This window comes from Tyto alba, unplaced genomic scaffold, assembly GCF_018691265.1.
Source record: "Tyto alba isolate M040663 unplaced genomic scaffold, T.alba_DEE_v4.0 Super-Scaffold_47, whole genome shotgun sequence".
Lineage (NCBI taxonomy): Eukaryota > Metazoa > Chordata > Aves > Strigiformes > Tytonidae > Tyto > Tyto alba.
In genome coordinates, this window is record NW_024881323.1 from 1 (window position 1) to 66,501 (window position 66,501).

At 46.8% G+C, this 66,501-nt stretch overlaps 3 protein-coding genes and 1 long non-coding RNA gene across 17 annotated transcripts; 3 read left to right on the plus strand and 1 right to left on the minus strand.

Moving 5' to 3' along the window:
- The first annotated feature begins 1,719 nt into the window (after positions 1-1,719).
- On the plus strand, positions 1,720-4,008 carry SHLD1 (shieldin complex subunit 1). Its single transcript, XM_042806582.1, is given in 3 exon segments — positions 1,720-1,918; positions 1,920-1,954; positions 2,816-4,008. Coding segments are annotated over 3 exon segments (651 nt in total). The 5' UTR covers positions 1,720-1,823; the 3' UTR covers positions 3,337-4,008.
- Positions 4,009-15,319: 11,311 nt separating this feature from the next.
- LOC104356720 (secretogranin-1) lies at positions 15,320-35,011 on the plus strand. Of its 11 annotated transcripts, none has more exons than XM_033002923.2 (7): positions 15,320-15,372; positions 22,523-22,650; positions 28,595-28,638; positions 29,747-29,824; positions 29,938-30,031; positions 31,720-33,458; positions 34,594-35,011. In XM_033002923.2, exons 1-7 carry the CDS (start codon positions 15,335-15,337, stop codon positions 34,675-34,677), a joined length of 2,205 nt encoding a protein of 734 aa, XP_032858814.2. In that variant the 5' UTR covers positions 15,320-15,334; the 3' UTR covers positions 34,678-35,011. The 11 variants fall into 11 exon arrangements, with proteins under 11 accessions (XP_032858814.2, XP_032858819.2, XP_032858827.2 ...); XM_033002936.2 differs by lacking the exon at positions 15,320-15,372 and adding an exon at positions 21,747-21,784; XM_033002928.2 differs by lacking the exon at positions 29,747-29,824.
- A 13,732-nt stretch (positions 35,012-48,743) lies between these two features.
- On the plus strand, positions 48,744-59,849 carry LOC122152419 (secretogranin-1-like). Of its 4 annotated transcripts, XM_042806580.1 has the most exons (6): positions 49,140-49,158; positions 53,433-53,476; positions 54,585-54,662; positions 54,776-54,869; positions 56,558-58,296; positions 59,432-59,849. In XM_042806580.1, the coding sequence occupies exons 2-6, from the start codon at positions 53,474-53,476 to the stop codon at positions 59,513-59,515; spliced, it is 1,998 nt and encodes a 665-aa protein (XP_042662514.1). In that variant the 5' UTR covers positions 49,140-49,158; positions 53,433-53,473; the 3' UTR covers positions 59,516-59,849. The 4 variants fall into 4 exon arrangements, with proteins under 4 accessions (XP_042662513.1, XP_042662515.1, XP_042662514.1 ...); XM_042806579.1 differs by lacking the exons at positions 49,140-49,158; positions 54,585-54,662 and adding an exon at positions 48,744-48,867; XM_042806581.1 differs by lacking the exon at positions 54,585-54,662 and having other exon boundaries at positions 49,135-49,158.
- A 3,990-nt stretch (positions 59,850-63,839) lies between these two features.
- On the minus strand, positions 63,840-66,478 carry LOC122154777. The gene is made up of 3 exons (XR_006166865.1): positions 66,190-66,478; positions 66,019-66,105; positions 63,840-64,597 (listed from the first exon to the last, which is right to left on the minus strand). It is a non-coding gene; the product is annotated as an uncharacterized LOC122154777 (long non-coding RNA).
- Between the last annotated feature and the right edge of the window lie 23 nt (positions 66,479-66,501).

The following is a 66,501-nucleotide window of genomic DNA, read 5'->3' on the forward strand; positions in this document are numbered from 1 at the left end:
GAGTGGAGGCTCAAATGAAATAATATACATTCTTACTGATGATTATCCATCATGTGAGAATGAAATCAAGACATGGGTAATGACCTGGTTTAGTTTTTGGGGGCTTTTTTGTTGTTTGTTTTTTTTTTTTTTCCCCTTTAACACACACTTGGTAGTATAAATGAGTGAAAATAGCTAAAAATAATTTGAGCCAGATTCTGTGGTGATGAAACTCCACTGCAGGTGAATGGAGAGGGAAAGGGATTGGTTAGTTTAATGCCGCCTTTGCCTTTAGCAGCATGTTTGTGCTTGTGTGCTGTATGTCTGCCCCAGCCGAGAAGCTCTTTCTAGACTCTGCAGGCATCCAGCTACTGGGCTTGTGCCCTGTGGTTTATAAATCATTCAGGAAATTTGTGCATTACAACAGCAGTATCAGTTCTTTAGAGAGTGTCGAGGAAGGACCTCTACCTCAGCTGCTATTTTGTAGGGAGGAAGGGGGTTGAGTGTATTTTCAAAGATCAGTCTTCACACATAGTTGGAGAAGGTATTGAGAAATTGCCAGGAAAGCTGAGGAAAGGTGCAACTTCACAAGATACAGCTTGGTTCTGGGTGTTCTGGGACTAACTTTTAATGTCTTGCCTTAAGAAGGCTCTGCTGGAAAAGTAATCCACTAAGAGGATGGGGCCTACTGTTAAAAAAGAGAGATGCATAAATTTGAATCAGTAACTGGAAGAAAGCTGTTCTCCCAATAATATATTTGAGTACTTACTGACTAATCAAACCCCAAGATACACCCAGTCAGTTCGTAAGTGGACTGTGCTTCATGAGAGGCTGGCTGATTTATAGGTTATACTGGCTTATAATAGAACAGGACAGAATAGAGTAGAATGATTTAAGTTGGAAAAGGCCTGTAAGATCATCAAGTCTAACCGTAAACCCAACACTGCCAAGTCCACCACTAAACCATGTCCGTATGTGCCACATCTACAGGTCTTTTAGATACCTCCAGGGATGGTGACTCAAGCACTTCGCTGGGCAGCCAGTTCTAATACTTGATAATCATTTCAGGGAATAAATTTTTCCTAATATCTAATCTGAGATTGCCAGAGCAGGGGAGAACAGCATTGCAAAGGTCTCCCTTGACACCATGAAACCAACAGGATTTTGCTCTTCCCGGATGATACAGAGTTGACATTTGTAGCTGGAGGCAGCTGCTACTCTTTTACAAAATACGGCGGTGGGCGGCGGGTAAGAAATAGCAAGAAGAGAGCAGGGCACAGGGGTTTGCAACTGCTACAGGAGTCTGAGCGTAAGTGCCACTTGATTGAATTGCCAGAGATGCATGAGACTTCAGTTCTAACTTAACATAGGCACCAAGGCTGAGAGATTATTGAGGCAAAATGGACCTGTTCTCTTTGATTAGCTCTGATTTGCTACTCTGATGGCATATATCGATGTTCAAAGAAGGCCACAGCTTTTCTTTATACTGCAGTGGAAATGACACATTGCAAAAGGAGGAAAAGTTCTGTTTAAAATTGCAGAATTGGAGATGAAGTGAAATTGAAAAGAAAGATCAAAGATAGCAAGTAGGGGGAGGAAGAAAGAGGCATTGTACAGTATGGATGCACAGACATCCTCATTTCATTTTAATGAATCTCTGACCACTCAGGAAGGGGCGGGTAGCTCTTTGTGTACTGGGAGGGAAAGAACAGCCTTCTGCCACTGCGCCGAGATTTCCTTTGAACATGGTCTCGTATCGAAGTGAAGGACTGCTCTCTGCTTCCATATTTCACAGAATTAGAAAAGACCAAGCTATTTTCTGTGTCCTGCTTATGTAACTGCAGATGACGGCTGTGCAACCTCTGGCTGAGCCCAGGAAAATCTTCTTGTCGGTGACTCAGGTGCTTGGCAAATAGGCTGGCATGGCGGGCTCAGAGATGAGAGGCGCTCCCTGGGTACCAGAGCCTGATTCAAGGTCCCTTTATGGAGGCTTTTCCTACTAGAAGCTGTGCGTGGCTTGCTGATTGTCCTGGTCACATCATCGCCAAGTGTCTCTGTGCTGATGCCTTATTATGTGCAAGTCCCAAGCATGCCCCTTGATTGCATTGGAACAGAAGGGGACCACAGCCCTGACTGTTGTCCAGAGATGTGGGTCAGCAAGGAAGAAGGAGAAGAGCTAAGCAAGAATGAGTCCTCAGCCTTTACATAAATTTATCTATAAAAATCCCTGCAGAATGTGGGGAGAGCGTTTAGTACAGCTGAGCTGCAAAAATGGGACTTCCTGGGGAAGCACAAGGTCTCCTTTTGCAGGCCCCATTTCCAAACTGTGCCGTCACCCTAACAGTGTTGGTTTGGAGGCTCTAGATACAGCTGAAAGCTGGAGGACAGGACTGCACACTGTAGGAGTAAAACTGTGAACTATGAAAAGGGAAGGATTAGACCTGAGGATGAAGGGAGAAAACCGAAAACAGAGGGAGAACTGCTTCAGCTGCAAACTAGACTTCCCTGTGGGGCAGCTGTTATCTCCAGCAGCAGCAGATCCCTGTTTCCAGGTCTTTGGAAGTATGACTGAGAGGAGCCAGGAGGTCCATACCACCAAGTAGGTTCAGTCACTGCAGAGGGTCAAGGCAGGAACAACTGTGAGATCCCCACATACAGCCCATCTTATATGAATCTATGCAGCAAGCCCCTCTGGCAGTCCAGCCAAGTTTAAAGCAGTACTTAGCTCACTCCTGCACAGGGCCTGTTTGCCAGACTGCAGTGAGGGGTACAGAGAAGGATTTTGCCACAGGGATGACCCGGTGACTAATGAGTTTCATTAATCTTATGCTTGCAGGAGAGAGCAATCTACCCTCTGCAGTTCCTACGAGCTTTTCTGCTGGAGGCCCTGAGAAAGCACACATGAGGTGTTATCCAAAAGCAAGGCTGTGTGAGCCCACTGAACCTAATGATGCTGAACTTTCATGGATGTATGAACATGATGGGGAAGAAGATGCCGGCATCAGGAAGTCTCTTGATGGCTTCTACAGAATGTATTGCAAAAAACGGCCAGACAAAACAGACCCCACCTATGAGGCTGCATCACTATCTCTGTCACAGAAGATTTCCGAGCTGGCAAACCGGGGTGGAACAAAATATGCGTCGCGTTGCCTGCAAATGGCCCAGGTGGTCTTGAACAGAGATGGGTGTAAGATCTTTCCAAACTACCCCACTACTGCTTGTTTTTCAAAGCCAGCTGAAGGAGGAGTCCTGTTGGAAGACAGAAGGAGAACACCTGGACTCTCAGATGACGTCCTGCGATTCCTCTTGAAACAAACACAGACAGAGCGTAGCCCTGACGTATCACATGAGAAGTGAGCAAGACACTGGTTTGTTTCTGTCATTGGAGCTTTGCTTTTACTCCAAAAAGAGGTGACTTTCTTGGAAAGACACTGTTCCTCTTAGCACCACCTTCAACACCACATATTTCATGGAGAGGTCCATTTCAGGAAAGCCTTGCCACCTTGGCCTCTGCAGGGCAGCACCGCATAAGGAGCATCTACGGTCGCTGTCTAAATGTTTCGGATGTGGTGACTAATTGGGATGGGTGGTGGGTGATACGTTGTCCGTTGCTGGGACATCAAATGTGATGATTTATACCCACCAGGCTTTTAAATTGACCTACATCCTTACCCCAGCTGAACAGTGGCCCAGCCCAAATTCAACCCGGGTGTAGACATGGATGTCCCAGTGCTGTGACTGTAACAGACTGATTGAACGAGCTTGGCAGGGTATGACCCGCATCCAGGGAGGAAATTTAACATTTTGTTTTGTACCTGACTGCTACTGCAATGCCTGTGCCTCCACAGGGGTGCCTGATAGCTCTGTGGGTGTTTACCAACAGACATGTGATCCCACAGAACATAATTGCAATGCTGGTGACCTTTTTTGACACAAAAAGTGTGTGTGTGTATGAGAGAGACAGAAATACGGCTTCTGAGCAAGTTATTTTTTTTAACAGGAGGGATTAAAAAAGAGAGAAAAAAAAGACTTTATTGCCTTAGTGATGTTTCTGACACTTCAAACGCACCAGCTGAGCAGACTGGGGATTTTTTCCTATCTATATGAGGTGGTTTAAGAGCAACCTGAAATAGATTCATGAGTTGAGGGCTCTGCAGAGGTGTCCATAGGGAAGCTGCAGGGTTGGAGCCAGCTGCCCTGATGGCTGCCTGCTGTAACATGCAGAGTGCCTAGGAAAAGCCAAGCTCACATATCAGCATGCCCAAGACTGTGGGTCACTTGGTTGATTCTGTAGTGGCAATGCTGCTTTCTCCAGCTCTCTCCCTACCTATTAACCCCTGCCGATTTCTGCTACCACAGCAGCTGAGCCCAGAGTTTTCACAGAGAGGAAGCCAATGCTAGTTGCTTGAGTACACTCTGTTATCTTTGTTGGCACTGCACAAGACCTTGTGGTTACTTTCCTGGTGTGGTGATGGATGAGGGAAAACGTTCTGTGAGGTGTTTGAACCATGGAGGTGGTTGCTTTCCAGTAGAGATCATCTGGTGTTGGTTGGTCACAGGAAAGGTTTGCTACTTCTGAAAAGCTCAGCTGCTGTTTATACCCAGAACTTTCTTTCTCTGGTTTTAGTTGGCAAGATCACCGCTGGCAAGATCACACTGCCCGAGGCACTGGTTGCCCAGCTTGGGTTTTGGTGACTGTTGCTTGCCCTATGACATTAAGAGGTGACCTGAAGGACTAATTCCCAGCAGTTGTGTTTGGTCACTGCCCCCTGGAGAATTTAAAGTGCTCGGGGTCCGATACATCATTATGAATTTGACAGGCCTCATTCTCCTTTGCTCTGTGCTTATGGAAACCAGGAGTGAATCCCAAGGAATGGGAGGCAGGACTGTGCTCCCACTCTCCAAGCCTTGGTGGGAAGGGTGCTGCTATCAGGCAGGGCTGCAGTTCAGGCCCCTCTGGTCAGCATGTGGGAGCTCTTTGAAGTGGTCAACCAGGAGCAAGCAGGGCTTCTGATCCCTCTCTGGACAGGTTGTCAGTCATTAAAGCTATGCTTTACTGTCTGTAGTGATAAATGTGCTGTTCTTGAATGATGTATCGGGCTCTAAAAGAGACACTTTGGTTGGAGAAGATAGTTACATGGTAGTTCGTACCAGGGTTGCCAGGCCAACTGCTTTGAGGTAGCTTTCGCTTTTTTTTGCAGCTTGCTTGGGGGGCTTGCAAGTCAAAGCAACCTTCTGGGAAAATTCAAAGTTTTGTCTTCTCCAAACTTTTAGTGTTAGATTTTCATTAAAATTTAGAATAAACTGAATAGTTTTATGGCATATTTTCGTATTTTAGGTGCTTACAGAAGCAGAGAAGAGCTCAGCTGGATAAATTAGAATCCAAAGTCCCATTGATTTTTAATGATAACAAAACAAGCCAAATGTTTTAGGAGAGTCTGTCAGTCTTGTCAGCTATCTGGTGTTAAGAGCTGAAACGTGATAGAGTTTAGAATACCTGATCATTCCTACAGCTCCATTTCTGGAGAAACACTTAATTTTAGGAGGCGTTTCACTGGGATCTTATAGTTCAATCATTTTTATTAAGTTAAACAAGACTGGAGCACAGAGAATAACACTCATAACTCCTTTTCCCACTCACTGCTAATTAATTTTTTAGAAACCTGTGCTGGAACCTGCTGTATGTATATCCAAGTGTGCTGAAAGCCAAACCATTTGTATTAGTCATTTCCTTGATAAACATCTCTCCTAGATTTCTTCAAGACATGGGGAGATGAATACATCTCTCCTTTGCCAGGTGTTCCAAGCAAGACTCACTGATTGCTTTGAACAGGCTGTACTTGAAAGAAGCACAGTCCTATTTGTCATTTTATGATGCTACATGGAAGAAATTGTAATAACGAATATTACCTCTGGTGAGGAGTAGCACAGGGGGCCTAACTTAGTCTCTCTGAATTTCTAAAGCTGATTTGCATTTATAACTAAGATGTTCGCTTTGAATTAACTAAGATGGATTTTTTTTCCTCCTATTTTTGTGGGTTCTTTGCTTTTTTTGGGTGTTCTTTTTGTGACTTTTCTCAGCCTAATAGAGGGGAATCTACCCGTGTTCTGGAGCCACTAAACTGCTCTTTCACAGACTGCTTCCCCCCCTTCTTGCAATGTTGTCAGTGAAGACTTCAGAAAGGTGGAAGCAGCTTTCAGGGACCAACCAGCTTAAGATGTGTAGGGCTGCCAGGATCCTGTGTCAAACTGATCCTCAGCATTGCAGAGCCAATGCGCCTCCCGCCGCTGCAAACACAGCCACGGGTCCCTTGTCTTCTGCTGCCGGTTGTAGAAGCAAGAACTTGGCCCGAGCTTCCCTCCCCTACAAGCAACAGTGTCCAGCCAGTGATGGGAGGGAGGAGGAGGACAGACCCCAAGAAGAGTGAGAGCACAAGGAGGAGGAGGGATTTGGCAGGGGGGAAACTGCCCCAGGAGCACAGGTGGGTGAGTAGGTGCCTCAGGTTGAGCTTCTGGGCCGCATGCTCTCCTGGACATTGTCCCCCAGACCCAGCCGCTCACCCTGCAGATGGGAAGGAGGCAGACCTCCCCTGGGCCATCGAGGCTGTCCCAAGAGGGCAGAATGCTCCCAGGCTCCTTCCCCTGCCAATTTAAATGCAGCTTGACGGTGCTTCTGTCTTGTTTCCCTCCCCACCATCACTCCTCCACCAACCTCCAGTTCCTTTCTGTCTTTTCATGATGGTGCTAATGAGATGCCTGGAGGAGTTTTCCCTTTAAAATGAAACATCTCTCTGAGCCCAAAGAGCCTGATGTCAGTCAGCAGCAGAGCAATGAACCCACACACAACCACTTCAGGTCTCTCTCTTGGAGGCCTCCTATCTCCTGACTCAGTGGCTTCTTTGCTGCTTTACTCCGTCTGCCAGGAAGACGTGTGGCTTTGGTCATGTTTTCCACCCATTTGTTTGTCCACTGAAGGGGTGGTTTGCTGTGGTGATGTTGCTTACTGACCAGGGAGGCCATGTGTTCTCCAGTGTGGAGATGTTCATGGAAATACCGAGAGGAAGAGGAAGGGATGTGCTTAAGGTGAGAGCATATGGGCAAAGAAGAAAGGACTGTTGGGATCTCAAAGATCAACGTTGAGGTTCCCAGCTAAGGTGGTTACTCCAGTACAGCCACACCTCCTTCACCAGTTTTAGCATTTGATCTTCAGCATTTCAGTTTGGAGATTGCTCTTACCCTGCCAGCCCAGCTGCTGAGACCTCTCATCTGTTGCCTTTCTGCGCTGGCCAGATCCCAGCATTGGTGTTTGTGTTTCATGCACATCAGATTCCCTGCTGCAGTTCCGCACAGGGCTGCTATTCCTGCCTCACTGCCCCTGGCAGATTGGCACAGCTGCTGTGCTCTGCAGGTGTTTCCAGCAAAGGCAATGGAAACTTGGCTGCTGACTTTAACCAGAGCAGGAAGAGGCCCTGCTGGCCCAGCTGGCTGCAAATTATGGCCGAGGGCTTTGGACTTGGTGCAATCTCTCTTTGCATATAGATTTATACTGGAACTGTCTGGGTCTAGGTTGCCGTCCTTGAGTCATCGTGAAACTGATCCATCTGGCTTCTTGGTGGTTCTGCTTGATGTGTTGCTTGCTTGCTTTTGTGGCAGGGGTGTTGTACATGTGCTGGAGGGCACACAAAATATTGGAGCGGACCCTCAGCTGCTCCCCCAGCTACTCAGGTTAATGGTACTAGAGGAAAAAAAGGAGCTCAGTTGAGGGTCCAGTATCATTTCTGTAGTAGTAAATATATCTGCAAGTGCTGGTCTGTCAGAATCCAGAGAAAAGCATCCTGCAGGCAAAAAATATGCAGAAAGGTGATACCAACTGCTTCAGCAATGGGTGCAGCTGGAAAAAACAAACGTGCTCTTGAGTGTGGTATCAATAATTACAGTGACAGTCCTTGCTTCTATCTGCCAGCTTGCATTGCTTAACCACCACAGATCTGTCAGGGCTACAAGGGCATGAATACTGACGGATGTAGCGAGCTATTGCTAAGAACGTGCAGGGAAGAAGGAAGGTCTTCAGTGGGAGTCAGATGTTGTTGCTTATAATTTTTCGCCAGCATTTATGCTGTTCCACACAGTTAAATATGAGAGTTGCTGTGGAAAACCTTTTAACTGCCGTTTTTAAGGGAAATAACCTGCCAGAAAGAACTGGAGAAGTCGGAGGACTGCATGTGAATCCCTTCAATTGCTGTATTGGGTTCAGTGATCAGTTGGTCTGTGCTTTTGGTTAGCTCTAAAACCACTCGGTCTCCTATTCAGATTTTTTTGAAGAAGGAAAAAAAAAAGCCAAACCCATACAATTTCCACAAAGAAAGCTCGGAGCAAAATATGAGGTTCCTGGTTTTTGGGAGAGTCCTGCTGCTACTGATGTTTGCGAGATACCTGCTGGGTTTTGATGGAAGAGCAAGGAAGTCCTAATGGACTCTAGTCCGTCCCTAGATCAGCCCCACAGTCAGACGTGGCCTTCACCACTCGTAACAGTTGTGAGGTATCTGCCTGGAGCCCATCGTTGGGGCTGTGAGGAGAAAAGGGTGCCTGCAGGGTGCTCTTCCTGGAAAAAACTGAGCTGCCGTCTTTTTATCCACTTTTTGGATGAGATTTAGAAAACATTCAAGAGGATAGCTGTTCATTTGTTGTTAAGGGTTTTAAATTATGGCAAAATGAGGCAATCTTAGTTTGGAAGGTGCGTGTCCGTGCAGGTAGCTATTTTGGGGTCCCTCTGTGGGAGGATCGTGCTCCTTCCCTACACATTGTGGGCCAGAAAGGAGGTGAGGTGCCTCTGGAGAGGTCATGCTTCTGCTTCAATTCCTCCAGGCTCTGGGGGCTGCACAGCCACTGCCTTTAACATCCCAGTTTTCTTATTAGAAATTCCTAATGCAGCAAGAAAAGGGATAAGAGGACACATTACTCTTTAGGAAATGAGATGCAAGCAGTGACGAAACAAAGAATAGGTGGCTGCTGAAAGAGCATGAAGATAGATTCTGGCAGAGGCGAGCATGAAACTGTTCAATTTTAAAGAGCAACGTAGGCAGAACAGACTGGATGCAGATGAAAAATTTGGATTATGACTCACATCTACAAATCTTGGCTGGCATCTCACAGAGGACGTGGTAAGCTCTGTGCTACTGAAACATGCAGTCTTTTGGAAAGTTTGCACCCCTCACGGTCAGGAGCGCCTGTAGTTCTTCTGTGCACTGCTCACTTCCAGGTACTACAATATTCAGCTCATGCCAATAAGCCTGCCAAAAGTAGATGTGTGTCTCACACTGAGACAGAAGTAAGGGCAAAGACAGAGCCCCGTGGAATAAACAGCTCTGGAGCAGGTGATAAATTTGATGCAGGTCTTGTCTAGAGGAGCGGGGTTTTTTTCTTAACTCTGTTTGGTTTCTTTGGAGTATGAGTCTGACTCCTGTGTCCATGCTGATTTGCACAGTAGGTGATAGAGAGGCGAAGTTCTGAAGAAGAGTAAATTACCTATAAGGAAAATGGATAGGAGAGAACTCTCAGTTCAGCACTTGTTTAGTTGGGTGATAAATCTGGCATCCTGGGATGTGGTTTGGGAATAGTTGCCCAAAGTGATTCTCTTTGCCTGGTTGGAAATGCTACTGCAAAGCATTTCCAGGTTCACTGCCTTCACAGATAGAGCCCACACACTTGTTAAAAAATGAAGGAAACTTGTGGACTTTGCGAGTAAACCCAGAAATTACGTACTTGGGGCGCCTTCCTAGAAAACAAATGAAAGTTCATGAAGCTTGAAATTCTCTCCTGGGGTGGGAGGGAATCTGTATCTAATATATCTAAGTTCAGATAGTTGTAGCAGTTACATACAGAAAGGCCTTGCTTGCACTGCAGTTATTTTTCACCTCTTCTGAAGTCAAAGACATGAATCAACCCATGCTGTTATTCCAAAGGCCCAAGGCTTTTGAAGTGACCTAACTCTCACTCTGCCCTATCCCTACATGTAGCAAAGGGTGAACATTCCCATGCAAACGTTCCTGCCCTTAGACATATCTGGTCCCAGTGTTCATGTCCCAGCTTTGCTGCTGCCATGACCCCAGTTACGCTGCTGAGTTTACACTATCTGGGCATCTGTTACTATGCACAATATCTGCCTTCTCCTGTCATGTTGCTATTCCCTGAATTTCAAGTATTTCAATAATTTTCAGCACTGTTGGCTTTTGGGTGTTTTGTTGGGTTTTTTTGCCTTCTGTGACTGGAAGAAGCCACAGAAGCACAGTCAGAAACTCATTAGTTTTGATCTAACTGTGCTCAGCTGCCCTTGGAGGGACTGAAATTGTGGCTTGGAAGTATGGCCATCCGTGGGTGGATAGATGATGGCTCCTTCCAGGTAAAGAACGTTTTTTTTCTGGATGTTTAAATACCAAGAGTGGTACGAGGCCCTCATGGAAACGTTCCCACATTCTGTACATTTCTCCCCAGCCTCTGCAATAACCCTCTGAGAAACTGCATTTCCTTTTGAGGGGGTGAAGTGCTTTCCTTTCTGCCTGGCTCGCACTTGACTTAGCTTTGACACTTCCACAGTTTCAGCACTCGGCAAAGTGCAAATCATCTTCTTAGAGGCCCTTTGCTGTTGGTTCCTCTCTGTTTGCTTTATTTGCTTCTGTGACCCACCCCATCGGTTTGTGGTTTGTTTTTTTTTTTCCTCAACTGCATTATTTAAGGCAGGAAATAACCTGTTTCTCTGGAGGCAAGGAGCCAGGCGATGCTGGACCACTTTGTACCCAAACATGCTCCACCACCATGAGCTCAGTAGACAGCTGGGCTGCTTTGGTTCAGCTTTCAAAAGCAGACTTAGCTGTAACCACTGAACATTTAGCCACTGGGCAAAAAAAAAAATGCACCTGAAGTTATGGTCTCCTTGAAACTCTCCTGCCTGTTTTTGCCCATGCTGTGTGCATGCTCTGGGCAGGGTGGTTTGCAAGGGCCACCTTTACACAGTAGGAAACATCCCACGGAGTTGTTGTTTTCCCCTTGCTCTAGCCCAAGCATGACTGGCTGCTCAGCGGAGCTGGCTGTGCGATCCCAGGGCAGAGCTGCTAGGTAGGGTCATGCCAGGGGCTCTCAGCACCCTCCTGCCCACCACTTACTGCCCACTTCAGGAGCTGTAGGACGGAATTTTCTCAGCTTGCCCTAAATCACGCTGCTGTGGCTCTGGCAATTTGCACAGAAGGGAGAACAGGGACTCCTGATTCCTGTTGCGAAGGTTGCACATGTGCAAGTCCCATTTGTTTCCTGCCTTGTAGCAGTGACCCTGCCCTCCTCAGCCCGTGTTCCCTCCACCCAACTCCCCTCCACCTCTCGGCGTGAGCCGCTGCAGCTGCATGACCTGCACCATCACAGGGCTATTCCCAGGACACCCTGAGCTTCGGGCTTCCCAAGAGCCCACTGTCACTTCTGTTTGTCTTTCTGTGTGCTCTGGTAGTATGTGGAGGCTGCTTTTGCAAAGGCATTTGGTGCCTTCCACTGCAGAACAAATCCAAGGTTTTTTTTTTTTTTCCCTTCTGCTTGTTCAAGAAAGCTTCCTGGCTCACAGCAGAGGAGCAGTGCTCTGAGCCTGGGATAGGACAACACCTAAAACCCACACCACCATTCAGGTCTGTGGGTATACAAGACCTTCAAGTGAAATGTGTAAGTGAAGCAAAAGATGGGGAATAACATCAGCCCCATAGGGTCTGACAAGCAAGACTAGAATTGATCCATCATTGCCAAGTAGGAGGAACACGGGACACGGTGAGGACTGGACAGCCAGTCCCCAAGGGGATTCCCTGCTGTGCAGCCCAGATCCAAAGCCCACCTGAGGTCTGTTAGGCATACGTGCACTTTGGCTCCCGTATTTTCCAGCCCCTCAGTGTCCCAGAGGGGTGACTCACACTGCTGCAGGCACAAGCCCCCTGCCCATGCGCACCAGCCACCAGTGTCGCCTTGGGGCTCATCTTCAGACTCCGCCTGGCAGGCAGCGAGTGCTGCTCCTCTGTTCCCAGAATGAACCTTATGCAAATGCCTGATCCAAACTATTTTGTCATCCTTGACAAATCTTCCTGCTGTTAAGTCATTCCGCACTTTCCTTGGCTCGGAGCTCCTCCAGGATGTTTGGTATCGATGGCCTCGCTGATGCCTAGTCCGACAGAATTTTTATTTTCCCTCCCACGCAGCTGCTAGTGGGAGGCACTGATTCATGCCAACAACCTGCCCGATCCTGGAGCAGAAAGGCAGCCAGGGAGAGAGCTGAGCTACTGCAACAGGCAGGTGCTGGAGCAGATCCTCATCAGGCATCAGTGAAGTAGCTCCCAGTCTGTGAATGGAGCTGGGGCCATTTACACCGGTGGAGGATCCTTCCCCAGGAGTTTGAGGTGTTTTGGCATGCGTGGGTACATCAGGACATATGGTTGCTAAAATCAGTGTACAACAGGGAGTATACATCCTATATAAATGTGTCTATTTCACTATTGAGCGTAAGTGATTTTGTGTGGGGCATATGTTTTCCCACAACACAAAAGTTCATTTTAAAAATACCGTGTTCTGTAGGCTTTCCCTAATGACTCTTTTTCCCCACACATCTATTAACCGACAACATATGCCAGTATTTCTTCCTTAAAAGTAAAAACTGGCACATAACACACAGAGCGTGAAATAATAAGATGTGATTAAGACAGTAGCTGGTACTAACCAAAGCCAGAAAACTCATGGCTGAAAGGTCAAACCTTTATTTAAATTGCCTTTGCAATGGCCTATTTATTGCAGGTGCTGCGAATTAAGAGGGAAAGTCTTATAATGAAAGAACATCTGGCATGGAAAATCTCACCTCAGTTCCAGCTAAACAAAGTTTCACTCGTGCTAGAAGGTAGGTTCTTGTAATGGGAAATGCCAGTCACCCTCAGGGCAGGTAACACTGTCCAGCATTATCTATAATGACAGCATTTCTGGGTAAGATGAAGTACGTGAGCCAGGAATGCTGCTAAATGGGTGCTAAAATCAGCACTTCCCAGTAGAGAAACAAGATGGTTCTGTGATTAAAGATACCGAGGTGGGGTTAGGGGAGATCAGAGCTATGCCCTGCAACACAGTTTCAGTGTGACCTTCACCTGTTGGTTTATTCTGAGTTCCCAGCAGCTCATTCTGGGTATCTGAGAGCTCTGAAGGAGCGAGAGCACATTTACACGCATGTACACCCACGTCTTTGTCTAACAGCAACTCCCATAAAAAGGCTGCCGTTAGAGGTTGAAATAATACGGGTTTGTGTCTTGTGGTCCAGGCCTTCTTGTTTAAGCAACTCAGCATGTGCTTTATGAGGCTGGCTTGCTTTTGCATCCTTGTCCCCTCATCCTCCCTGGGCCTGGGGGGTCCCTGAGGGAGCATCGCTGCTCCGGGCATGGGCTGGGAGCCAAGACAGTCAGGACACAGCCAAAAGCAGCTGTGGGATAACTGCCTGTGTGTACTCAAATCCGTTCTTCCCTCAAGGGAATGGCTGGATCTATAGGGGAGTTGCTTTGGTTTGTATTTTGTGGTGCCCTTTTTTGTGATCTGAGTTCTCACTTCAGTAAGGAAAGGTTGGTCTTAGTTTTGAGACTTGTTGGTGCTGGAAGCAGAAAGAGGCACCCGTGAGCCGAGTACCACATGGAGGGATGAGAAATGTGCGTGTGTAGACAAGTCCCATCTCTGGATTTCTGTCTCAGCGAGTGTTAATGCTGGTTGCCTGATGTTCAAGAATAAACTTGTTGCATGTGAATTACTGGGGGGAAAAAAAGAAAAACCTGGGATGAGGAAACACAGACTGTGGCTAAAGGCTGTTTTGAAGGCTAGGGGGGCTCTTTTCAGAGGTGGCAGTGAATCGGGATCAAAATGCAATGCTGGACAAGGGTCAGACTGATTTCTGGGCCCCTTCCTCCTGTTCCTGCTACCATGGGGTGCCTCTGCAGCGCTAGTGCTTGATGAGAGGAGACGGTGTCAGCGCCCAGCCTGCCATGAGGAGAAAGAAACTAAGCCAATTAAGTGCAGATGTTTTTTGTTCAGCATTACTGTGCAGCAGGCACCCTCAACAGCCTTGCTCTCGGGTTCTCCTCAGAGTTGCTCAGCCTGGGTGGGACAGTCACCCATGCACACGTCCCATCCAGCATTGGATGTGCCTAACTTTGAATGGAGGTGTCCTCTTCACTTTGTTCCCGGTGCAGGTTTGCCCCACTTGGCCTGTTTTAGCTGAAATAGCCCCCCTAAAGCAGCCACCCAACACAGGGCTGCATGGAGGAGGAGGCATGTGGGAACTGGCTCTTCTCAAAGCCAGGGCATGACACTTTGCAGGCTCAGTATGCCTCGCATGAGAGCTGGTGAAGCCACTATGGCTTGCTCTTGCCCATGTCCAGGGTAGCAGAATCTCTTTCAGGGTCACTTTTTCTGCTTTTCCTGCTTGCATCACCTCTCTGCCCCCAGGGTTACCACTGGATGCTGGGCCTGCCATCAGGGCTTGCAGCAGCATATCTCTGTTTTGTTTTTGTTGGTTTTTTTTTTTGGTTCCCAGAGTGTTTAAAATGCTTTCTGCTCAGCCTTTCAAAACGTCACATGGAGTGGCTGGACTGAGTCACTCCCAAGGGCCTCCTGTCTGAGTGTAGTTAACACCAGCTGCTAGCAGAAAGACTGAGGAAACCCTGGAGCATCGCTTAAGGCTGAGATACGGGCCGAGCCCAAGGGAGCAGGTATGGCTGCTTGTTGGGAATTCAGAGAGATTGTGCCAAAGGGAATGTCCCACACAGGCTTTTTCAAGAGGTGGGCCTGAAGACAAGGTAGTCCTCAAGGTGCTAAGGGCCCTGGGGAGATCTGGCACCACCCCCTTCCCATGGGAGCCTGGCTCCCAACTGGTCAAGGCCACCTTTGCAAGGTCTGGAGAGGGAAGGTTCCCACATTAGTACCCCTGGATAACAGGTCACATCTCTTGGCATCTGCTGGTTTCCACCTTGCGAGGACATTTAATCTTGAAAGAACTTTTTTCTATATTCCCTGGCAGGCTGTGTGCTGACTTTATGTCCCTGGCAGGGGGCCTGCAACACATTACAAGGGTTTTTGGCTGGAAAGCTGCAGAGGCAGTTGTGTGTGATGGGATTTGGAACGTCAGCGAAGATGCCCATTGCTCTCTGCCTGGTCCTGCCCGTAGGTGCCAGCTGCAGTGATCCTCCGCTGCTCGCAGTAGGTGCTGCTCCTTGGAAATTGGTGCTTTTCCAGGGAGCCCAACAGGAACCCAGTATCTGCTCTCTGGCAGCCACAAAGCCATAAACTTCTCATCAAGACCAGCTGGATGGATGTGATGGTGAATGAGCACCAGGCAGTGTGGAGGTGAGTTCCTGCCAGACCGGGCTCCTTGATCTGACCAAGGAGAGGTCTCTGGAGAAGGGACAGAGCGGTGGCCCTGGTGTGGAGCCGGAGGATGTGTAGCATCTGTGCTTGGAGCTTTGATATGCCAGTGCTGCCTGGCTTGTTTGTACAGAGATGGCAAAGCCAGAAGGTTTGTGACCATCTCTGTTTAAAGAGAAGGACCCAACGGAATGCCTCCCTGAGGGAAGGACAATTAAGTAAGTCAGCTCATGTCCATCCTCCCAGCCAGTCACTCAGCACTTATCCTGTCAGCCCGTTCGTACTTGGCTTCACAAAGCTCCAGACTGCACCATGGCCAACCAAAACGGTTGGGACAAGAGGGAGGGAGGTGGAGACAGAGCACTGGAGCAGGTGGATGGCCAGGCTGGGATTCAGGAACAAGCTGGGATCCCTGGGGAGAAAGGGGACACGTTCAGAATCATTGAATTCATGTGTCAGTTCTCTCTCTCGCAGAGTAGACTGGGCTATTCCACTCTGAAAAGATTCTGATTATCCTTGAAAGGGTGTTTTCTCGGTATTGCAGGGTTGGAGGGAAGATTTAGATCGCATTTGAAAACCTTTGCTTTTGGGGAGCCAAACTCTGGGCACTCCTCCTGCAAGAAGCGGTTACTGCCACTTGGCTTGCAGACCCGCTATCCCTTGGGTTTTTTCCCACTGATGATTCTCACTCCCAGCTGCTCATTCCCACTGACTTCACATGTTACGGTGGCTGCGTTTCTAGAGCCAGGGCGGATTGCTGTCCTGGCTGGCGTGCTGCAGTGGCAGGGAGGGTGTTTTGCAAAACATCAAGTCAGTGCTGAAATGCGGTCCCTCTGTTTCCTCTGCCTGGCTGTCGGGGTGAGTTATCTGATGACCCTGGAGTCGTAACTGGGGGGGGGCAGATGAAAGTAGAAAAAACCTCAGGAGTGGAAGGATTGTGCTGCCCAGTGAACAGGGCGGGGGTTGTGTGAGAGGAAGGCAACATCCCTGACAGGCCCTACTTTGTCTGTACGGCCTTTTGCAGGGGAATTATAACTATCATATGCCACTGGAAAATTGTCCCTACATCACAGATATAGGTAGTTATCATCCTACCCAGGAGGGAAAGCCTGAAAACTCACGCATTTACAGCAAAGCCTAAAATGACAGGCCACAGATATGATCTCTGGTCCTGGCTCTCAGCTGGTATTGTTTGAATGTAGTCTCTGAAGTTGATGGAACTAGACAAATTTATGCTGATAGAGTATCTGCCAGGTATTTTCAGTTCCCAAGGCTGCCTTTAAACTTAAGCCTCTTAAGCCTTTTTTTATAAGCACGCAGCATTTCACACAGAGAGCCTAAAGGTCTTAAAATCAGGGTATGCAAAAGAAGAAAAAGATTTTCTACTGGGAAGAGATCTTAGCAAAAACTCCTCTTGCATTTTGCAGGTTTTGCTCTCTCTTTCATAGTGTGGTTTTGCAGCTGGGTTTCTGTTTTTAGTGCCAGTGGCGATCAAAAAGAGGTGATTGAAAATTTGTTTGGTGATTCCTTCTGCTGTGTGAGTACTGGTTTCATGAAATAGGTCTCTCAACGCTGTGTTTTCGGTCTGGAATTATGTGCAAAGTCATAATGGGATTTTTTTTTTTTTCAATACATGCATTGTTCAGCAATAAAGTTTCCTTTGAAATCGTTACGGTCTGTTGCTGAAATCTATATATTTTTATCTTACAAAATTGAAACTTGCCTCTGAAATTTCCATGACACTATCAACCACAGAACAATATTGTTCTTACCAAATGGAACCCTTGCTGAGTGTCAAAGTGCTATAAATATTTAAAGAAATTAATTACTAAGCAAGCCAGACTAGTGCCTCAGTCTGTAAATATTAAATGGAAAATACACAGTTGACAAAATGCAGGCAGAAACACTGAATGGGGCTGTTTCATTGCCTAAATGAAATTATTTGCAGTGCAGAGGCAACTATAAAAGTCGTTTTTGCTTAATGACAGGCAGCACTCAAAATACAAGGGCTTAAGTCAGCATTTTGCTTGCTGAAAGAAATTTCCATCCTGTTTTACAGTCCTCTGCACAAGCCCCAAACTTCTTCACCAGTGAGGTTACCAGCATGGTTAATTGCATACTTTAAAAAAAAATGTTGGGGGGGATTGAGTGGAGGTTGGGCAGGGTTTATTTTGGGGGGGCTGGGGGCCTAGGTGTGCAGCTCCACTGTGCCCTGGCTGGAGGGTGAGATGCCCCGTAGCTCTCTGGGCATCAGCTGCCTGGGAGTTCCAGTTCTGCAGTGATGCTGAGCATCCAAACACTGGGCCAGGGAGACATGCTTTTGGGGGCTGCTCATTTTTCAGGACTTGTCTCTGGTGAGGAGGGTGTTGGAGTGCTGCTATTTCCCCCCCTTGCAGAGGAGGAGGAGGAGGAGGAGGAGGCATCTGGGGCTGCGGAGGTTGCTTCTGTAATTTCATTACAGCTTAGGCTGGGAGAGGATTTAGTCATAGCCAAATTCATAAAGCCATGAGTAATCATGTAAGGGCTTTTTGAGCTCCTGTGGATCTAAAGCTGCAGTTTAGCTTGATGATCAGTTCATCTGGAGTGGCAGGTTTTGACTGGGACGCCAGCACATCATTTTCTGACAGCAAATCAGGAATTTATACCAAGGTGAAAAGTGGCAGCACAGACAAGGAGAAGAGACTTGTGACTGAAAATCCCAGCGGTGCAACAGTATTAGGCAAATTCTGACTTTCTCTTGTAGGAGGGCAGAAAACTTGCTTGTTGTTTCACATCAGTGTCATCTTTCCCGTGGATGCCATACCGATGTAACTTAGCAAGAGCTAAGTTGCATTTTCTGCCTGGGGCAAGCAAGGTCCGCAAGTTGCTGTCAGGGAAGGACCTAGGAAGTGGCACTTGATAGTGGTAATCATGCTGACAGCGCAGTATGGGAAAATTGTCCTTTGTTCCATAGGCCCCAAAGTCTGCTTTTTATTTATGTATTTATTTTTGTATTGTGGCATGTTGTGGTTTGGGCCTGATCGGCAACCAACCCCCGCAGCTAATCACCCTCCCTTCCCCCTCCCTACCTGGGAATGGGGGAGGGGATTAGAGGGGTGAAAGGAGACTCGCAGGCTGAGATAAGAACAGTTTAATAATGGCAATAAAACGAGAACAATAACGATGATGGGGGGAAAACAAAAAGAAATATATAAACAGGCAATGTCCAGCGTGATTGCTCACCACCCGCTGACCAATCCCCAGCCCGTTCCCGGCCAGCGACCCCGAGATACCAAGATCCCGCAATCGCAATCCTGGAAGCGAGCGAGCGAGAGAGAGAGAGCTCCTTCCCAACCACCCCTCCTCTATACAGTGAGCATGAGGTTCCATGGTGTGGAATATTTCACTGGCCAGTTTGGGTCAGGTGCTCTGGCCGTGCTCCCTCCCTGCTCCCTGTGCCCTTGCGCACGGGCAGGACATGGGGAGTCGGAGAGTCCTTGAAGTCTCGGTAGCAGCTGAAAACATCAGTGTGCTGTCAGCATTCTTCCCATACCAAACCCAAAGCTAAATCCAAAACACAGCACTCGTCTAGTCCCTGAAAAGGAATATTAACTCTATTTCAGCCCAAACTAAGACATGGCATAATGTAGTTTTCTCCCATATGAGCTGACAAACACCGAGAGAGGAATGGCGGCGGGGAGATAGGTGTGTGTGGGTGGCATGTGTGAAGATGTTCCTGTGGAAAACCTGGGATGTGGAGGAAATGGTTGTGTTTAGACTTGGTCTTCCCGCTCTCGCTTACCTGTGTTTTGGGTTTGGCTTGGTTTTGCTTTTTTTTTTTTTTTTTTTTTAAATTCTGGTGATATCTTTACATAGGCCCTGAAGGTTTGTATCAGCTGGCATAGGGCTTTTTCCATAAGACCATAGCAGAGTCTGTGCATATATTTTCAATAACCCTTAACAATTATGACATGTCATATAGGCATATTTTAGAACTCTTTTCAGTTTGGCCATATAACATTTGAACTTGTTTCTGTGGTATAGATGTGTATCACTGGAGAGCTGGAGTTAGAAGGATCCTGCGTGGAAGAGGGTTACAAGTGAGCAAAATCTTTTTTTAAAGAAGACCGAGAAAGGCAATTCAAGAAGAGTCAGCCTGAACTCTTACGGTTTTCTTGGTTCTGAAATAGAAGTAACCTGTAGATTCTTTAGATTTTCTTTGAAGAAAGTCTTTGAGACTAAAGAGTATCAGTTGGTTTCTAGCAGTTTCTGTACTGCCTAAGAGCACATGGCATGAACAAAACCCCACTGTGTGAGGTACTGTAGAACTATAGAAAGTAAAAAAAGATAGTTGCCCACACTGCAGAAATTACACATCTGTACCACACAGGGTCTCTTCACAGCTCCTCTGTCTCTCAACTGGAGCTCAGTTTGCTGGCCAGTTCATTGATACCATGCACTAAGGCCACGGGCAGTTCAACTTTCAGGGGAAGAACAACCTGAAAATATTTCAGTGGAGGCAAAATATGTGCATTTTAGTTTTAAATTGGAATCTGGTTATTGTGTAAATACAGAATTAAATGGTTTTATATCTTGGTGGATTCAGGCAATTTGCATCCTGTGGACTCAGTTCTGCTGGGAGGGTGCATTTTTTATCACTATTGGGTTTTGGATGACAGAGAGGCTAAACCGAAATATGCAGACTGACCACCCATTACAAGTCACAAACTGTACCAGCCCAATCTGCCCAAGCACGGGCTGCTGCAAGGTGTGCTTAGAAGCATTTTGGCTTAGCTAATAGCAGTATCATTTAATTTCCCATGGATTCAGCTCAAGCAGACACTGTTTCTGATACCTCTGTCCCTGTTGTTTGTCAGATCCTCCTGTAACTCCACAAGCAAGCTCTATTCTTCAGCATCACTGCAGGTGTCTGGTACAGGATAAATAGTCTTTGCTCAATAAGAAGGAGGAGGTCTGAGTGTGGTCCTGGCTGCTGCACCTCACAGAAGTTGGAGGCGTGCAAAGATTTTAGGGTGTATATGGGCATATGCACCCCTTAAAAGTTTTTCCTTCTGCTTTGCCAGCAGCACAGACAAGATCCAGCTGAGCACTGGCCTGTTCCCTCTCCAGTGGACATGCCTGATGGATTTTAGCTCCTCTGAAGTCCATCACCATACAAACAAAGTGATGAGCTGGGCACCAGATCCTGCCTCACTGTAGAGCTACTAAGAATGAAATTCCTGTGGCATTGTTCAGCTACATGTTGCACCAGCTCTAAGACACTGTAACAGTTGGTATTAGTGAGTTATGGGTAAATATATATACAGTAACATATAGTGACAGCAAAGCCTAAGCATTTGTCCAACTCTGTTACTGTTATGCTGCAACCAGCATTGCCTATGCATGAGACCTCTGAAAGGATTTTTGCGGCCATTCGTGAAGCTGGAAGGACGGTGTCCCTTGAGGTGCTGGCTTTTCAGATTTGATTGGTGTTTTTCTCCAGATCCATCCCCTTAGCACCTTCTGAATGGAAGAGATGACTTTGTTCATGAAACGGGCTGCAGGATTTTCATTCCATGAAAACTAATTGGCAGCTAAGAATGAAGGTAATCCCACTAGCACATCTAATTAGGGGAGAGCAATACTTATATTCCCCAAGCAGTCTCCTCTCGGCTTAGAAGGAGCTCAGACACGTAAACTCGCTTGTCATCATTTGAAGTTCTAGCTTCTAGCATGAGCCAAACATTTTTTTTTTTTTTAAGTGTTTGTATTTGAGAGAATCCAGCAGGATAAATACTGTTTATTCATAGAGCGATAGATTGTCACAACATTATGAAGCGTGTACATCACTGCAATTGAAGTTCTGACACATCTGAGAAGGGAGGTTGGGGTGTGCCACTCACAACCGATGGAGTGAAATATGCCATTGCCTGCTGTAATCCTGATTTAATGCAGTCACATCTCTTTCCTAATCTGAGAGGAAGCTTGTGCCAGCTGATACCTGGCTGTAAAAGTCCATGTGAAGCAACATTGCTTTGAAAACACAGGCTGACTTAATTTAACTGTGGGCAAGGTGCTTGGATTCTCTGTGTCTGGTTTTCCAGCACTGGCAGAAGAGTCTGTGGGATCATGTTTTGAAATCCTAGGCTTGGGTGCTGAAGATGGAGTTAGGTATGTACTCCATTCAGTACTGCCCTTGCTCCTGGCACAGACCTCTTGGGTGATGGTTCTGTAAAACTGGCAAATCTTCATAACCCGGATTCTGATCAATTCTGAATACATTAACATGTGCTCCCGTGTGGACCCTGATACAACTGATGGCAAAACATGCCCCGACAGTGCTTTAACATCTTCTCTTACCAACGGCAAATACAGAACTTCTGGATTCTTTGGGATCAGCCCACACAGTGCTAAGGTGAGGGAGCGTTTCAGAGAAATCCTGTGAATCCTATAAATCCTATAAATAAACCAACCAGCACAGAGGAAACAGCCATTGAGGCCTCGGTGATTGCTGCTGCAGTGCAAAGGATGGATTAAAAGCCACATGGGGCGGGAGTGTGGGACTGCTTAATCTCAGCTGTCTGTTCTGCAGCAAGAGGGCTCCTGTAGTGGTGGTTATACCGACTCTCAACAGGACTTGTGCGATACAGCTACTTAGTACAAATGCCTCATAGATACTAAAATAGCCTGCTATTTTTATTCAGCACTTCTGTATCAGTTGCCCCTTTTGGCAGTCGTGTCCAAGATAAGTATAGCCAAGCAAATGCTGGAGTGAAGCAGTTACACGAGGATAACCGGAGTGCTATTTGTACACCTGGGGAAGCAGAGAATGCTTAAAAGGCAAATGTTTCACCTAAAGTTCTTTCTCGTGACCAGCTGAGGAGGTTGAGGCCAGGCTGAATCCTCACACAGACAGGGAGGACATGGAGCACCTGGAGCCAGTGAAATTGTTCTTTTGAATAGTCTTTTGAATCAGGTTCTCCACTTCCCACAGTCAAGGATGGTGATTTCCAAAGAAGCATCTGCCCATGGAGATGGGGCTTGTATAGGCGATACGAGACTGACATGAAGGAGAGGGAGGTTGAAGAAGCAGAGAAGATGCTGCAGTGTTAATTTGCTTTTCATGGTGGCCATGGGTTCTTTTATTTTTCAGAAACTTATCTGAATGCAAGGTGAACAAGGTATCTGGCTTTGCCTTCTGGAGTTCGAGGCTGTCCTCTGAAACAAGCTTTGAATGGAGCTCAGGTTCCTGGCTCCCTTTATGCACAGATGGAGCTGCATGTGAGTTTTACTGGAGTGTTGTGTCCTTGTGTCCTGTTTTATATGTTTAAAGGCTTTATGTTTATAGCAGCCTGGCATTGTTAAGACACAACGTAATAGTCACTACACAGAATGGTAATAGAGATAACTGCCATTTTGATGGGTAGATCCATTGTCCTCCACCAACACTGGCAATTAGAGGGCCACCTGCTTAGTGCTGAAAACAAACAAAAAAGAACAACTGAAAAATACACATAATTTGGAGATGGCCCTCTAAGAGTTAATTAAAGGAAAAGCAAAACAAGTCCTAGTCTTACGATGTCTTTGCCTGGCTCTGATGGGAACTGGGAGAAGCATTTAGACTTGCTCTGTGGAATGCTCAGCTTGTCATTTGTGCTTTCCAGTCCATCAAGGACTAACTGGGACAGTGGGGGGCTGTTTAAGAAAATTATGTAAAGCTTGATCTCTGTAGGTTTGCTCTGGCTCCCTAAGAGCATCATCACAGTAAGTAAGAGGTTTGCCTGTGGAGATGGACGCGAGGAGCCGTGATTTCCCCAGTAAAACATATGAGGAACACTGCGTGACATTCACTCACCAGACAACCTAAGTACAGGGACCACTTTTCACTCGTTCTCTGGTTCTGGGTTTGCCGTGTGTGGGGCAAACCTATTTGAGTAGAAGGGGCAGCAACCTCGCAGTGAAGAAAAGTCTGTAAAGGCTTTAACGGGGAAGGGATGTGGAAACGCAGCGGTGATTTCTTGTGAAAGCTGTGCCAGAGGGATGGATTACCGCACCTCCTCCCTGTAGGTAGGGGCTCAGCATCCTTTGACTGTGGGAAAGACCTGAGGATGATACCTCATCCTCTGAGCTGGAGAAAGCGGCAGGGAGACCCTGCTTTTCTCCTTTTCTGAAGGGATGGCGGGGCGGCGGAGCGGGGGCTGTAAAGGGGTATTAGGAATATTAAGCGGGGAGGGGAGGAGGAAGAAGAGATGCGGTGGTTGCAAAGGAAGGGGAAATGAGTTCAGCTTTCCCAGCCGGGGAGAAATGTCCCCCCACGCTGGCGAGCCGAGGGGTTGGAGAGGGGGGCGAGGTGGCGGGATGGGGGTCCCGCGGCTGCCGGGGGTGAGGGCGAGGCGGGAGGAGGGGAGGGGGGGGGGCGGTGGCGGCACCGCCCCCGGGGGCTCGGAGTGACGCAGGCTCCCGGAGGGGCCCCCCGCCCGTCTCCTCCGCCCCCGCTCCCCCCCTTTAAATAGCGGCGAGCCGAGCCGAGCCGAGCGGAGCGGAGCCGAGCGGAGCCGAGCCGAGCGGAGCGGAGCGGAGCCGAGCCGAGCCGAGCCGAGCCGAGCCGAGCATGGGGCCGCTGGCGCTGCTCGGCCCCCTGGGCGCCGCCGCCCTGGCAGGTGAGCGGGGGCGCGAGCGCGGACCGTCGGGCTCCGTCAGCGGCGGGTCCGGCGGAGCCCGCCCTCGCCGTGAGGGAAAGGCGGGTAGAACCCCCCCCACCACCACCACCCGGGGGGGGACGGTTTAGCGGGGAGTGGGGTGAGGTTTTGCCTCTGAAAAGAGGTGGGAGCCCCCTCCTTTCCGCCCCCCCCCCGCGCGCTCTCGGAGGGGTGACGCCATCAGCGGGTGCGTGACGTCACGCCCAGCCCGCTCCGCGTCACCCCGCGGTCGCCCCTGCGAGGGGAGGTGAGGTAAGGCCCGGGGTTTGGGGAAAGGGCGCGGGGGGGTCCGCCCGGAGCCGTACCGGCCTCAGCCCTCACGCTGCGCCGGGGCCACCCGCCTCCTGCTCATTTTATTTTTCTCCTCCAGAGCGGTTTCTTTCCACACAGACTCCTCGGTGTCATCTTATTCGAGCGGTGCTGGTAGCTTGTTGCCAGCTGGTTCTCCATACTTGGAGGTGGTTGTGAAGTAGCAGGTCTGTGGCTTTAGCGTAACGGAAAATCTTTTTTTGGCATGCGGCGTTAAATATTAAAACCACACTGTGAAATGAGGATTAAACGCACTAGGATGAGGTGATCGCTTGCCTTTACAGCTTTTTATGCGTGCTACATCATTTCTTGCACGAATTGGTGTCATTCTGGGTTGACTATATTTGGCTTTAGGTATGTTAGAGGTCTCCACACGGAAACGCTTCTGGGACTTGTACAGAAACTCATATAATGAAGTCGACTACCTTCAAGTGCCTTTATAATAATCACAGGGGAGGGTGGAAGATGGGGGGAGAGACCCCAGCCCAGAGAAGCTCACCAGGCTTATTTCACAGATATCGTGGGGATTTTTTACCACATATTTTTTCCCGTTCACGCCATCAAATCGGTAAGGTACTTCTTTATGTCCTTTTTGGCTATTTTGCTTTCAAATGTTAGCCAGAATCTATGAACTAAGGAGTTTGGGGCTGGAAATCAGTGAAACATTAACTTCAAGAACTCTCTAGTGCTCCTTCTGCAAATCAGTGTGCCAGTTTCCATGATCTTTCCTAGGGAGGGTTTTTGCTGGCATTTTGATGAGCAATGGCACTGCATTGAGTCATCGGCTTTAATGAAACAAAGCCATGTGGGGGTTTCATCAGGGACCCACCAAAGGATCCGTCCCAGTCTTGGAGATGTAAGCAAAAGCCACGTGAATTTGTCCTGCATTTCTCATCCTTTTTTTGGTGATCTTCATCAGCTCTTAGCACTTCAGCAAAACCAAATAAACTGATCGTAACTGCCTAGGCAGATTTGGTTTGGGGAGGGGAAACCAACCCAGACCTCTGCTTTGCTTCATGGGTCTGTGATCTGATTTTTCTGCACGGGCAGGGGAAGGGTTTCCATCTCAGTGTGCGCTCTGCCTTTGTGTCTGCTGCGAAACCCCACGGTTGTACCGTCTGCTGTGTCCCCACCAGCCTGGTGGGTGGTTGCCCTGCCACCCGCCTGTGTCAGCAGTGCTGGGGCGATGGCTTCACCCCTCCTGCGCGCATGTAGAGAGGAAGGCAGAGGTGTTGGCCAGCTGTTCCCAGCTGGCAGGTGGCCCCGAGGGGGCTCTTGCCACCTGGCATGGGCTGGCGTGGCCAGCACCGGTGTAGCGTGGGGCGTGCTGCCTCCCCATGGGCTTCCTATCTGAGCTCTGGCAGAGCTGCTGCCTCAATATATTTTTTTCAGGCTCTGTGATGGATTGGATACTTGTTTCTCCAGGCAGGTTAATATGACAGGTGTCTAATACCATTTGCTTCATCTGACATTGTTATGATAGCCTAATGCTTCCTTTTTTGTGCATGTCAGCTTTCATCATTAACCAAGCACTTGCTTAATGGTCATTAATCTATCTGTAAATCAGTTTGGAAAGACAGAAGCTTTAGAATGAGAGGGGCCAAGGCAGTGAGTACAACCTGACTTTATATTCCTGCAGCCCTGACATAGTGCTCAAGAGGTGGCCCAAAGTTGGCATCTCTAATATCAAAAGATGCTCTGAAATGTGTCTGTTCTGTGCTTTATCAGCTGGGTGTAACTCACAGGAGATCTGTCGTGGCAGCATCACTAAAAGAATAAAATCAGATGTTTGCCCTTGTGCGTGTCATCATTTCTCATGGGCTGGAGGACCAGAGGAGCCTTGTCAAGAAGAGGCAATGAAGTGGGTCATCCCCTCTGCTTACATGTAGGTGGTGACTGTGAGCAGCTCTTGCCGTAAGAGCAGCATCTCCACCCCCCCACCCCCCCCCCCCGCCGTGGGGTTGGGAAAGTGTCCTTTTAGTGGATAACACATTTTTTTTAGTAGAAGGGACTTTGCTGCCAGCCTCTGTCCCCATGTGTACATCTGTCCTTACCCTCTGTGCTCAGATGGAGGATGCAGGCAGGTTAGGCTGCAGCGGCGTCAGCTCTGTGCGGTGTGGTAGTTACTTGCATATTAGGTTAGTAAATAAAGTAACCTAAAGCCTGGCTCAGTCAGCATTGAACGCAAAAGATGGGGGAGAGGGTTGGCTCTGTATAGCACCATCTCCTCCGCACACCACCTGGCGTTCTGGGGAAGTGATGGGGTAGGGCTGTAGTGCTATTTTAGGGGAATCCCTTCTGTGCTATCCTCATGTGGGTTCCCTTCTCTGCTCGCAGTTGTATACGCAGAGAAGAGGCGGGGGCTGGAGGAGCACATTCCTACACGTGTTTGGGGGAGCAAAAATAAAGGACAGTAGAAATACCAAGAGAGTTATTATTGTACTGTGTTCAGTTATTACACACAGAGTCAGTGCTCCAGGAGATGTCAGCTTCCCCTGCGCACTCAGAAAAGAAGCAAGGTTTTGCTGCTTTCAGTAGTGCAAGGTGACATGCTCCTGTCTGCTCTGCAGGAAACTTCCTTGGGGCAGTGTTAGTTTTCCTGACACTATAAGGCAAACCGACCCCTTTCATCTCCATCATCTGCTTTGTGTTCATCTGCTACAGAAGGTCTCTCACTGTCCCAACCAAGCAGTATTGCAGAGAGGGTGATAGGTGTATTTAAGATTATCCCGACTTGTGTAAGAACTTCAGAGCTGTACATCTGTGTACTGTGATTTCGTACCATGCGGTAAGTCTTGCTTCTGTGTACTTGGGTGTGGCGGGCAGCCTTGCTTAACTTCACTTCTGCAAATCTCAAGGTGGATGAGAATTGCCATGGTTTATTAATAACGCGCAGCAGCCAAGCTCATTAACCAGCTGGAGACATACTGCAGCAGTGATGGTGAAGTAAAGCAGCATGGAGGTTTCATTTACAACAGCTTATTTCCCAAAGCGAATCACAGAATGGTTTGGGTTGGAAGGGACCTTAAAGCTCATCCAGTTCCAGCCCCCCTGCCCCGGGCAGGGCCCCCTTCCCCCAGCCCAGGGTGCTCCCAGCCCCGTCCAACCTGGCCTTGAACCCTTCCAGGGAGGGGGCACCCACAGCTGCTCTGGGCACCCTGGGCCAGCGCCTCACCTCCGGCACAGGGGAGAATTTCTGCCTTAGATCTCATCTAAATTTACCATCTTTCAGTTTAAAGCCATTATCCCTCGTCCCATCCCCACCCCCTGATCCAGAGTCCCCCCCCACCTCTCCTGTCCCCCTTTTAAGCCCTGGGAGGCCACTCTCAGGTCCACCCGGAGCCTTCTCTTCTCCAGGCTGAACCCCCCCAACTCTCTCAGCCCGGCCTCCCAGGGGAGCTGCTCCAGCCCCCCCAGCATCTTCGTGGCCTCCTCCAACCCCACTCGAGCAGGTCCGTGTCCTTCCGATGTTGGGGGCCACAGAGCTGGACACAGGACTCGTTTACCTTGGACCAGGTACAGCAGAACTGGTGCAAGGAGGTGTTAATTACCCAACGTGTCCTCAGGACACAGAGAGAGACAGGTTGTGCCGCTTTGTTCCGGAGTAGTGTTTTCCACTGGGATTTGCTTTTTTTTTTTTGCTTATTTCTTGGGGTGATAATGGACCACTCGGTGAATGGAAGTTTTCCTGTCCCTTCTGGTTTTGTCTTTCCCTCCAGGAGCTGCCTCCTATCCAGGCAAGACAGGATTTCTCCAGTAGGGTTGAGACAGTAGTTGCTTAAAAGCCATGAAGAATGGTCTTCTACTGGGGAGTTGGGGGAGGGGGGAGCCCAGAGCCCCTTTCAGAAGCCAAAAGGTTCTTTGGGTGCAAACAAGCTCTGCTTGTTTCTTGTCTTCTCTCACCACCAAACAGGTACAACTGCATGAAGACCTGACTTGCAGTAAAGCTCCGATCTTGGAATTTAAGCGTTGCTTCCTACTTTTTGGTGTATATTCTTCTTGTGCGAGAAATGTTAACATGCCTCTTCTCTCACGCTAGGCTGCAACTTTACCTTGCTTTTCCAACCTGAATAAGAAAAGATGTAATGCAAAACGTGTCCGCTTTACTGCCAACCCAAAACTCGAGTAATCTCACCAGACCAATTTGATTGAGGACTCCTGTCAGTGATGCTCGTTGCTAGGATTAATAAGTCTGTAATAACTTGTTTTTCTTCCAGGTGTCAGCGCACTTCCATCAGAAAAAGACCATCTTGAAGAAATGGTGAGTAGCTGTATGTCAAAGCAAATTTCAGAAAATATCAGTCTCATGCTTTCCATATTTTGTCTTTAAACTGTCAGGGTAACACTTTGTTTTTCTTAAGGGTAAACTCTTAAGAGATCATCGGTGATGTGGAACTCGAGAGTCCCTTTAGCTGTCAGAAGATACCTGCGTGCATTTTGGTGCATTTGATGAAAATCAAAACTGGCTTCTTGTGTGGTACTTTTGAAACTCTACATTGTACAGCTGCCCGAAAAATTATCTGAAATATTATTTGATAGTGCATGTTATTGGACTGTAAAAAGTGAGATGACCACTTTGAAGAAAGATTAAATATCTACAATCTATTGTAATGGACTTTCTAGTGCAGTCCTCCCATCTCCTGCTTTGGAAAGAGATTCTTTACCTTGTTTGATTAAATAAATGCCATTAGCTGCTCTCAGCACCTGTAACCTGACAGCAGGTCCTCTCCACTGGTTGAGAGTGTGATCATTTCGATTAGTAAACACCTAGTAGTAACTAAAAAACAGTCAATAGACAAGCAGCTATACTTTGTTGTTTTATTGTCTCCTCCCATCCGGCCTCCCAGATTGTACTCCTGATGATCTGAGTGCTTGCTCACAACCAACAACTTCAACTCTTGACCATCATTCTGCATGAATTTGTACAGAAGAGCTACTTTGGTAGCACTTAGGATTAGAGGAGGTTGCGTGACTTTCCCAAATCAATCCATTTCCTCTGCTTCCAGAAGACGATCCAGTTGAATGTGAAGTGCTAAAAGAGGCAGAGCCTACAGCACACACGCATGAAAAAATGTGGAGCATGTTGTTTAGCAGAGGATATAAAGGCAGGTTTGGTTTATTGGCAAACCAGGCAATACTTCTGGTAACACCTTTGTAGCATCCTCATTTAGACAGATCCTACAGGATGATCCTCATCTTTTGAACGTGTGTTGTGCTGGTTGTTTTTTCTGTAGGGTGCTGTTACCACACGTTTGACTCTCCTTTGTACTGAATAGGGCATTTAATATTTTAAAATGTACAAAAGGAGACTGTTACCTATGCAAACAAAGGGGAGATAAAAAGAGCTAATGACTGTCCTCTTCTTACAGGTATGGGAGCGAGGACCAAAGCACTTGTTGCCCAAATGCACAGAAAGTTGTGGTGGAACTGGGGATTACTCAAAACTTGTAAATATTAGCCTGAATATTGATTCTAAACTAGCTTTCTTCACTAACTGGATCAGAAGTAGGATTTCCATTTTTGCCATGAGCATTTTTTTCTCCTATTTTTTTTCTTCTAGGTAACACGGTGCATAGTGGAAGTTCTGTCCAATGCACTATCTAAGCCGAATGCACCACCAATTAATCCCGAATGCAAAGAAATCCTGAAGAAGAGTAAGTACAGCATTATCTGAACTTGTGAAAGGGTTTTGGTAGATGGGTTCTCATTTGCATTCCAGCTGGTGAACTGTTTTTTCAGTCCGTGCGAAACCGGTGCCTCCGAATTTCAGAATTCTGACTTCCTTCTGTTTCATCTGTCTTGCTCGAAGAGCAAACAGCCTGCCCTGGTAACTGTCAGGGATTCTCGGCTGACATACGTGGCTCTTCCACTTAACCCACCCAGCGAGCCTGCGAGAAGTAGACAAAGTCTTTAGGTAGCCTGAGAGGTCAGGAAATGCGAGCAGGTTTGGCCCACATGCTGAATGCGCCCCGGAGGGCAGGAACTGGCTTCGGATAACTGCCGCTGAAATCGGCAAGGCTCCCGTGCTTGGTGGCAGCTGAATCCCTGCCCAGCTCAGGAGAGGGAAGCCAGCCCAGAAGTGATTTGAGTTTGCGGTCCCGATTCCAGAGGTCTGGCTACGCGTGCTGAACGCTCCCCTTGGAGCTGAGCTCATTCCCACAGCGCGGTGCTCAGCTGCCTCGACGTCGGGGCGCACGCCTGCTGGCTGGCTTGATGACTGGCTGTAGGGAAGCGTGGTTCGGCTTGACGCTGTGCCAAACTGCAGAACGCCCATCTTTCTTCCGCCCCGGGATGTTTATTTGATTACAGAACAATAAAAAGGCTCTTGAACTTACCTGCCAGCAAGAGGCAATGAAACCCGTCTGTCTCCTGCTTGTTTATGGAGGGAATAACGCATGGCCCTGGTACGGTCATCAGATGGGGGTGGGTTTGGGTCTTTGGGAATACATGTATTTGTACCTAACTCAGCCCCGAATTTATAGGAGATGCCGAATGCCATCACTCTTCATGCTTTGTTCGTGACACACGAGTTTTTTTTTCTGAAACTAACAATATTTGCCACGTTTTGAAAAATGAAAGAACACTGGAAGGGGACGTTAAGGACCGTATTTTTGCCATTAGACAGATCTCCTCCAAGAATATCAGACAATAAGAAGCTTTTCAGAAATAATGAGCTATTTTTAAATCTGTGCAGCTATTGTCTGAAAACTTTTATGATTTGTGATCTATTTCTGGTGTTACTCAGACAAAAGTGAAGCAGAAATATCTTCACAGAAATATACTGTTACTGATGTGGTCAGTCAGACTTGCATTTAACATTTTGGAAATAGCAGAAGGAGCATGATTTGATTAAACATAACTATTGTAAAGTAACAGATTTCTTTCTCTTTTTTTTTCAGTCAGTTTAGAGCATTCAAAATTCAGTAAGAGCCCTAGATATTTTCAAATAGCTTGAAATAAATGGTTTTCTTCTTTTATGAATAAGCATATATGATGGGTAAAGCCGACATTGAAAGAACCGAACACAACTCCAGATCCCATTGATTTTTAATGGGAATGAGAGTTAATTTAATTGAATGCTAACAATGTGGTCACAAAGAAGAAAGACAAAGAGGAAAAATTATTCCGGAAGTTTCAGTGTAACTTTTAAAATGCCTAATTAAATTAAAATTAGTTAGTGCTTTTCCAGGCAAGCTTAAAAAATATTAGAAAATGACTGATTTTAAAATTAATCCTGTCCAGATCTTCTTGCTACTCTGGGGAAGCCGGGTGTCTATTTAAACTGAAATAACACTTCAGTGGAGAGTTGGATTATTTCATTATGCTGCTTTTGTTATTGTAGGTGGTAGAAATGACAGACAGAGAAGTGAAAGCAAACAACTTGAAGTGAGGCATTTGAAAGAGCCAGCAGAGATCGAAAAACATCATACTGGGAGTGCGGAGAAAGAACAGAGTCAGGCAGAAGAGAAATCTAAAAAGTACATGAGAGGAAGTGATGAGGAGAAACTTACTCAGGGGGAAGGAAGAAGCAAGGAAGAGGAGGATGGACACCACACAGCTATTCAAGAAGAGAGACTTCATACAGAAGAAAAGAAACAGTATCAGGAAATTGGAAGAGAGGAGAAGAGCTACCACAGTGAAGAAGAAAGCAAAGAGAGCAAGCGTCACGATGAAGAGGTGGAGCATGCTGCTCTCAACAAGAAGTCCCACTCTGGGGGCACGAGCACAGAGGAATCCCCTGATGGGAATGATCAGCACCCCACGGGCCACTGGCACTCAGAGGAGGGAATACAGAGCCCTTACAAAAGGATTCGTGAGGGTGAAGAGGGAGAGGCAGAGGAAGAAAGACGTGAAAAATACCACCGCGAGTCTAAGGAACGTGACTTCTCCCACCAGCGAGAGCGTGAAGAATCTGAGGAGGGTGAAGAAACAGAAGAGGAAGAGCAACCCTACAAACCCAAACGTTCTCATGGGAAGCACAGGATGGGTGACTCCTCCGAAGAGAAGAGGGGCCGTGGTGGTGAGGAAGAGGAGCTGACTGAGGAGTCAAACAGGGAGGAGGCCCATCTCTGGGACGAAAGGAGCCACCGTCAGAAACATCTCGAAGGGTCTGAGCAGCAGCGTGAGAGGAGCGGTTACGATGAGGGGCATGGGTCTGAAGAGGCGGAGGACAAGAGGCACACAGACCAGGGAAGCGAGGAGTACAGGGGCAGGTGGCAGCAGAGCGAGGAGGGCAGTGAAGAAGAAAACAGGAGGCATCGCCACAGCGAGGAAAGTAACGAGAAATGGCGTGATGAGAGGAGACGCCATTCTGAGGGAAGGACGTATCTTGGAGGTGGAAGTGAGGAAGAGCTGGACAGGTATCCCAGCGGTGGCAGCAAGGAGAAGCAGCATCGTGCTGGAGGGAGATACCACTCGTGGGACAGTGACAATGAAGGGTCACAGAAAGCGCACGCTCGAGAGCGCAAAGGGCAGGCCAGAAGGCACGACAGCACTGAGGACAGTGCAGAGCAGCAGCGCTACCCTGGCAACAGCGAGGAGGAGGAGGAGGAGGAGGCGGAAACGAAGCCTCAGAGCAGTGATCAGATGGAAGATGAAAATATGGAGGAGGGAAGATATGCAGAGAGGGAAGAGTACGGAAGCCATCTTGCTGCAGAGAATGAGAAGAGAACCACGGCATCCTACAGCCCTTTCTACCCACTGCTGTGGTGGAAAAGCCGGCACGTTGAGAAGAGGGAGAGCACAGGAGGGCAGGTTCCGGAGGGCAAGGAGGAAGGCAGGCCTACCCTGAATGAGAAGAGCCTTTTCCCTGAATATGATGACTACGACTGGTGGGAGAAAAAGCAAATCCTAAGTGTTCTGAACCGTGGACACACCGAGAAGAGGAATGTTGGCAAAATGAACAGATACGATATGAAGAGGCAATACAACAAGATGGATCAGCTCGCACAACTCCTGAATTACAGGAAGAAATCGGCCGAATTCCCAGAGTTGTACAATTCTGGAGAAGACATGAAAAAACGTCACATAATCAGGAATGACAGAAGGAGCCTGAGCCAGAGGCCACTGACAGAAGAGGAGGTATGTGTACAGGTGTTTCTCTGAAAAGCTGGGGGAAGCTGACTTTACACCTACATTTCTAAATCCAGTCCCAGGGCAGCCGGTAAACTCTGCGTGGAAAAACACAAGATTCACACAGAGAGCCAGATCTTTAGCATTTTTAAAAATCTGCTTCCTTTGAATGAATTCAGTGGTACCTTGTAAAGTAAAGACAACGTGCGTCCTCGTTAGCTTCTGTCTGCTGCAGGATGGGAAGAGAAAGGAGATTTTCTTCCTCTTTGGGCCCTACCTCTCCCTCTAGGGTCTTACAGACTAATAACACAAAGACGTGCCTCGCAGCAGGAGTGGAGAGGCAATTAGCAAGCACCACTTGGTCGGTCAGGTTGTTTCAAACGTACGGTTGAAAATTAAGTTGGACATTTGAGTGAAATTCAGCTGGCCGTTACCAGCCGTAACTGTAGAGTAGAACCTGGCTTGCATTTGTAAGCCTGATTCGTGCTTGTAGTTTCCACCTACGTGAATCCTTTTCTTGGTGGACATCCTGTTCTGCTTCCGTGTCCGGGAAAACGGAGTCTGGACGAGGCAGCTGGTTGCTCCTTACGTATGTCACTGTAGCTGTTGCACCGAGCTGGGCTGGGAGCAGCGGAGGCTTAATGCTAATTTATAGAGAGGTTAAACGCCGTTAGGAAGTCATCATAATAAACAAGAATTGGCTGCATAACTTTTTTTCCCCCCTCCTCCAGCATCTGCTAAGGTGGAGGTGGTGTTCTCGCTGCACACTGCTCGCTGTGTGTTGTGAGCCAGGACCGCTGTGATCGTAGGGTTGTAGCCTCTCAGGGTCTCCTTCACCTTGGGCAGAAGTGACTGCGCGCGGCAGCGGGAGGTCACTGCTACCTAACGGTGCTTTGAAGCTAAAAAAGACCAAACTGTAATTAGGGCCCGCTCGCAGCATTTACTTTCCCCAGCCCTAATTGGGTTGAAAGCAGGAAATTGTACAAATCTCCAAAGTGTGTGCTCCTGCCCCCAGCAATCCGCCCAGGGACCAGTCAGTAGCAGGAGACCTCTGCCTCAGGAGCGGTCTTTGCCTCTCATTTTCATGGAACAAAACATTTGCCAACCTTATTTGATGTGTAAAATGCTCTTTATGTTTTCGCAGGAAAAAGAACTGGAAAACCTGGCTGCTATGGATTTGGAGTTGCAGAAAATAGCTGAGAAGTTTAATGACAACAGGAGAGGCTGAAGTTGATCTGCTTTGGCGTTTCAAAGCTAGGTGTAGCCGTACTCCCAATGCCTGTATTTTGTGGTAAATTCACTGCCACTGGATTGTTGTTTGCCCGAAAAACAGGAAATTCTACTTACTGTCCACTATAGTGTAGTGATCTAGACAGCTGAAGATGTCTTTAATTTGCTGTTATGCTATTGGGATCTGAATAGCATGAATTTTGGTATTATAACCTTTCACGCAAGGCAGATATTTTTAATATGCTTGTGAAAATAATTGTGTTTGTGTTCTTCAGAAATACATTTGCCTGAGTTTGAAATAATAAAAACCGTTGATCTTGGACCAAACTTTCTCCTTGCTTATCTGAGTGACTGGCTTATTGCCAAGTAAGCTGTATCAGGTGGATGGACTGTGGACAAAATGTTCACCTGCGGTTCATCGGTATTTTTTAAGTTACGAGGAGCCTATCTGTGCCTTTGATTTGGCAGTTAGCAGGAGCCTGGCTGGTAAGAAGGAATGCCAGTTAGTTTGCTCCGGTAACCCAGAAACACCCTGTGAATGATTTAGTTCTGGAAACGAGTCCTTAAAGAAGCAAAGAGCTTGCAACACCGAATGGACGCTTCATTTGGAAACCACGCGGCGCTTCAGAAGCAGTGCGTTACGCGGTGGATTGGTTTTGCCAATTAATTTAGTCTGAGTAAGTCTCAGTCCCATTGAATTTAATCGCCGAGCGGCCGTTCCTTGCTAAGGTGTTTTGTGCTTACTGCAGGCGGGCAGGCGGTGGTGAGCGCCGCTGCGGAGCCTGCGCCGCACCGGCGTGCTGCTCACCTTGCACGAGGAGTTTCTCGGCGGGCGCGGGGCAGGACGGGCTCCGGGTCACAAACCGTACGATGCCCTACGTCAGCGGTGTGTGGGAGGAGCCCCTGGGTAATTTTACCACACTACGAAGCAGTGAAAGGAATGCTCCTGTCATTGGTTTCAACTACTGCCGGTATCTGGGGTTCAGTTGAACTGAACTGAGCCAAACGTGGTTTTTACAGACTGTTTTACTGCTGTGACAGTGTCTTCGGTTACTCGTGTCAACACCACGCAAAGAGGCGCTGTACAAAATTCAGCTGAAGCACGTTACCAGTAAATGTGCAGCATCTGTCATCTCAGCCGAACCCATTTAATCCACAGACGTACTCTCCAGTTAAGGCAGTAAAATATTCGGTGCGCTACTGATCCCCGCACTGTGTGAGCACGTCTGGGGCTCGGGCTGTCGGGAGAACCTCTCAAATGTTTCATCTTGTTCAGTTCAGGTACGCGAAGGTCGAATCCTGGCTCAAAGAAGTTGACAGAATTTTTACTTCAGTAGGACCATGGTTTCGCCAGGCTTCTCCAGCAACAGTGAGGAAAGTGAGAGTGTCCCAGCTGCAGAAATACTTTGCTGCCTTCAAATTCTGAGACTCTCCCTTTTAAAATTTACAATGCCATACAAGAAGTATTGCAGCACAGTACGTTCTTCCCCCAGCCTGCGTGAGGGAAAGCCCATCTGTGAGTCTGTAAATACCTAGAAGCAAAAAGCTTTAGTTGCAGCACAGGAAACTTCCTAAATTGCTCAAAAATGCAAATCAAGTAATAGTATATATATTTTTTGTTGTTGTTTTTTAAAGCTACACTTATGCAAACACACAGTCACGAATCAGCAATGCTTTGCTTAAAACCCTGTCCCCTGAAAGACTTTAAAAAATCAAATAGCATTCAGCAGCTTCCCAGAGCTTTGTGACAGCCCTTTCGGCTGCCGCCCTCCTGCGCGCGGCTCTGCGGGGCTGACGCCACGAGCACCGAGCGCCGAGCTGCTGTTTTGACTGCTCCTGCCTCTGCCATTTTTAGCTACACATTTGCATTACGTCTGTTCCAAGAATTTTTTTTTTTTTTTTTTAAATCAGCCCTCCACTACAATTTACATTAATTTGCATTAGTTAAAGGCAAATTGCATGCTTCTGGCATTGAAGCTAGGTGGTACGGCTTACACCGACTATTGGTATGTGACGATGCGTAACCTTGTTCCAAGCAATCAAATGAAGCAGAAATTGGGGTTTTGGCTTCTGAAAAAGCCTTGTCTTGCTTCTGACTCGTGCACCCCAGCGCAATGGTAAAATCTTTTTAGTAAAGCTAAAAGACTTTACTAAAAGACAGGAACGGAAAGCTTGGCAACTAGTTCTTTCTTCTTCTCTGCTATTTTTATCCTGCTTACGGAGTGAAGGCAGGTGGATGTTCTCTCTGTGACCGAAGCGAGGTACGGAGTCTCCTCGGGCGCTGCCATGTCTCCGCTGGCCCCGGCCCTGCCGGACGGCCGCAGGCGGTTTCGGCCGTGGAGGCTCCAGCAGTTGAGAGATCGGGCGCTGCCGGAGGAAGGGCTGAAGCTCCTCTGAGGGGCGAGAAGCACTTGGCACCTCCTCCATCCCCCTCCTTGGGCAGAGAGCTCAAGCTTGGATGAGAACTTCAGGAGACACGGAGCGCACGCATTTTTTTTTTAATTTTTTTTGTTGCCAGAAACGATGTGAAGGCAGCCAGAGTTGGGCTCTGGTGCCTGGAACCACAGCAGAGACGGTGGCGCAGCGCCGGTCGGGCGCCTGCGTGCCGGGGGCTGGCTCCTCACACCGCCCACCCGAGCCAAGTTCCTTTTCTCCACAGCGTTGACCAAAATTACACAATACCAAGTTGTCGTGTTTTATATTTGCAGAGATAAAAGCCCTTGGCCCTTCTGCCTTGAGGCTCCGGTGATGACCAGGCTCCTGAGCTACGCTTTGTGGAGACTAAATTGAAACATCAATAATTGTAAATATTTTCCATGAATTTTTTGTTGGTTTCTTCCTATCTCCCATTGGTGCAAGCGTTACGGCACATTTCAAAACGGGGGGAGAGGATTCAGCGCCGAGAGCATTAATGCTGCTGAAATGAAGCCAGTTTGGCTTTGATCTAAAGTAGTTTTTCAGGTGTTCTGATACTGTTTATTTCTCACAGCTGTTTTTTTTTTAGTATACAAATAAACCAGATTTTTTTTTCAGGTTACTACTTTTAGCACATTAAATATAATAAAAAGCAGGATTCAATACATACGTTGGTTGTTTAACCAAACTTTTACTGTGTAAATTTTTACACCTTTGCAGTGCACGAGAGCCGTGTACCTCCCAGCTCCATGGCAGTGGCAGAGCCGCACCTATGCCTGCTTTCCAGGTAAGAAAACCGAGGCAAAAGGCAGTTTTTCAGTATTGATCTCGTGGTTTACACCGATTTTTGTAATTTTCTTGCCTTGCACTAGCTTCCTACCCATTGCTCTAAGCCAGGCTATCTCAGAATTTCATCACGTACTGGGTGTTGGCTGCTTTCAAAGTCCCAGTTTATCCTAGTTTACCTTCAGTATCCAGGTGCAGGCATATAGTAATGGAAACCCCATCTTCCCTTCGCACCTTTTCCCTGTGAGTTCTTGAAAGAAGCTGAGAAACCCAGAATTATAAGAAAAAATAGTAACTTTGTATAAACCACACATGGCCTTTCTATTCCCTATATGTGTGATTTGCAACACTTACCCTGTATGGAAAGGCAAGGAGGGCAAAGCATATTTTTCAGATCCACTTAACTGGGGGAATAGAGACTGTGAAACCTACAATCTCTCCATTTAGGAGTTTTTCATATAACGAGGAGAAGAAAAGAAAAGCTTTCCATAAAAATAGAAAAAAAAACCCCACCCAACCCCAACATGGGAAGTTTAGAAAAAACTGGAACAGAGGTAGACAAAAACCTGAAGGTATAGTGTATCTGTTCACTAAAAGAAATGTTCAAATCTTCTGCTGCTTCTTTCAACAAAATAGAGCCCCCGTTTTGTTCTGAGCTAATGGTTTCCTAAAAGAGCATTACTCTTATCAGTATACAGAATTTTACAGCTTTATGAAGTCTGATTACTTGATCCCAAAGCTCCAGATTCCCCCTGATGAGCAAGTTCAAGAACAGAAGCCAAGTCCTGCTGGCTCTACGGGCTCCCATCTGGGCCTAAAGCTCCCCACGGTGGGTTCCACGGGGTGCAGCCAGCAAGGGTGTTCTCCTCCTAAAGCCCCTGCTAGAACTTTTTATTTCCAAAAAGAGGGAAAAGTAAGAAGAATAAATCTCATTAGGAAAAACATCCTGCAGTTTAATCGAAATGGCAAATGCAAAATTTAAAAAAATAAAAAAGCTACACATCATGAAAGAGAAATAGTAGAATAAATATATATACATGTAGCAGTTTTCAAAATAGTCGTATCTTAAAATAAAAACATGTAACAAGTCTCAGGAAAATGACAGACAATACTAATAGAGACATTCTGTTTAAATATTTGGTATTTTAATTTATGAACATGCACTTTCTCTTCTGGATTTCAGGAAAACATGGGTCATGCTGTAAAGTTCTGGTATTAGTATTCTCTATTGTTCTTCTGGAAAGAAAAGTGTAGCATTTTTGCAGTTCATTCCACTTCCTCACGTTACTAAACGTGGCTGGGTTCGGTGTCCAAATAAGGAGCAGATCACCACGTAGGATGTTTCACCCTGATGCTGCTCTGAGAGAACGGGAAGCTAAGTTAGATGTCTTGATTTGGGCTCGACCTTTAAAAAGATGCCTTCGTCATATCCACTTCTGGCAACAAGCAATCAGAATGATGCTTCCTCTTCTTTCTGAAGTCAGTGCGTTTTCAGGGGGATTTTTGCTTCCAAGGGTTTTTCTTATTCTGGCGTTAAGCAAATTCGAGCTGTGTGCCGAACTGCACAGTCAACCGTACTATCAGACACTCTGTAAACAATAATCAACAATTTATTAGCAAACAAGAACCTGAAATAATTAACTGTATAACAATCCAGCAAAGTCCCACGCGACACAATCAGAAAGAGAAAAAGTAAGAACCAAAGATATCAGCACTGTCCTTTGGATGTTGTCCTTCGATGTCTTGTTACCCTTACTCACGGGGCGGTAGCGATAGAAAGACAGAAAGAGTCCAAGAACAACAGTCACGCGCCGCGCGGTAACTCCTCTGATCAATAACATTTTCTTCTTTGAACTATAAGTCTGTTTCCATCACCTCATCAAGGTTTCGAGGGCGTCTTAGTTGTCTTCGTGATCTTGGAGGATTGGGGGGAGGAGGTGATCTCCGACACCAGCCACGAGACATTCCCTCGCATACCGCGATGGCAACGACAGTCACCACCAATATAATGAAAAATCCCAACAGCAGGGCGGCGCACACGGGATCGTCCCCTACTCCCATCTTCCCAAGATTGCAATCCAGCGGGATCAGTAAGATTAGTGGGATAGTCCAGCCCCAGGCTAGCGGCTTGACCGAGGAAGGTCCAAGTGCGCAATGAGCGGAAGTTTCTCTTCCACCCAGAATGCCTGTGCTGCCTAGATCTGGGCGGGCCTGGCAGTTGTTTTTGCCATCCGGGTATAGCCGAACTTTCGAGACCCTCCAACAACACATGCGCTTTGGACTGGGGGCGTGGAAATCCATCTTCCTGCTGTGTATGTGGACCCTGACTCCTGATCCCTACAGACCAGGCAGGTTCGCCACTCCCGCTCTCACTCTTGTACCTCCGATACCGCGAAAACAATGGAGCGTGCTTATGCATGGGCAGCAATTTATTGTGCAGCCTCGATGTTGGTAGCCCTCACTTTGTTTGCCTTTTTTACTACATATCTTTTGCCCTTGTAAATGTTCCTCTTTCAAGTACCCATGTAGTTGTATCTGCTTATGTAAACCACCATCTCCTTTGGTTAACCATGTTGAAAATTCTGTTATAGGTCTTTTCGGCGGTTTTGGTACTGGCTGTTTTACTTCTGTCACATCTTTTACTTGGATTCTCTTCTTCCTACTAAAATATCTCCATCCACCCTTCTGTCTTTGGGAAAGCAAAGCCACTCTCATGTTGGACATAACAGTAAAGCACTTGCTGCACAAATTTGCCACTATTAAAGCAAACCATACCAGGATGATTAGCAGAGGTCCGGTATAACATATACTCCCACCTCTCATGCCTATGGGGTTGCAGCCCACAGCTGAGAAAAAGGTCTTCTTGGTGGCGAGCACAGAGGTTAACCCGGTCTTGCCCTCTACTGTTTAACAAATCCGTGTGTTAAGAGTTAGTCAATTCAAGTGCAGCTCCTTTGTAGCCACTTCCTTTGTTTCTAAGCAAAGCAAAATTTTGGCACTTTCCGATAGTGTCCTCCCATCAACTCTCAGGGACATCACAAATTCTGGGGACTAACCTCTTTTTCCCCGTAAATCAAGGTTACAGTTCATGCCCCTTCCCTATACAGTTATAAGACAATTTTCTCCATCTGCAAGAAATACCACATCCGGTAACACATTTCACATTCACACAAAACCCACGCTTCATGACATCCATACATACACTCGAGACAAGGTATTACCCAATTAGGTTGATTTTCTAGCAATGCCTAATTGACTCCAAAATGCTCATAATCTGTTACCAAAAGCCACTCTGTAACATGTCTGTCAGTTAATGCTTGGTAAACTCCAGCTTTTCCCTGACAGTTTTTTTGTTTGTTTGTTTGTTTTTTTGTTTTTGTTTCCTTATACAGCAAGTAAGTAAATGAATAAGTAAATTTTCACAGTGTTACCTCTGAGCCCAGTTAAAAACCCAGTCAAACCACTGGTTAAGAGTCATTCAATCCCCTCCTGATGAATTTACTTAGTCCTTTGAGGGTGACTTGTAGTTGGTCAGTTGATGGTACCACAGTCCACTCCTGAGGCTTTTCCACCGGTCCTTTTCCTCAGGAGGCAAGAGTCCACCCCTTTTCTTTTGTTCGGATCGCTGTCTCGGTGGTCAGCAGCACCCGAAATGCACCTTCCCACTCGGGAGTTAATGATTAATCTTTCCACACTTTTATCAATACCCAATCACCTGGTTTTACATTGTGGATATTAAAAGCCAATAGTGGTATTTGAGGCAGAAGTCCTTTCTTTCTTAATTTCATTAAAGTGTTACCAATTCTTATTACATACTTTCTTACATATTGATCTCCTACTTCAGGGATGACAATATCCCTGTCATTACTCATACATGGTAATCCAAGCATCATTTCATAGGGAGAAATACCCAGGTCTGTTCGTGGCTGAGTATTGATCCTTAATAAGGCCAATGGCAGGCATTTAATCCAAGACATCTGAGTCTCAATCATTAACTTAGTCAAGGTTTGTTTTGAAGTTTGATTCATTCTTTCTCCTCTTCCAGAACTCCGAGGATGCCATGGGGTGTGCCATGCCCATTCGATCCCTAAGGCTTCAGATAGCTGTTGTATATAATTTTTAAAATTAAATGTGTTCCTCCGCCCAAGTCTATTCTTTCTATTAATCCATATCTGGGGATAATGTTTTCCAGTAACACCTTGGATACCATGCTTGCCATTGCCCTTGGTGTGGGGGATTGCTTCCACCCAATGAGTTAAGTGAGCCACTAATACCAACAAATACTTTCACCCTTGTATTTGAGGTAGCTCTGTTAAGTCTACCTGGAGGCTTTGTATGGCTAGCTCCTATTCCCCAGCCACCCTTTTTTTTTTATCTCATTACCTTTTTGTTCACTTTTTAACAAATCAAACATCGATCAACTAGTTGTTTAGCCACCATATATATATTCCTATACACCCATATTGTCTAAGGAAATGATCACAAAGTGATTGTGTTCCCCAATGTATTTTCTAATGTATTAATGACAGAATTTCTCATGATCTGAATTTCTCATGATCTTGTTTTGTTTAACATCTGCCTTCCATCTGCTAAAGTCCATTTTCCTTCTGAATCTTTTCCCCCCTTATTTTTAAGTATATCCTTTTCTTGTTCTGTGAAATTTGGGGCTAAATTCTCATAATCCCCTGGTATTATTACCAATAAAACTACCAATGATGATTCTGTAGCTGCTTCTCTGGCTACTTAATCTGCTAAATTATTCCCCCTTATTTCCATTGATGCTCCCCTCTGATGTCCTTTCACATGCACAATTGCAATTTCTGTGGGGAGCTTCAGGGCTTCTAAAACTTCTCTGATCAGCCGCTCGTGTACTAGCTCCTTCCCTTTTGTATTTATAAGCCCTCTTTCTTCCCATATTTTTCCAAATGTGTGGACCACTCCAAATGCATACTTTGAGTCTGTGTACACTGTCCCTTCCTTATCTCTCAAATATACCAATGTCTGTTTTAGGGCATAGAGTTCACAGACTTGTGCTGACCACCCAGCAGGTAATTTCCCCTTTTCAAACACTTCCATCTTCTGCCTCTCGATAATTACATAACCCAATATTTTTCCTTCTAGGCATCGAGAGGACCCATCAATAAATAGTTTTTCTCTATAGGGCAAAGGTTTATTTAACAGATCTTCTCTTATTTTCGTTTGATAATTTATAAAATCCAAACAGTTATGCTCTGGTTCCTAAATATCCTCCCCGATTCTCCTCCCATAATTCTAGTAATTTAACCACTAGTTTTCCTTCACCCAGCACCACACCTATTCCTAATTGCACTTGTAAATCTCTACCTAGCAAATTACATCCTACCCCTGGCATTAACAACAAATCATTAACAGCATATTGATCTTCCCCTTGTATTAACACATTCTTTATAACTGGGACCAAAAACCCCTTCACCTTTAGCCCCTACAGCCCAAGTTGTATCTTTTACATAATCTTCCTCCTGGGGTCTTAATTTCAAATTTATCAAGGGCTCTTCTGTTGGTATATCCCCCAGGAGGTAGAGTCCCTGACACCCCTAGTGATTACCACCCTCATCCTGTTGGGTTACTTCAAACACCAACAGGTCCCGTATTCTCTGGGGGCATTCTTGTTTATAATGCCCCCCCTTCCCACAATGAAAACATTCCCTTGTGATTTCCCTAGCCAGTGGTGCCTCTTGGTTCCGCCTTCCCTTTCATTCCCTTGCCTGTTTCAAATTTGTGATTTCCCGTCTGAGATTCCTTGTGTTTGTTTCTAACAGCTTCTTGTGCAGTTATCATAGTTTTAGCTTTAGTTTTAGCCTCTTCTTCATCCTTCCTAATATCTACTTTCTGTGCTTCTCTCAGGAGTTCCTCCAGACTCTTATTATAATGACCTAGAGTCACTCATATCTCTCCTCCGCTCTTGTTCATTCTGATTCCACTGCAGAGGGGTTACAGGGAGTTTCCTTTCCCCGGGTATCCCCTGCTGATTTTCTCTCTCCCATATCCACATTCCAACCGTTCTGATCATCTGTCTTTCTTCAGGAGAGAAAAAAATTCCCGTAATCGACTGCATCTCCTCCCATGTATATATATACACTGGGTCCCAAAAATTGATCAGTCTTCTCTGACAGCCCCACAGGGTCCTCTAATAACCTCCTAAATTCATTCTTATACGCTCTCACTTCTACATTAGTGAGCGGCACATCCACAAATCCCATCCCCCCTTGAATTCCTGCCGCTGGGACTTCCCCGCAAGGGATTAACCCTAGCCGCCCCGTGCTCCCTTAAACGATTTCCCTTAAATCATGTACGAGCCGGTATTTCCCATTTGGTTTCTTTACAGGCAGAATGGGGGTGTTAAAGGGTGACATACAAGGCTCTAAGATTCCTTGTGCTAATAATCGATCAATTTCTGGTTTTAATCCTCTCCGTCCGTCTAGGGAAATGGGATATTGCTTTACCCTCACAGGTATGTGGGGTTCAGAAACTTGGATTTTAATCGGTGGGATTTCCAGTCTACTAATTGTGTCCGGAGAGTACCAGACATCGGGGTTAATTTGTTTTTGCTCATCCACGGTCAAAGGATAAGTAGACACTGTTAGCTCTTGATTTTTCACTTTAATTTCTAATTGTAATTCAACAATTAAATCTCGTCCTAGCAGATTAAATTCTGCTTCAGGGACGAGCAAGAGTTCACCCATTCCAAATTTATTTTCAGTTTCGAATACCACATTTTTGATTTTGTTTACTTTAAATGGTTCTCCTTTTGCCCCAATTACTTGTACTTTTTCCGGGGAAATTTTACATCCCTCAGGTATTTGTTTAATAGTCGATTTTTCAGCCCCAGTGTCTACTAAAAAGGTGAACTCTTGTTTATGGGGACCTATTTTTAATTTTATCAAGGGCTCATGATGACTCCGGTCCCCTAAGATATAGAGCCCCTGGCTCTCCTATTCCGTTTTCAATATTTCCTCATCCCTGATCCTTTCTCTGCAATTCTTCTTTATATGTCCCTTCTTTCCACAGTAAAAACAACATCTCTGTTCCTTCTTTACTACTACGTTCCCTTGTTTCGTTCCAGCAGATCTGTGTTTACCAGTTCGTCCTTTACGATCCTCTCTGACCGCTGCTACCATCATTTTTACTTGTCGCTTGCTGCTCTCTTTCTCTCACCTTACATAGACTTTCTGAGCTTCTCTCAATAATTCATCCAACCCTCTATTCTGCCAGTCTTCTAACTTTTCAATCTTCTTTCTGATATCTTCCCATGATTTTGCCACAAACTGAGTTTTGAGGAGTGCTTGCCCTAAAGGGTCGTCTGGATTTACCCCAGAATACAGCTGAAGGGCTTTCCTCAGTCGTTCCAGCCACTCAGTAGGGCTCTCATCTTTCTTTTGCATTTCATTAAACGCTTTATTAATATTCTGGCCACAGGGTACTGCTTCTCTAATTCCCTGAATTACTATAGTTCTCAGGTCCTGCATATGAGTTCTATGCACCGGATCCTGATTATCTCTATTAGGTCTTTGGAGTGGCCATTTAATATCCGCTTGAGGTCCCTGGGCATGTTGAGCATCCCACAGTCTCATTCCTGCTCGTCTAATCATATCTCTTTCCTCGGTAGTAAATAATTGACCAAGGATAGATTGCATCTCATCCCAAGTATAAAGGTTTGGTCCAAAAAATTGATTTAATCTTTCTGCCACTCCGAGTGGGTCCTCAATTAAGTTTCCGATCTCGGTTCTTTTTAAAATCTCGTAGGTCAGCCGAGTTTAGGGGTACGGAAATATATCCGATCACGGGTTGAGGTCCCCCCATGGGTATTTCCCTTAGGGGGTACATCTGAGCTGCCCCTTTTTGGCTTCTAGTTACACGTCTAGGAGGAGGGGGAGACTCTTGTTCCGACTCCGGTGGGGGAGTGGGCGCTCTGGGGACCTCTGGAGGGGCTGTGGGAGCAGGAGGGGAAATGTAAGGAGGGGGGGTTAGAAGGGTTTCGTCTAACCCTTCCTTCTTTTTCTTTTGTTTAGTTTATTTCATTCAGCGGGTAAAGTCTAGCTCCCAGTCTTTTTAGCCACACTCCCGCATACTGACTTTCTTCCGGGTTAAGGGGTTTTTTATTATTAACCCAGAGATTTAATTGTTGCCTTATCCAATCTTCTTCTGACCCGCAGACTGGCCAAAAGACATTTTTAGAAATCTTCTTCCCTCCCCATATCTTAGTACAATATTCTATCATTTTCTGCTTATCTTTCCCTAGTGTTCCAGGGAAATATCTCCAATTGTCTAAGATATATGCCAGAGGGGTATTCTTAGGTACAGTGGGTACCCTTCCCATGGGAGTCGAAGGCTTGCTGCCCTTCGCCCCCATCTTCTGGATTATCCACAAACACACACTCACTCGCTCCCCTTGTTCCTGGCCCAGTCCCTCGCGGGAAATGGGAAACGCAGTACTTAAGGGTCCGCACTCGCTTGGTTCAGTATATCGAACCTCTCATTCGCTATAATCCAGGAAACCCAATCCCGCCCGAACGGTAAACCCGCGAACAAATTCGCAATATACTTACGCGTCCTGCGTCTTCGTCCGGACTCCCGTGCACAGAATTTTTATGGGATTTTACCGGTTTCTCCTTTGCTCATTATTCTAGAATTTAGGTTCGTCGGTAAGGATGGGGTGGGCTATCAGTCGCGGGGCCGCGGATTGCCGCGGGGCGCCTCCCCGGAGGACAGAAGCCCACCGTTCCTTATCCGAGTCACGGCACCAGAAATTGTTATAAATTGAGACCACAATGGATCATAATCCAATTATAATTTTATTAATTATAGCAAGTAGAATATGAGCAAAGACAGCGCTGGACGACAGGGGAGTCTGCGCTCCGCCAACTGCCGTACTGATCAGTTCAAACAGTTCCTTTTTATACATTTTTACATCCGTGGTTGTCTTTGATCAGTACCCCTTCTGCTTGCACAAGTATCTGGTTTGTGTAAGCAATTGCGGTTATCTTGTCTCACGCGGTCATCTTGTCTCACAGGTTATCTTGTCTCACACAAGCGGTGTCTGGCAGCTATTTGCATAAGCAGTTTTTCTGTCTTTTGCCGCCTAACCTTTACATTGAGCTTAACATAAATTTCAATAAACAATACCCTTAGTTCATAGTTTCTTACATGTGTGAAGATGTTCCTGTGGAAAACATGGGATGTGGAGGAAATGGTTGTGTTTAGACTTGGTCTTCCCGCTCTCGCTTACCTGTGTTTTGGGTTTGGCTTGGTTTTGCTTTTTTTTTTTTTTTTTTTTTAAATTCTGGTGATATCTTTACATAGGCCCTGAAGGTTTGTATCAGCTGGCATAGGGCTTTTTCCAAAGAAGCATCTGCCCATGGAGATGGGGCTTGTATAGGCGATACGAGACTGACATGAAGGAGAGGGAGGTTGAAGAAGCAGAGAAGATGCTGCAGTGTTAATTTGCTTTTCATGGTGGCCATGGGTTCTTTTATTTTTCAGAAACTTATCTGAATGCAAGGTGAACAAGGTATCTGGCTTTGCCTTCTGGAGTTCGAGGCTGTCCTCTGAAACAAGCTTTGAATGGAGCTCAGGTTCCTGGCTCCCTTTATGCACAGATGGAGCTGCATGTGAGTTTTACTGGAGTGTTGTGTCCTTGTGTCCTGTTTTATATGTTTAAAGGCTTTATGTTTATAGCAGCCTGGCATTGTTAAGACACAACGTAATAGTCACTACACAGAATGGTAATAGAGATAACTGCCATTTTGATGGGTAGATCCATTGTCCTCCACCAACACTGGCAATTAGAGGGCCACCTGCTTAGTGCTGAAAACAAACAAAAAAGAACAACTGAAAAATACACATAATTTGGAGATGGCCCTCTAAGAGTTAATTAAAGGAAAAGCAAAACAAGTCCTAGTCTTACGATGTCTTTGCCTGGCTCTGATGGGAACTGGGAGAAGCATTTAGACTTGCTCTGTGGAATGCTCAGCTTGTCATTTGTGCTTTCCAGTCCATCAAGGACTAACTGGGACAGTGGGGGGCTGTTTAAGAAAATTATGTAAAGCTTGATCTCTGTAGGTTTGCTCTGGCTCCCTAAGAGCATCATCACAGTAAGTAAGAGGTTTGCCTGTGGAGATGGACGCGAGGAGCCGTGATTTCCCCAGTAAAACATATGAGGAACACTGCGTGACATTCACTCACCAGACAACCTAAGTACAGGGACCACTTTTCACTCGTTCTCTGGTTCTGGGTTTGCCGTGTGTGGGGCAAACCTATTTGAGTAGAAGGGGCAGCAACCTCGCAGTGAAGAAAAGTCTGTAAAGGCTTTAACGGGGAAGGGATGTGGAAACGCAGCGGTGATTTCTTGTGAAAGCTGTGCCAGAGGGATGGATTACCGCACCTCCTCCCTGTAGGTAGGGGCTCAGCATCCTTTGACTGTGGGAAAGACCTGAGGATGATACCTCATCCTCTGAGCTGGAGAAAGCGGCAGGGAGACCCTGCTTTTCTCCTTTTCTGAAGGGATGGCGGGGCGGCGGAGCGGGGGCTGTAAAGGGGTATTAGGAATATTAAGCGGGGAGGGGAGGAGGAAGAAGAGATGCGGTGGTTGCAAAGGAAGGGGAAATGAGTTCAGCTTTCCCAGCCGGGGAGAAATGTCCCCCCACGCTGGCGAGCCGAGGGGTTGGAGAGGGGGGCGAGGTGGCGGGATGGGGGTCCCGCGGCTGCCGGGGGTGAGGGCGAGGCGGGAGGAGGGGAGGGGGGGGGGGCGGTGGCGGCACCGCCCCCGGGGGCTCGGAGTGACGCAGGCTCCCGGAGGGGCCCCCCGCCCGTCTCCTCCGCCCCCGCTCCCCCCCTTTAAATAGCGGCGAGCCGAGCCGAGCCGAGCCGAGCCGAGCCGAGCCGAGCCGAGCCGAGCCGAGCATGGGGCCGCTGGCGCTGCTCGGCCCCCTGGGCGCCGCCGCCCTGGCAGGTGAGCGGGGGCGCGAGCGCGGACCGTCGGGCTCCGTCAGCGGCGGGTCCGGCGGAGCCCGCCCTCGCCGTGAGGGAAAGGCGGGTAGAACCCCCCCCACCACCACCACCCGGGGGGGGACGGTTTAGCGGGGAGTGGGGTGAGGTTTTGCCTCTGAAAAGAGGTGGGAGCCCCCTCCTTTCCGCCCCCCCCCCGCGCGCTCTCGGAGGGGTGACGCCATCAGCGGGTGCGTGACGTCACGCCCAGCCCGCTCCGCGTCACCCCGCGGTCGCCCCTGCGAGGGGAGGTGAGGTAAGGCCCGGGGTTTGGGGAAAGGGCGCGGGGGGGTCCGCCCGGAGCCGTACCGGCCTCAGCCCTCACGCTGCGCCGGGGCCACCCGCCTCCTGCTCATTTTATTTTTCTCCTCCAGAGCGGTTTCTTTCCACACAGACTCCTCGGTGTCATCTTATTCGAGCGGTGCTGGTAGCTTGTTGCCAGCTGGTTCTCCATACTTGGAGGTGGTTGTGAAGTAGCAGGTCTGTGGCTTTAGCGTAACGGAAAATCTTTTTTTGGCATGCGGCGTTAAATATTAAAACCACACTGTGAAATGAGGATTAAACGCACTAGGATGAGGTGATCGCTTGCCTTTACAGCTTTTTATGCGTGCTACATCATTTCTTGCACGAATTGGTGTCATTCTGGGTTGACTATATTTGGCTTTAGGTATGTTAGAGGTCTCCACACGGAAACGCTTCTGGGACTTGTACAGAAACTCATATAATGAAGTCGACTACCTTCAAGTGCCTTTATAATAATCACAGGGGAGGGTGGAAGATGGGGGGAGAGACCCCAGCCCAGAGAAGCTCACCAGGCTTATTTCACAGATATCGTGGGGATTTTTTACCACATATTTTTTCCCGTTCACGCCATCAAATCGGTAAGGTACTTCTTTATGTCCTTTTTGGCTATTTTGCTTTCAAATGTTAGCCAGAATCTATGAACTAAGGAGTTTGGGGCTGGAAATCAGTGAAACATTAACTTCAAGAACTCTCTAGTGCTCCTTCTGCAAATCAGTGTGCCAGTTTCCATGATCTTTCCTAGGGAGGGTTTTTGCTGGCATTTTGATGAGCAATGGCACTGCATTGAGTCATCGGCTTTAATGAAACAAAGCCATGTGGGGGTTTCATCAGGGACCCACCAAAGGATCCGTCCCAGTCTTGGAGATGTAAGCAAAAGCCACGTGAATTTGTCCTGCATTTCTCATCCTTTTTTTGGTGATCTTCATCAGCTCTTAGCACTTCAGCAAAACCAAATAAACTGATCGTAACTGCCTAGGCAGATTTGGTTTGGGGAGGGGAAACCAACCCAGACCTCTGCTTTGCTTCATGGGTCTGTGATCTGATTTTTCTGCACGGGCAGGGGAAGGGTTTCCATCTCAGTGTGCGCTCTGCCTTTGTGTCTGCTGCGAAACCCCACGGTTGTACCGTCTGCTGTGTCCCCACCAGCCTGGTGGGTGGTTGCCCTGCCACCCGCCTGTGTCAGCAGTGCTGGGGCGATGGCTTCACCCCTCCTGCGCGCATGTAGAGAGGAAGGCAGAGGTGTTGGCCAGCTGTTCCCAGCTGGCAGGTGGCCCCGAGGGGGCTCTTGCCACCTGGCATGGGCTGGCGTGGCCAGCACCGGTGTAGCGTGGGGCGTGCTGCCTCCCCATGGGCTTCCTATCTGAGCTCTGGCAGAGCTGCTGCCTCAATATATTTTTTTCAGGCTCTGTGATGGATTGGATACTTGTTTCTCCAGGCAGGTTAATATGACAGGTGTCTAATACCATTTGCTTCATCTGACATTGTTATGATAGCCTAATGCTTCCTTTTTTGTGCATGTCAGCTTTCATCATTAACCAAGCACTTGCTTAATGGTCATTAATCTATCTGTAAATCAGTTTGGAAAGACAGAAGCTTTAGAATGAGAGGGGCCAAGGCAGTGAGTACAACCTGACTTTATATTCCTGCAGCCCTGACATAGTGCTCAAGAGGTGGCCCAAAGTTGGCATCTCTAATATCAAAAGATGCTCTGAAATGTGTCTGTTCTGTGCTTTATCAGCTGGGTGTAACTCACAGGAGATCTGTCGTGGCAGCATCACTAAAAGAATAAAATCAGATGTTTGCCCTTGTGCGTGTCATCATTTCTCATGGGCTGGAGGACCAGAGGAGCCTTGTCAAGAAGAGGCAATGAAGTGGGTCATCCCCTCTGCTTACATGTAGGTGGTGACTGTGAGCAGCTCTTGCCGTAAGAGCAGCATCTCCACCCCCCCACCCCCCCCCCCCCGCCGTGGGGTTGGGAAAGTGTCCTTTTAGTGGATAACACATTTTTTTTAGTAGAAGGGACTTTGCTGCCAGCCTCTGTCCCCATGTGTACATCTGTCCTTACCCTCTGTGCTCAGATGGAGGATGCAGGCAGGTTAGGCTGCAGCGGCGTCAGCTCTGTGCGGTGTGGTAGTTACTTGCATATTAGGTTAGTAAATAAAGTAACCTAAAGCCTGGCTCAGTCAGCATTGAACGCAAAAGATGGGGGAGAGGGTTGGCTCTGTATAGCACCATCTCCTCCGCACACCACCTGGCGTTCTGGGGAAGTGATGGGGTAGGGCTGTAGTGCTATTTTAGGGGAATCCCTTCTGTGCTATCCTCATGTGGGTTCCCTTCTCTGCTCGCAGTTGTATACGCAGAGAAGAGGCGGGGGCTGGAGGAGCACATTCCTACACGTGTTTGGGGGAGCAAAAATAAAGGACAGTAGAAATACCAAGAGAGTTATTATTGTACTGTGTTCAGTTATTACACACAGAGTCAGTGCTCCAGGAGATGTCAGCTTCCCCTGCGCACTCAGAAAAGAAGCAAGGTTTTGCTGCTTTCAGTAGTGCAAGGTGACATGCTCCTGTCTGCTCTGCAGGAAACTTCCTTGGGGCAGTGTTAGTTTTCCTGACACTATAAGGCAAACCGACCCCTTTCATCTCCATCATCTGCTTTGTGTTCATCTGCTACAGAAGGTCTCTCACTGTCCCAACCAAGCAGTATTGCAGAGAGGGTGATAGGTGTATTTAAGATTATCCCGACTTGTGTAAGAACTTCAGAGCTGTACATCTGTGTACTGTGATTTCGTACCATGCGGTAAGTCTTGCTTCTGTGTACTTGGGTGTGGCGGGCAGCCTTGCTTAACTTCACTTCTGCAAATCTCAAGGTGGATGAGAATTGCCATGGTTTATTAATAACGCGCAGCAGCCAAGCTCATTAACCAGCTGGAGACATACTGCAGCAGTGATGGTGAAGTAAAGCAGCATGGAGGTTTCATTTACAACAGCTTATTTCCCAAAGCGAATCACAGAATGGTTTGGGTTGGAAGGGACCTTAAAGCTCATCCAGTTCCAGCCCCCCTGCCCCGGGCAGGGCCCCCTTCCCCCAGCCCAGGGTGCTCCCAGCCCGTCCAACCTGGCCTTGAACCCTTCCAGGGAGGGGGCACCCACAGCTGCTCTGGGCACCCTGGGCCAGCGCCTCACCTCCGGCACAGGGGAGAATTTCTGCCTTAGATCTCATCTAAATTTACCATCTTTCAGTTTAAAGCCATTATCCCTCGTCCCATCCCCACCCCCTGATCCAGAGTCCCCCCCCACCTCTCCTGTCCCCCTTTTAAGCCCTGGGAGGCCACTCTCAGGTCCACCCGGAGCCTTCTCTTCTCCAGGCTGAACCCCCCCAACTCTCTCAGCCCGGCCTCCCAGGGGAGCTGCTCCAGCCCCCCCAGCATCTTCGTGGCCTCCTCCAACCCCACTCGAGCAGGTCCGTGTCCTTCCGATGTTGGGGGCCACAGAGCTGGACACAGGACTCGTTTACCTTGGACCAGGTACAGCAGAACTGGTGCAAGGAGGTGTTAATTACCCAACGTGTCCTCAGGACACAGAGAGAGACAGGTTGTGCCGCTTTGTTCCGGAGTAGTGTTTTCCACTGGGATTTGCTTTTTTTTTTTTGCTTATTTCTTGGGGTGATAATGGACCACTCGGTGAATGGAAGTTTTCCTGTCCCTTCTGGTTTTGTCTTTCCCTCCAGGAGCTGCCTCCTATCCAGGCAAGACAGGATTTCTCCAGTAGGGTTGAGACAGTAGTTGCTTAAAAGCCATGAAGAATGGTCTTCTACTGGGGAGTTGGGGGAGGGGGGAGCCCAGAGCCCCTTTCAGAAGCCAAAAGGTTCTTTGGGTGCAAACAAGCTCTGCTTGTTTCTTGTCTTCTCTCACCACCAAACAGGTACAACTGCATGAAGACCTGACTTGCAGTAAAGCTCCGATCTTGGAATTTAAGCGTTGCTTCCTACTTTTTGGTGTATATTCTTCTTGTGCGAGAAATGTTAACATGCCTCTTCTCTCACGCTAGGCTGCAACTTTACCTTGCTTTTCCAACCTGAATAAGAAAAGATGTAATGCAAAACGTGTCCGCTTTACTGCCAACCCAAAACTCGAGTAATCTCACCAGACCAATTTGATTGAGGACTCCTGTCAGTGATGCTCGTTGCTAGGATTAATAAGTCTGTAATAACTTGTTTTTCTTCCAGGTGTCAGCGCACTTCCATCAGAAAAAGACCATCTTGAAGAAATGGTGAGTAGCTGTATGTCAAAGCAAATTTCAGAAAATATCAGTCTCATGCTTTCCATATTTTGTCTTTAAACTGTCAGGGTAACACTTTGTTTTTCTTAAGGGTAAACTCTTAAGAGATCATCGGTGATGTGGAACTCGAGAGTCCCTTTAGCTGTCAGAAGATACCTGCGTGCATTTTGGTGCATTTGATGAAAATCAAAACTGGCTTCTTGTGTGGTACTTTTGAAACTCTACATTGTACAGCTGCCCGAAAAATTATCTGAAATATTATTTGATAGTGCATGTTATTGGACTGTAAAAAGTGAGATGACCACTTTGAAGAAAGATTAAATATCTACAATCTATTGTAATGGACTTTCTAGTGCAGTCCTCCCATCTCCTGCTTTGGAAAGAGATTCTTTACCTTGTTTGATTAAATAAATGCCATTAGCTGCTCTCAGCACCTGTAACCTGACAGCAGGTCCTCTCCACTGGTTGAGAGTGTGATCATTTCGATTAGTAAACACCTAGTAGTAACTAAAAAACAGTCAATAGACAAGCAGCTATACTTTGTTGTTTTATTGTCTCCTCCCATCCGGCCTCCCAGATTGTACTCCTGATGATCTGAGTGCTTGCTCACAACCAACAACTTCAACTCTTGACCATCATTCTGCATGAATTTGTACAGAAGAGCTACTTTGGTAGCACTTAGGATTAGAGGAGGTTGCGTGACTTTCCCAAATCAATCCATTTCCTCTGCTTCCAGAAGACGATCCAGTTGAATGTGAAGTGCTAAAAGAGGCAGAGCCTACAGCACACACGCATGAAAAAATGTGGAGCATGTTGTTTAGCAGAGGATATAAAGGCAGGTTTGGTTTATTGGCAAACCAGGCAATACTTCTGGTAACACCTTTGTAGCATCCTCATTTAGACAGATCCTACAGGATGATCCTCATCTTTTGAACGTGTGTTGTGCTGGTTGTTTTTTCTGTAGGGTGCTGTTACCACACGTTTGACTCTCCTTTGTACTGAATAGGGCATTTAATATTTTAAAATGTACAAAAGGAGACTGTTACCTATGCAAACAAAGGGGAGATAAAAAGAGCTAATGACTGTCCTCTTCTTACAGGTATGGGAGCGAGGACCAAAGCACTTGTTGCCCAAATGCACAGAAAGTTGTGGTGGAACTGGGGATTACTCAAAACTTGTAAATATTAGCCTGAATATTGATTCTAAACTAGCTTTCTTCACTAACTGGATCAGAAGTAGGATTTCCATTTTTGCCATGAGCATTTTTTTCTCCTATTTTTTTTCTTCTAGGTAACACGGTGCATAGTGGAAGTTCTGTCCAATGCACTATCTAAGCCGAATGCACCACCAATTAATCCCGAATGCAAAGAAATCCTGAAGAAGAGTAAGTACAGCATTATCTGAACTTGTGAAAGGGTTTTGGTAGATGGGTTCTCATTTGCATTCCAGCTGGTGAACTGTTTTTTCAGTCCGTGCGAAACCGGTGCCTCCGAATTTCAGAATTCTGACTTCCTTCTGTTTCATCTGTCTTGCTCGAAGAGCAAACAGCCTGCCCTGGTAACTGTCAGGGATTCTCGGCTGACATACGTGGCTCTTCCACTTAACCCACCCAGCGAGCCTGCGAGAAGTAGACAAAGTCTTTAGGTAGCCTGAGAGGTCAGGAAATGCGAGCAGGTTTGGCCCACATGCTGAATGCGCCCCGGAGGGCAGGAACTGGCTTCGGATAACTGCCGCTGAAATCGGCAAGGCTCCCGTGCTTGGTGGCAGCTGAATCCCTGCCCAGCTCAGGAGAGGGAAGCCAGCCCAGAAGTGATTTGAGTTTGCGGTCCCGATTCCAGAGGTCTGGCTACGCGTGCTGAACGCTCCCCTTGGAGCTGAGCTCATTCCCACAGCGCGGTGCTCAGCTGCCTCGACGTCGGGGCGCACGCCTGCTGGCTGGCTTGATGACTGGCTGTAGGGAAGCGTGGTTCGGCTTGACGCTGTGCCAAACTGCAGAACGCCCATCTTTCTTCCGCCCCGGGATGTTTATTTGATTACAGAACAATAAAAAGGCTCTTGAACTTACCTGCCAGCAAGAGGCAATGAAACCCGTCTGTCTCCTGCTTGTTTATGGAGGGAATAACGCATGGCCCTGGTACGGTCATCAGATGGGGGTGGGTTTGGGTCTTTGGGAATACATGTATTTGTACCTAACTCAGCCCCGAATTTATAGGAGATGCCGAATGCCATCACTCTTCATGCTTTGTTCGTGACACACGAGTTTTTTTTTCTGAAACTAACAATATTTGCCACGTTTTGAAAAATGAAAGAACACTGGAAGGGGACGTTAAGGACCGTATTTTTGCCATTAGACAGATCTCCTCCAAGAATATCAGACAATAAGAAGCTTTTCAGAAATAATGAGCTATTTTTAAATCTGTGCAGCTATTGTCTGAAAACTTTTATGATTTGTGATCTATTTCTGGTGTTACTCAGACAAAAGTGAAGCAGAAATATCTTCACAGAAATATACTGTTACTGATGTGGTCAGTCAGACTTGCATTTAACATTTTGGAAATAGCAGAAGGAGCATGATTTGATTAAACATAACTATTGTAAAGTAACAGATTTCTTTCTCTTTTTTTTTCAGTCAGTTTAGAGCATTCAAAATTCAGTAAGAGCCCTAGATATTTTCAAATAGCTTGAAATAAATGGTTTTCTTCTTTTATGAATAAGCATATATGATGGGTAAAGCCGACATTGAAAGAACCGAACACAACTCCAGATCCCATTGATTTTTAATGGGAATGAGAGTTAATTTAATTGAATGCTAACAATGTGGTCACAAAGAAGAAAGACAAAGAGGAAAAATTATTCCGGAAGTTTCAGTGTAACTTTTAAAATGCCTAATTAAATTAAAATTAGTTAGTGCTTTTCCAGGCAAGCTTAAAAAATATTAGAAAATGACTGATTTTAAAATTAATCCTGTCCAGATCTTCTTGCTACTCTGGGGAAGCCGGGTGTCTATTTAAACTGAAATAACACTTCAGTGGAGAGTTGGATTATTTCATTATGCTGCTTTTGTTATTGTAGGTGGTAGAAATGACAGACAGAGAAGTGAAAGCAAACAACTTGAAGTGAGGCATTTGAAAGAGCCAGCAGAGATCGAAAAACATCATACTGGGAGTGCGGAGAAAGAACAGAGTCAGGCAGAAGAGAAATCTAAAAAGTACATGAGAGGAAGTGATGAGGAGAAACTTACTCAGGGGGAAGGAAGAAGCAAGGAAGAGGAGGATGGACACCACACAGCTATTCAAGAAGAGAGACTTCATACAGAAGAAAAGAAACAGTATCAGGAAATTGGAAGAGAGGAGAAGAGCTACCACAGTGAAGAAGAAAGCAAAGAGAGCAAGCGTCACGATGAAGAGGTGGAGCATGCTGCTCTCAACAAGAAGTCCCACTCTGGGGGCACGAGCACAGAGGAATCCCCTGATGGGAATGATCAGCACCCCACGGGCCACTGGCACTCAGAGGAGGGAATACAGAGCCCTTACAAAAGGATTCGTGAGGGTGAAGAGGGAGAGGCAGAGGAAGAAAGACGTGAAAAATACCACCGCGAGTCTAAGGAACGTGACTTCTCCCACCAGCGAGAGCGTGAAGAATCTGAGGAGGGTGAAGAAACAGAAGAGGAAGAGCAACCCTACAAACCCAAACGTTCTCATGGGAAGCACAGGATGGGTGACTCCTCCGAAGAGAAGAGGGGCCGTGGTGGTGAGGAAGAGGAGCTGACTGAGGAGTCAAACAGGGAGGAGGCCCATCTCTGGGACGAAAGGAGCCACCGTCAGAAACATCTCGAAGGGTCTGAGCAGCAGCGTGAGAGGAGCGGTTACGATGAGGGGCATGGGTCTGAAGAGGCGGAGGACAAGAGGCACACAGACCAGGGAAGCGAGGAGTACAGGGGCAGGTGGCAGCAGAGCGAGGAGGGCAGTGAAGAAGAAAACAGGAGGCATCGCCACAGCGAGGAAAGTAACGAGAAATGGCGTGATGAGAGGAGACGCCATTCTGAGGGAAGGACGTATCTTGGAGGTGGAAGTGAGGAAGAGCTGGACAGGTATCCCAGCGGTGGCAGCAAGGAGAAGCAGCATCGTGCTGGAGGGAGATACCACTCGTGGGACAGTGACAATGAAGGGTCACAGAAAGCGCACGCTCGAGAGCGCAAAGGGCAGGCCAGAAGGCACGACAGCACTGAGGACAGTGCAGAGCAGCAGCGCTACCCTGGCAACAGCGAGGAGGAGGAGGAGGAGGAGGCGGAAACGAAGCCTCAGAGCAGTGATCAGATGGAAGATGAAAATATGGAGGAGGGAAGATATGCAGAGAGGGAAGAGTACGGAAGCCATCTTGCTGCAGAGAATGAGAAGAGAACCACGGCATCCTACAGCCCTTTCTACCCACTGCTGTGGTGGAAAAGCCGGCACGTTGAGAAGAGGGAGAGCACAGGAGGGCAGGTTCCGGAGGGCAAGGAGGAAGGCAGGCCTACCCTGAATGAGAAGAGCCTTTTCCCTGAATATGATGACTACGACTGGTGGGAGAAAAAGCAAATCCTAAGTGTTCTGAACCGTGGACACACCGAGAAGAGGAATGTTGGCAAAATGAACAGATACGATATGAAGAGGCAATACAACAAGATGGATCAGCTCGCACAACTCCTGAATTACAGGAAGAAATCGGCCGAATTCCCAGAGTTGTACAATTCTGGAGAAGACATGAAAAAACGTCACATAATCAGGAATGACAGAAGGAGCCTGAGCCAGAGGCCACTGACAGAAGAGGAGGTATGTGTACAGGTGTTTCTCTGAAAAGCTGGGGGAAGCTGACTTTACACCTACATTTCTAAATCCAGTCCCAGGGCAGCCGGTAAACTCTGCGTGGAAAAACACAAGATTCACACAGAGAGCCAGATCTTTAGCATTTTTAAAAATCTGCTTCCTTTGAATGAATTCAGTGGTACCTTGTAAAGTAAAGACAACGTGCGTCCTCGTTAGCTTCTGTCTGCTGCAGGATGGGAAGAGAAAGGAGATTTTCTTCCTCTTTGGGCCCTACCTCTCCCTCTAGGGTCTTACAGACTAATAACACAAAGACGTGCCTCGCAGCAGGAGTGGAGAGGCAATTAGCAAGCACCACTTGGTCGGTCAGGTTGTTTCAAACGTACGGTTGAAAATTAAGTTGGACATTTGAGTGAAATTCAGCTGGCCGTTACCAGCCGTAACTGTAGAGTAGAACCTGGCTTGCATTTGTAAGCCTGATTCGTGCTTGTAGTTTCCACCTACGTGAATCCTTTTCTTGGTGGACATCCTGTTCTGCTTCCGTGTCCGGGAAAACGGAGTCTGGACGAGGCAGCTGGTTGCTCCTTACGTATGTCACTGTAGCTGTTGCACCGAGCTGGGCTGGGAGCAGCGGAGGCTTAATGCTAATTTATAGAGAGGTTAAACGCCGTTAGGAAGTCATCATAATAAACAAGAATTGGCTGCATAACTTTTTTTCCCCCCTCCTCCAGCATCTGCTAAGGTGGAGGTGGTGTTCTCGCTGCACACTGCTCGCTGTGTGTTGTGAGCCAGGACCGCTGTGATCGTAGGGTTGTAGCCTCTCAGGGTCTCCTTCACCTTGGGCAGAAGTGACTGCGCGCGGCAGCGGGAGGTCACTGCTACCTAACGGTGCTTTGAAGCTAAAAAAGACCAAACTGTAATTAGGGCCCGCTCGCAGCATTTACTTTCCCCAGCCCTAATTGGGTTGAAAGCAGGAAATTGTACAAATCTCCAAAGTGTGTGCTCCTGCCCCCAGCAATCCGCCCAGGGACCAGTCAGTAGCAGGAGACCTCTGCCTCAGGAGCGGTCTTTGCCTCTCATTTTCATGGAACAAAACATTTGCCAACCTTATTTGATGTGTAAAATGCTCTTTATGTTTTCGCAGGAAAAAGAACTGGAAAACCTGGCTGCTATGGATTTGGAGTTGCAGAAAATAGCTGAGAAGTTTAATGACAACAGGAGAGGCTGAAGTTGATCTGCTTTGGCGTTTCAAAGCTAGGTGTAGCCGTACTCCCAATGCCTGTATTTTGTGGTAAATTCACTGCCACTGGATTGTTGTTTGCCCGAAAAACAGGAAATTCTACTTACTGTCCACTATAGTGTAGTGATCTAGACAGCTGAAGATGTCTTTAATTTGCTGTTATGCTATTGGGATCTGAATAGCATGAATTTTGGTATTATAACCTTTCACGCAAGGCAGATATTTTTAATATGCTTGTGAAAATAATTGTGTTTGTGTTCTTCAGAAATACATTTGCCTGAGTTTGAAATAATAAAAACCGTTGATCTTGGACCAAACTTTCTCCTTGCTTATCTGAGTGACTGGCTTATTGCCAAGTAAGCTGTATCAGGTGGATGGACTGTGGACAAAATGTTCACCTGCGGTTCATCGGTATTTTTTAAGTTACGAGGAGCCTATCTGTGCCTTTGATTTGGCAGTTAGCAGGAGCCTGGCTGGTAAGAAGGAATGCCAGTTAGTTTGCTCCGGTAACCCAGAAACACCCTGTGAATGATTTAGTTCTGGAAACGAGTCCTTAAAGAAGCAAAGAGCTTGCAACACCGAATGGACGCTTCATTTGGAAACCACGCGGCGCTTCAGAAGCAGTGCGTTACGCGGTGGATTGGTTTTGCCAATTAATTTAGTCTGAGTAAGTCTCAGTCCCATTGAATTTAATCGCCGAGCGGCCGTTCCTTGCTAAGGTGTTTTGTGCTTACTGCAGGCGGGCAGGCGGTGGTGAGCGCCGCTGCGGAGCCTGCGCCGCACCGGCGTGCTGCTCACCTTGCACGAGGAGTTTCTCGGCGGGCGCGGGGCAGGACGGGCTCCGGGTCACAAACCGTACGATGCCCTACGTCAGCGGTGTGTGGGAGGAGCCCCTGGGTAATTTTACCACACTACGAAGCAGTGAAAGGAATGCTCCTGTCATTGGTTTCAACTACTGCCGGTATCTGGGGTTCAGTTGAACTGAACTGAGCCAAACGTGGTTTTTACAGACTGTTTTACTGCTGTGACAGTGTCTTCGGTTACTCGTGTCAACACCACGCAAAGAGGCGCTGTACAAAATTCAGCTGAAGCACGTTACCAGTAAATGTGCAGCATCTGTCATCTCAGCCGAACCCATTTAATCCACAGACGTACTCTCCAGTTAAGGCAGTAAAATATTCGGTGCGCTACTGATCCCCGCACTGTGTGAGCACGTCTGGGGCTCGGGCTGTCGGGAGAACCTCTCAAATGTTTCATCTTGTTCAGTTCAGGTACGCGAAGGTCGAATCCTGGCTCAAAGAAGTTGACAGAATTTTTACTTCAGTAGGACCATGGTTTCGCCAGGCTTCTCCAGCAACAGTGAGGAAAGTGAGAGTGTCCCAGCTGCAGAAATACTTTGCTGCCTTCAAATTCTGAGACTCTCCCTTTTAAAATTTACAATGCCATACAAGAAGTATTGCAGCACAGTACGTTCTTCCCCCAGCCTGCGTGAGGGAAAGCCCATCTGTGAGTCTGTAAATACCTAGAAGCAAAAAGCTTTAGTTGCAGCACAGGAAACTTCCTAAATTGCTCAAAAATGCAAATCAAGTAATAGTATATATATTTTTTGTTGTTGTTTTTAAAGCTACACTTATGCAAACACACAGTCACGAATCAGCAATGCTTTGCTTAAAACCCTGTCCCCTGAAAGACTTTAAAAAATCAAATAGCATTCAGCAGCTTCCCAGAGCTTTGTGACAGCCCTTTCGGCTGCCGCCCTCCTGCGCGCGGCTCTGCGGGGCTGACGCCACGAGCACCGAGCGCCGAGCTGCTGTTTTGACTGCTCCTGCCTCTGCCATTTTTAGCTACACATTTGCATTACGTCTGTTCCAAGAATTTTTTTTTTTTTTTTTAAATCAGCCCTCCACTACAATTTACATTAATTTGCATTAGTTAAAGGCAAATTGCATGCTTCTGGCATTGAAGCTAGGTGGTACGGCTTACACCGACTATTGGTATGTGACGATGCGTAACCTTGTTCCAAGCAATCAAATGAAGCAGAAATTGGGGTTTTGGCTTCTGAAAAAGCCTTGTCTTGCTTCTGACTCGTGCACCCCAGCGCAATGGTAAAATCTTTTTAGTAAAGCTAAAAGACTTTACTAAAAGACAGGAACGGAAAGCTTGGCAACTAGTTCTTTCTTCTTCTCTGCTATTTTTATCCTGCTTACGGAGTGAAGGCAGGTGGATGTTCTCTCTGTGACCGAAGCGAGGTACGGAGTCTCCTCGGGCGCTGCCATGTCTCCGCTGGCCCCGGCCCTGCCGGACGGCCGCAGGCGGTTTCGGCCGTGGAGGCTCCAGCAGTTGAGAGATCGGGCGCTGCCGGAGGAAGGGCTGAAGCTCCTCTGAGGGGCGAGAAGCACTTGGCACCTCCTCCATCCCCCTCCTTGGGCAGAGAGCTCAAGCTTGGATGAGAACTTCAGGAGACACGGAGCGCACGCATTTTTTTTTTAATTTTTTTTGTTGCCAGAAACGATGTGAAGGCAGCCAGAGTTGGGCTCTGGTGCCTGGAACCACAGCAGAGACGGTGGCGCAGCGCCGGTCGGGCGCCTGCGTGCCGGGGGCTGGCTCCTCACACCGCCCACCCGAGCCAAGTTCCTTTTCTCCACAGCGTTGACCAAAATTACACAATACCAAGTTGTCGTGTTTTATATTTGCAGAGATAAAAGCCCTTGGCCCTTCTGCCTTGAGGCTCCGGTGATGACCAGGCTCCTGAGCTACGCTTTGTGGAGACTAAATTGAAACATCAATAATTGTAAATATTTTCCATGAATTTTTTGTTGGTTTCTTCCTATCTCCCATTGGTGCAAGCGTTACGGCACATTTCAAAACGGGGGGAGAGGATTCAGCGCCGAGAGCATTAATGCTGCTGAAATGAAGCCAGTTTGGCTTTGATCTAAAGTAGTTTTTCAGGTGTTCTGATACTGTTTATTTCTCACAGCTGTTTTTTTTTTAGTATACAAATAAACCAGATTTTTTTTTCAGGTTACTACTTTTAGCACATTAAATATAATAAAAAGCAGGATTCAATACATACGTTGGTTGTTTAACCAAACTTTTACTGTGTAAATTTTTACACCTTTGCAGTGCACGAGAGCCGTGTACCTCCCAGCTCCATGGCAGTGGCAGAGCCGCACCTATGCCTGCTTTCCAGGTAAGAAAACCGAGGCAAAAGGCAGTTTTTCAGTATTGATCTCGTGGTTTACACCGATTTTTGTAATTTTCTTGCCTTGCACTAGCTTCCTACCCATTGCTCTAAGCCAGGCTATCTCAGAATTTCATCACGTACTGGGTGTTGGCTGCTTTCAAAGTCCCAGTTTATCCTAGTTTACCTTCAGTATCCAGGTGCAGGCATATAGTAATGGAAACCCCATCTTCCCTTCGCACCTTTTCCCTGTGAGTTCTTGAAAGAAGCTGAGAAACCCAGAATTATAAGAAAAAATAGTAACTTTGTATAAACCACACATGGCCTTTCTATTCCCTATATGTGTGATTTGCAACACTTACCCTGTATGGAAAGGCAAGGAGGGCAAAGCATATTTTTCAGATCCACTTAACTGGGGGAATAGAGACTGTGAAACCTACAATCTCTCCATTTAGGAGTTTTTCATATAACGAGGAGAAGAAAAGAAAAGCTTTCCATAAAAATAGAAAAAAAAACCCCACCCAACCCCAACATGGGAAGTTTAGAAAAAACTGGAACAGAGGTAGACAAAAACCTGAAGGTATAGTGTATCTGTTCACTAAAAGAAATGTTCAAATCTTCTGCTGCTTCTTTCAACAAAATAGAGCCCCCGTTTTGTTCTGAGCTAATGGTTTCCTAAAAGAGCATTACTCTTATCAGTATACAGAATTTTACAGCTTTATGAAGTCTGATTACTTGATCCCAAAGCTCCAGATTCCCCCTGATGAGCAAGTTCAAGAACAGAAGCCAAGTCCTGCTGGCTCTACGGGCTCCCATCTGGGCCTAAAGCTCCCCACGGTGGGTTCCACGGGGTGCAGCCAGCAAGGGTGTTCTCCTCCTAAAGCCCCTGCTAGAACTTTTTATTTCCAAAAAGAGGGAAAAGTAAGAAGAATAAATCTCATTAGGAAAAACATCCTGCAGTTTAATCGAAATGGCAAATGCAAAATTTAAAAAAATAAAAAAGCTACACATCATGAAAGAGAAATAGTAGAATAAATATATATACATGTAGCAGTTTTCAAAATAGTCGTATCTTAAAATAAAAACATGTAACAAGTCTCAGGAAAATGACAGACAATACTAATAGAGACATTCTGTTTAAATATTTGGTATTTTAATTTATGAACATGCACTTTCTCTTCTGGATTTCAGGAAAACATGGGTCATGCTGTAAAGTTCTGGTATTAGTATTCTCTATTGTTCTTCTGGAAAGAAAAGTGTAGCATTTTTGCAGTTCATTCCACTTCCTCACGTTACTAAACGTGGCTGGGTTCGGTGTCCAAATAAGGAGCAGATCACCACGTAGGATGTTTCACCCTGATGCTGCTCTGAGAGAACGGGAAGCTAAGTTAGATGTCTTGATTTGGGCTCGACCTTTAAAAAGATGCCTTCGTCATATCCACTTCTGGCAACAAGCAATCAGAATGATGCTTCCTCTTCTTTCTGAAGTCAGTGCGTTTTCAGGGGGATTTTTGCTTCCAAGGGTTTTTCTTATTCTGATCATGGAAACTGGTTCAGAGTGAGACAATCCTTCCTACCACACAGTTCTGCTGCTTTTTGCTGACAGGTGTGTGACAGGTACAATTTCTGTGCTGTCAAGAGCACAGAAAGTATACTTGTTGTTTTACTAACAGTAAGACTCCTGAGATCTAAAAATCAAAGCAATTCTTCAAATGTTAACAAGGAAGGTCTTGAACTTTGCATCTTTTAGTTGACGGCTCTTCCATCTTCAGCGCTTCTAAATTACTGGAATCAGATTTGCCCTTATCCAAGACAACAGTTGTACCAGATAGAAGGTACCCTCCACCTCCACTCATCGTCAGCTTTGGATGGCTTCGATCCGGTAAGACCTTTTAAAAAATCAAAACCCAAAACAAACCAAACCAAACTCTAAGTGTCTGTAAAAACTCACTCGCTACGTGCGCATCAAATTGTGTAATTTAAACTTACAGTATAAGATGTAATTTTTTTTTTTTTTTCCAGCCACCACAACAAACAGACATTTGGAAAGTGTATTTATCTTTAAAGGGCAAAGTATCTGCATACCAGAAACTGGTTATAGAGATATGTAAGAATATAGGCTACTGCCCTATTGATTAGCTCTTCATGGCATTTCCAGCAAAATTATGAAGTCAAGGTTTGGGATGCATGAAAGCCTCATTAATGTGTTCAGAACTGGTGTGCTCTGCAAGAAACCACCGTTGGTCTAACAAAACAGTGAGGAGTAATACAGTAATTTCCACTTTTGTCACTGTAATCTTTATGGAGCTACCCTAAGGTAAGATGCAGCAATGCACCATCACTTTCAGCTACGACATACTTTTCTGTAAATGCTTTCTCTTCAGTTACACTTCCTCCTTGCTAGGACTGCCACCATGGCTCTAAGTTAATTTTCCTGCACCCAGGAGATGTGGCAGTACTGGTCCTAACTGCACCTGGACACAGTGACCTGCACCAAGCCCAACCTGTGTGAACATCTTCATCTATGAATCTCCTATCATTCCCGGTTTGGGTGCCTGATCAATAGGCAGTGGTCGTGGCCACCCTTGAATTAAGTCCTGCCCTAAATAATAATTCCTTACGCACTCCAGAAGCCTACAGGCAAGGAGAAAGTCAGTAAAATGCAAGAACCTCTTCAGAGGTGGTGAGCTGCTTAGAGATCAGACACGCTTCTGCTTCTTCATAGCTGAGAGGGTGCTGCACATTTGCAAACATCTTGCTCAAAGTTACTTGCACTGACGTTTTTCACTGTGGAGATGTTTTCCCCTCTCATCTTGTTTTTATTGGGCAGTTCCCAGACCGGAAAATTCTTGTTACTTTAGTTCCAGGAAACGTGTTATCTGAAGACACTGACTTTCTAAGTCACCAGCATTCTTAACATCACCTTTTTTTTTTTTTTTTTCAGCTATCAAACCAACTGGAAACGAATAAACTCTAGTAATATCTTGCTACATCTCTCTTACATGACACTGAGTTGTCCCTCACTTTAGGCTAGCCACTAAAGCAGCACAACTATTAAATCTGTCAGTGTGCTACAACTATTTCAGCAAATGTTTAACTGAAATGCTTTGTAAGAAAAAAATTAATGTATTTCCACTTGAAAATGTTGCAATGAAGCATTATAGCTCTTCAGAATATTTCCCCACTGCTCTCAGGTAAAAACAAATGCATGACACTATACCTAGTTTCAGTCAGTGCAAAAAACTACCTTCAGACTGTTTTGCTCCCCAGTATTTGTGCAGTTTTGACAATCGCTTACTGTAATCCTTACCTGGTAGTTTCGTAGCCAGGTTTCAGACAGCTTTAGGTTAATAACACCGCCTCGTTCCCTCAGCTTTGTGTAACATTCTAATAATGGCTTAAAAAAATGCAAATAGTAGGTTATACAGCAGAACATTCTCAAACTTGAACTATAACAGCTAAGGTGACATACTGGATTTACCTCTTTATACTGGCAGTAGACAACAAAAGGCCTTGAAGGAGCAACAAATTCCAGTAAAGAAAGTAATAAAGGAGTGGGATGAAACTTGCTGGCTACAATTAAGCTGCAAAAGAAATTTCACACACGTTACTTTTCTGCTTCCAAAACCTATTAATCAAGTGACATTTTCTCCTACTTAGCACAGCAATCAACTATAGTCTAAGTGTTGCTAATCAGCCTGTTTTCATGGCTCTAACAACTCCCCAAGTATAAAAACAAATCAGGATTTCCTACTTGCATAATTAAGAGGATAAAGCCCTTGTTCCCTGAAGT

What these genes read in the sequence shown, in the direction of transcription:
- LOC104356720 (XM_033002923.2), top strand. Translation starts at nt 15,335, where the DNA reads ATGGATGTGATGGTGAATGAGCACCAGGCAGTGTGGAG. An exon ending in ATGCACAGATGGAGCTGCAT is followed by an intron (nt 22,651 to 28,594) that starts GTGAGTTTTACT and finishes TTTTTCTTCCAG; the next exon opens with GTGTCAGCGCACTTCCATCA. An exon ending in CTGGGGATTACTCAAAACTT is followed by an intron (nt 29,825 to 29,937) that starts GTAAATATTAGC and finishes TTTTTCTTCTAG; the next exon opens with GTAACACGGTGCATAGTGGA.
- LOC122152419 (XM_042806578.1), top strand. Translation starts at nt 49,681, where the DNA reads ATGGGGGGAGAGACCCCAGCCCAGAGAAGCTCACCAGGCTTATTTCAC. An exon ending in CCGTTCACGCCATCAAATCG is followed by an intron (nt 49,784 to 53,432) that starts GTAAGGTACTTC and finishes TTTTTCTTCCAG; the next exon opens with GTGTCAGCGCACTTCCATCA. An exon ending in CAAAGAAATCCTGAAGAAGA is followed by an intron (nt 54,870 to 56,557) that starts GTAAGTACAGCA and finishes TTGTTATTGTAG; the next exon opens with GTGGTAGAAATGACAGACAG.